Raw genomic sequence first — 72,089 nt, 5'->3', positions numbered from 1 at the left:
GAGAGAAGAACAAGAACATTTTGCATTATTCAAAGTGTAGATCTCAAGTTGGTAAGAACCATGACATGATATTTGAACAATATAAACAACTAGCAAGAAATTTCTCCAAGCATCAGACAAGCTTGCACACTTGATTCTCAGTAGTAAAGCGAAACACGGCGTGTCCCACTCACTGTTCTTTCAACAGCTTGGACAAAGCAAGGGTGATAAAAGAGGTCTGTTGTTTCACCCCCCTCTACAAAAGCCTGCTTGTCTCTGCACACTTAACCGCCATTAAAATCACATTGACCCCTGTGTGTGGACGGAGGCACGCGTGCAGCATCAATGGCTGCCCAAGCAGGCGTGGGCCAGGGCTGAAGCCAGAAAGGGTGTTTACCCACACCACCACTGCCCCTCTCTCACACACACTCAATGAAAAGGCCTCAACATTCCTCCACACACTGTCAAACAGACCTTGAAGTATGTTGTAAATCAAGCTCTCTTGATGTCTTCTGATTGATTCATAAAAACTTCAAAGGATTTTTTTTTACAATTTCGGGTTTATCTACAGAAAAGTCACAATTCTAAGGTGTTCTGGGTGGTCGACAATACATTGCTGGGTTACTAAGGTGTTCTAAATATTTTTTTACTGTGTTGCTAGGTGTTTGCAAACTGGCCCAAGTCAACTAAAGGTCAACAAACAAGTCAATGGTCTCTAGGTGTAGCTCAAGTACCCCCTTCAATTTATATTTATGTCATTTTGTTTTAAGTCATCAAGTCATTCCAAATCTGCATGATTTTCATTGTTCTCCGGAACAAAAAAAGAAGATAATTTAATGAACATCCAGTTCAATTCAATACAATACAATAAAAAGCATCCAAAAGTGTCAGCAAAAATAGTCCAAGTGATTCAGTTGGTTATGGTGAAAAGTCAAAGGAAATTAGTAGTAAAAATGTCACAGCCACCACTGCTCTCATGTATGAGTACTGAACTCAATGGAACCGAATGTTTGTTTTCCATTTAGTCCTACAGTTTTGGAATGGCATGATGGTGAGTAAAAGATGGCAGAGAGTGAACTAATCCTTCAATTGAAAAAGTCGCAAATCCAATCAATTTGAGCAAACATTTGTCTCTTGGGGCAAAAACGTGTGGGACAAATTACACATATTTGATGTGAACTCTGACAAAAGGTATTGTACATTTGACGTGAATTTTATTTATATTGAAATTAAATGAGCAATGATAGTGATGTTTGCCTTATTAAAGATCACTTATTGCTGGAGTTATTCTTGCACACTCAAAGTGGGCATCTGTTTCCCTTCCTGGACTGATGGTGGCGCCGTACATTACTCTTACTGTGTTGTTTGCTATCACGATGACTCAAACTCTTTTTACTTGTGGATGTGAGGTCACGCAGAGGTCATCCTCTTTTTATGGATTTTACATACAGGACTGTTATGCCAGCAAACAACTGAATAATAAAGGGTTACTTTCACTTATGATAGAGTATTGTGTCATAAAAATTTCATCTATGTTAAATGATTTGGACTAGATCTTGTACATGCTAGTATGTATTCATATGATACTGAATGTTAAGAACGTTAAGGGATAATTCACGTAATGAAAAATCAATCATCATTTACTCACCCTCATGACGTTTCAAACTTGTATGACTTTCTTCTGTGGAACATAAAAGATGTTTTGAAAAAAAAAAAAAAAAAATGGAAGAAAATGTAGAAGAATTTTGAAAGGTGTGTGTGTCTGTGTCTGTGTGTGTGTCATTATGTGTACAGTAAATACATATATTTTTTTTTCTTTGACGCTCAATGGGGGCTGATTTAATAACTGTCCATTGAAGCAAATTGCAGTGTCCTCCTCGACTTTGAGTTTGAGACTGAGGTTTGAAGTTGGTGCTCACTCAAGGTCACAAGCAAACAAGAACCTTCTGTTTGAGCAACTTACACACGTCAATCCTCACTCTTGTAACACGAGATGCAGATAAGAAGGATTTCTTCATAGCCAAGGAGCCTGTTCAGCCTGCTTTTGGGGGCCATACTGAACTGAGACATAAAAAGTGTGGAGTACCCAGTGACCGCAACAATGAAACACTGGTTTATTGTTCTTGATGTTTCTCTGTTGTCCCCTTCATTATAGTAAGTCGTCTAATAGTGGAATCCCATTGAAAAAGGAAATTGTGATAGAGGTGTATAAAAGAAATGTTTGTTTAGACTGGCACCATAGACTTCCTCATTTGCATCACAATAAAAAAAACCTTGTGAACACAAAGACAGTTGTATTTTTTTATGGGGGTGGGGTTTAATGGTATATTGGAAATGAGAGGAAGTGGGGGGCTTCATGGAAGAAACACTGCTGCTTTTGAACTAACAAACTAACTCTTTGTCTACTCTGCCTCATCCTTATCGATCGCTCCAATGTATCAGGGAACAACTTAGTCGAGCCCAAACATGGTTTGAAATGACCAATACACCCATTTTTCAAACTGAAACTTTCAACTGAGCAAAGTCCAAAATAACCACTTCTCATTCAGATGCATCAGCAGTGAAATGCCTGTTTCCTCTTTGGTGCTCGCTGCATGTCATTCAGAATAATCAGCATAACCACAAAGTTTTACTCAGCTTTACACAAGAATCATAAAACTGGTCCTACCTATAGAAATCATCAAAATATATAGTAAGGTTACTGAGTCTGAGTCTGTTTTGTTGCTATATTACATGTTATGTTAGATAATGGATTGTTGTTATATGGCATTACACTCCCTGGCGTAGCTTATGCAACTCTCCATATAGGACAGTTTAGTATAGGCAGAGTCTTTGGAGAATCTTGTCAGCGCAGGTGCAATCTATATTTAGATGGCATTATCATATTTCTGAAAACAGGTTTCTTCACCTGAGATAAACTTCACAAAAAACAAATTGTATGGTGTAGAGTTTTCAAAACCGCTATATCTGAATGCATTGAGCTGAACATAGGCATAATATTTATATTAGGGGTGTCACGATTCGATACATATCACAATACTGAACTCACGATACAATATTATTGTGATACTCTAAGACATATGGTAAAAGGTTAACAATGTACTGTTGATTAAAATGCTAAATTTGGTATTACTTTGTGGGTGTAAATGAATAGGCTTGGACTTGGTAACCCAATGCACAGAACAATAGTGACACCAGAATAAAAATATTCATAATTCTGAAGCTGAAAATACAGAATTATTTTAGACAAATATGCTTGCACTCTGTCACTAGATATATTAAAAATAATACTTTTTACTGGTAGCATAAGACATTTGGCATTATCAGGACCCATAAATATTCCCCCATTGCATTACATTCTATCCAACATATACATAGTGGTTTAATGTAGTACTAACTGACACTAAAATTCTGTAATAATGATGCTTAAAATGTATGCTATCACAGGAACAAATTACATTTTAAAATATTTAAATATACACCTATTTGAAGTCGATAGAGTCAGCAAAGTCAATTTTGAGAAAAATCGGGTTAAAGTTTTCTGAAGGTTAATGTTACACATCATATGTTTTACACATCACCAAGAGTTAACCAAATGTTAATTTAAGACATTACAGATAATGTTTGCGTGAATACTCACCAAGACAGATATTTTAAAAATACTGTAATTCTGTGTATGTGCATACAACATTTTTTTTTTTTTTTACAATTTTTTGATTAAATAAATTCAGCCTTGGTGAGCATAACTTCTAAAGAAAAAAAAAAAAATTTAAAAGTCTTATCAACCCCAAACCTTTGAATGATATTGTAGTTAATAAAACTAGTATCAAGTGGCAAGTCAGTTTCCCAGGTAGGCTACTTAAAACAGCTTAAAAGCTGAAGTTTACAATTTCTGAGGCACTTTAACAAAATAAGCAAAAATATATATTTTTTTTACATATTTCAAGAACACACCTCTTGTCTGCCATTGGCCAGCCAAACCGATAGACCCACCCCAAACTCATGGCTTTGGTTGAGCCAATGATACAATGATACAGAACAATAGACCATTGTTTTGATAGCACCTTTAGACTAAATTAACCAGCAAATTGCAATTATTTTTATTTTTAAGCTAAGATCAAGTATTTTAGTAAACTTTTTTTGTAAAAATATGTTTATGGCATTAGGCACATCATGCTGAGGAGAGACGATTGGTGGATTTATTGTTGTTACTTGGGGCAGACTTCTTTCATTGAAATCCTGAAAGCTGTCTAATGTCAGTTACACTTCCTGACATCGAGACAGTGAGTTCTTGTGGTTTCTGAGAGTAGGACAACGGCTAGTCCAAAACAGAGCAGCCCAACTAACAGGAAGTGAGAAACAAAGAGGTGAAGAGACTGTTTATGAAGCAACACTGATACAATGGATTTAAACATGCTAGTTTGTTGAACAGGTTTTCAGGAACCTAATTGACAACCTGGAAGACACTCCAAACATCATTGTATTCAAGCAAGTCTTGTGACAGTAGGACACTTGTGAGATACAGGTTAATCAGTGGAAGTCAGTGAACCTCAAACACATTACGTTTCCTTGGTGCTGCATGGAAACAATAGGTGAGGATGTGCATTGCATGTGCCTTGTAGGTGATAACCTTCTAGCACCTGGATTGAAGTGGGAATTGTGACTTCCAGGAAACATACTATTCTAAGGGTTATTAGCAGTTGTAAAAACAAACAATACCGTAAACATGCTCACTCTTTGCGTTATAAACCATGACACCTTTAATGACCACAGTTAAAAACAAGTTAAAAAAAATAAAGTCAACCACAAACTACTACAGATCACTACACCAACTTTATTTCTCCAGAGATCCCCAGCTGCCACCTGGCCAGCATTCCTCCCTCAAAACTGCTTTTGTGCTTTCCTCTGTAGTGAGCTGGCGAAAGAGGCGTCTGGCACCCCTACAAGGGACACTAGGAAACAACAAAGACTGCTCATTTCAATGCATCTGTTTTTTCAGCGGCAACACTCACTTTAGCTAATAGCTCCGATGATTTAAAGCCCACAGGACCTTTAGAGGACTTGATCAAGTCTACAACAACAAAAGTTCATAAAAGTGAGCTCGAAGAATTTGTATTTACAAAAATGAAGGAATATTTAGACATCAATGTCAAACCTTCTCGGGATCTTGAGAGAAACGTGGTACGTCAAGCAACACCAAACAATGCACAAGTGAAACTGTTTGTGTTGTGAATTCAGACACTTGAAGGGAACAATAGAGTTGAACTCTGGAAGACTAAGCATCTCCTTGGCAACGTCATGTGGCGCATAATGCAGCAGAATTCCGGGCACTTAACGCACACTTTTGGCACATGAGTTGGCTGAGAGCAGATGCGTCGCAGCGCCCTTGGAAAGGGGTTAACCCCATCCCAGACACACTGTACAGGAGTGAAGGAGGCCCAAGTGGGCTTAATCCTTACAGAGGCCCAGGTTTTTGTCTGCTGTCCATTATTATTGATATGGCCCCTTCGCTTAGTGCCATCTGTGGGCTTTATACATCCGGCTGCCCGCTTTGTTCCTGGAGGAGCTGTTATTCAAAAGGGGTCCGTGTGCAAGAAACAGGTCGGCCCCTTCGGCGCTAAGGGGAGCTGTCCCATCTCGTCTCTCTGGGGGCCTACCCACCCTCTTCTAGACCTCGTCGCGAGGCCACAACAGCCCGGCAGCTGCCACGCTGCTCCAAAGCCAGGCCCAGGACAAGGTGATGTGACAGGGGGGCCCAACCTGCCTAAATGATGCAGCTGGGTCAGCCATTAGAGGCAGGGTGCTCCTCATGGGGTAGTGGATGTTAGAGCCTGTGCCTGTTTATCCACGCAATAGGATTTGCGATGGAGCAGTTGAATAAACAACTGTGTAAATGAAGTCGCGCTACTGAATAGAACAGCAGGGTTAAACTGAACATCCTGTGCAGTTAATGCTGATTCCTTATCCCCAGGGAACAGCCCAAGTCTGATTTGCATTGCAAAAAAATTAATATGGTATTGTATGAGAGCGACCAAGGAAGTATTTAAAAAGGAACAAAACGACTCAAAAGTCGTCAGTTGAAGTTCAGCATATTCCTGTCACACTTTCCTGATTCAGGACACCAGACTTTTGGAGCGAACCGTATGTGAAGACTTCAATCTTCCAGTGCGAAGTGAGCACTGCAGAAGTGTATACAGCAATAATAATCCGGGCTAAAAATAGCTCCCCACAGACAGAGGCTCATATCAAAAGAGCTAGCTTAGTGCGCTTGATGAACACATCATGTTAAAATCCTTTGCTACTCTATAATGTTCTATTCACTATAGTGCTCTGTAGTTTAATTCTGTCAGTTCAGGCTGCAAGGGTCAAAACATTTTAAAAAAGAGAGTGAGTCCTTCTCTATAACTACAGACTGATATCACACTGTGTGTAATCTGGTTTCTTCGAAAGCATCACCTAGTGCAAACTGAACACTGGTGTACAATGTGGGAAAGCCCCACACATACATGCTAACTTCAGTTTTTCCTCCACTCTTAAGGTGAGTTCCTGTTTCCCAACTAGTACAACAAATGTCACAGCTGATAACCAATAAATAGCCTGTATTCTATATTATTTTGTCTAAATAAAACACAAAAAATTAAAATCAATAGTTTACAAGTAAATTTTGGCATCTCAATATTAAACTCATTTATTATATATAAACAATATTATATTAACTGATAGTGTTTTTGAAGATTAACTTTAAGAGTTTAATAACAGCAACGGTAATTTTAATCTAAAAATAGAGGGAGTGAGAATGGAAAATATAAATTCTAGAATATATTATAGAATTAAAAAAATACTCCACCTTATATTGTTCATACAAATATTTACTTGTGCCAGTATTCTTTTAATGACATTTTTATGCAATTCTCACACTTTATTACAGTATGTCCCAAAATTGAATCAAGACGAAACTTAATAAGAATATGATTAAATATACAAACTGGATTTGGTAACATTGTACAACTGGGTATGTTTTATTGTTCTTAATTTAAATGAGTCAATATCAAACAAAAATTCACCCCATGTTCTAAAGTGTTCCATGTTCACGCTATAGATCTTATTGTGAACGATAAATCCATGTAAGTGTAACTTATTTTTTTTTTACCTTGTAATGTTTAATCAAAATGTCATAATTCTGTCTTCTCTGATGACGTATACAGGATTTCTCCAATTATTTAGTCCGCTTAAACCACACCCCTTTTACAATCAACTGCCAAGCTCGTGTTTAGATCAGCCCCCATCCAATCATTAACTGATAGAGAGATCCCACCCAACTTTTCTTCCTTTTTCAATAACCCTTTTCACACGGATGTACGTCACAATACAGGAGAACAGATCTGTCGCTACTTAAATTTCATCACGACTTCATCATCACCTTAATGCGTGATTGTAAGTGTGCCTCATCTTAAAGTGGAATTCTGAAAAAACAATGAAAAAAAAAGCACTTTTTCTGAAGAGACAGGCTGTAACTTTATTTTGCCATTCAAGCCCTTCTAGGAGAACAACAATGGCCTATATTGGTTAATATTTCATGAGCGCTCCTCAAAATACTACCTGATGTCTAAGAACGCTGAGCTCGATGTTCCGATGTACTGTGATGCGTCTCAAATATACACAAACCCTTAAGGGACCCTGCGGGCCTCTCTCGGAGCACTCTAGACTTTTAAGTCTACAGCAGAGCCTTAAGTATTCAGAAAGCCTCCCAGCCAATAGAAACGACAGGAATAAGTCTGAAAATGCTGGGACAAAAAAAAAAAAAAGAGTCTGCTTGTGAAAAGAAAAGCAGTCAAAGAACATGACAATTAATGTGTGGCATGACCTATTTACTAGAACCATATAGGCTACGTTCACACTGTCAGTTTTTGGGACTGACAACCGAATTTACTTACAGGTTTGAGTCTCAAAATGTCCCATTCAAACAGCAATTTACAGTTGCATCTAAACCTGTCTGCATGAAAGTGCAACAGGAGTCAGCCCGTATTCTTTTACCAGTAACCATAGCGACAGTGACCAAAGTAATATCAAAGATGGCGACGTCCATAAAACGGAAAAGTCTTAAGCTCACCCAAAAATAAAATAATTACTCGCCCTCATGTCATTCCAAACTCATCTTCGGAACACAAATGAAGATATTTTGGATGAAATCAAAGAGCTTCGCCCCAGTGCAGCACTTCCAGGTTCTATGTCAGAACGCCGGCTCGGCTCAGTATTGGCCGGCTCCTGCGTCAGCATCACACGCATGGGTCACGGTACTCACATGAACAGCATCAGAGACTGACACAGAAGAAAGCCGTTATTTTTGTTCTTATTGCACACAAAAAGGATTCTCGTCGCTTGCACATTAAGGTTGATTCACTGTAGTCACATGGACTATTTTAACAATGTCTTTACTGCCTTTCTGGGCCTTGAAAGTGGTAATAATGAAGTCTATGGGGGGTCAGAAAGCTCTCAGATTTCATCAAAAATATCTTCATTTGTGTTCCGAAGATGAACAAAGGTCTTATGGGTTTGGAACGACATAAGGGTGAGTGATTAATGACAGAAATTTCATTTTTGGGTGAACTAACCCTTTAACACTTTTGATGCGACAAGAGTCCAATCGAGTCACGAGTTCATTAAAGGGATAGTTCACCCAAAAATTTGTATTTGCTGTTAATTTACTTACTCTCAGGCCATCCACGATGTAGGTGTCTTTTTTTCTTCACTTGTACAGTAAAGAAGATTTTTAGCTTCTAAAGGACCGAGGTCCAGACTCTCTGTGGTCATTAAAAATCCCTACAGTCCTTCGAAAGAGTAGGGGTGTAACCCCGGCATCCTGGCCAAATTTGCCCAGTGGCATCTGTCCATCATGGCCTCCTAATCATCCCTCATTGGCTTCATCACTCTGTCTCCTTTCCACCAATAAGCTGGTGTGTGGTGGGCGCAATATGGCTGCCGTCACATCATCCAGGTGGATGCTGCACATTGGTGGTGATTAAGGAGATTCCCCCCTTCTATGTAAAGCGCTTTGAGTGCCAAGAAAAAGCGCTATATAAATGTAATGAATTATTATTATAATTATTATTATTATTATTAGCTGAAACCGTGGTCCTTGTTGATTCATTTATAGCTAACGTCACTTTGAGAGTCTGGAGCACGAGCTTCCAGTCGCATAATGACGTATGCATCTACATGGCATATGGATCTAAAAACCTCAGATAAAACCACACACGAAAACCAGCAACACATAGTGATACGCATCTGTGCACCACAGAGCGGCTCTCTCACACTGTATGATGACAAAAAACTAGTTGTCCAGTCAAGTTCCGTTCACACAGCGCAGGTGAGTTTGCGATGAGTCTTGAAAATGTACGGGTGTGGATTCGGTTATAGAATCTGGTTGTCACTCCCCTAAATAACTGAACTGTGTGTGAATGTAAGGACTCAAATACAGGACTGACAACTGTATGCTGTTGCTGTGTGAACGTGGCCTTAGTTTTTGGTTTAAATACCGGTAATAATAACCTTGATGACAGTGTGATGCTAGCAGGGAAGTAATGAACATGGCTGAAACAAAGTCAGAATTAAAGGCACATCTGGTGAATAACCTTCAGCGGCACAAGACACGTGATAGAAAGTGACAGTGGATCGTACCACGCTGTGACTGTGAGAGGAGTGACACATCACCGAGCACGGCCCCTGCAGCCCGCTGGGATGGACACATGTTGTAGGGTCAAGTGACCTGAAAGCCCCAGTAGCTAATACTTCAAACATTAGCAGAAAATTCTATGGGAAAATACTGAGATACACAGTTTTTTAATCAGCAAATCATGGAAGTATAGTTTTACTGTTACAATCTGCCCATAAATCAAAATGGCATCTTAATTATTATGAAATAAATGTGTTTATTTTGAGTTCATAAACTCATTCAGCAGTACTATAAAGCAACACATACATACACATTATTTATCACATACCATTAAAACTGCCATGAGAAATAAGTAAAAGTATCAAATACTTTAAAAAGGCTTACATAGAAAATATCAAGGGCTTTCAGAGGATCAATGCATTAAAAACATCAATCATAAATGTTTTAATACAAATTATTGTATTATTTAATTTACTGTGTTACTCTGTCTGCACTAAAGTAAGAGTGTATGAAGCATGTGTTCTGAGCATCCTGTTGAATGGCGCTGAATGCTACCTACAGGCATCAAGAGAGTCGGCTAAGTGCCTTTCATAGATGCCACACAGGTTTACAAACGTTAAAACCTGGAGGGATAAAACGTCGAATGAAGATCTGTTTAAAGTCACCAAAAGTGAACCACTTTTCTCCCACCTAAAATTCATTCACCACAGATAGGCTGGACGTGACACCTGAATGACCCCCTCCAGCAGCATTTTCTTGTTCCATTTCCAGGAATTCATTTTCGAATTCCACGCAATTCTGCACAGTGTGCTCAATGAGGGTGCACACACTGCTGGTAGACCCAAACTGAGGTATAAAGATGTCCTGAAAAGAGATCTGATAGATTTTTTAGCATACCAAGTAACTCCTGGACCCAGGCAGCGCAAAACCAAGCTAAATGGAGGGCTGATCTATACACAGGAAAGGCTCAAGACCATGCCAACAACCTCCAGCGGCTAAACATAAACTATGCTAGTCACTTTATCTCTATATCCTATTGTCACCAGCGTCGTCGCTCGCAACAGAAGCATGCCAAACAAGGATAACCCTAGTGGAGTACACAGTAAAAAAAAAACGTTGCTGCCTTAAATTTTTAAGTACAATCAACTTGGAATATTTATGTCATTTCAACTTAAATTACATTAAACTGACTTAAAACAAAAAACAAAAAAAGAGTTGAATCTAGTATGACTTATAAAAAAGTTAAAAAATTATGTTGATGAGCAATGTAAAAACATAAGTTAACATATTGATCATACTCTAGGCACTCTAGTTAGGGTTAGTACTCTGTATTAAAGGGGTCATATAATGCCATTTTTGTAGAAGCTAGTATAATTCTTTAGGGTCAAAATTAAAAGTTTGTAATATACTTTAATTAAAAATTATCATTAGTATGGTAAGAAAACACTTATTTTACTTGGTCAAAAACAGCTCTGTTTTCAGCACGCCGTTTCAGTGCATATGACTTTAAATGATCATGAGCTTTGCTGACTCCGCCCCTCTGTTCTGTGCGTACACCGTTTGTAACACAATAACACAATAACCATAACGCGTTGTTCAGTATAACCGTGGGATTATGAATTATATTGAGAACATCATACATAGAAACCAATGCCGTAATGTAGGCTACCCTAAGTGTAAATCTTAGACGCATTCATTGTGAAGCGTGCAGCTAGCGATTTGCAAAGATTAATATAAATATTAATATAAAGTTTAATAAAACGTTACACTCACTTCAGTTGTTCTAGAGGTTCAGCAGGAACACGAATAGCTGGTACCGATCCTTTTTTCATGAGCAGCTTCTTAGCAAAACCAGCTCATACTGACCCTCGTTTATAAAGCAGTCTGGTGAGAAATTATTTGCGCAAACATGAAAGCATTGACGTTGCTCGTGGGGAATATTCCCTTCGAAAACAAACTCAGCCACTGCGTCTTCAGCGGTTCGGATTTAGGAACATTAAAATGACTGCTGTGTTCGTTATTACACCCAAGAACAGAACACCACAATCGCTTAGACGCCATTCTGCTCATAGACAGTGCTCCAGCATATCAACAATGACCGCGCCGGTCCGCGCGGACTATGATTGACAGCTGGCTCACGAGCGAGGGCGGGTCTGTGTTGAAACGATGCTGTCAATCAACACTCGTGGGAGGGGCTTCCGAGGTTGTGACGTCACAAAATCGAACGCCTCAATTTGAGGCAGGGGAAAACATATAAGTAAGATTAAAACAAAAACACTGGATGGATTTTTATAATTTTATGATGGTTGTGTACAGGCACTGCCAACACACATTTCAGTACAATCAACTTGTAAAAGTGCATGTACCATTATATGACCCCTTTAAGGGTTAGTAGTACTCAGAAGAATATAATTGGTAGGGGTGTGCAAAAAAATCGATTCACATTTGAATCGCGATTCAATCTTTACCGATTCAGAATCGATTCATAGAATTCCAAAAATCGATTCATATATTTTTTTTAATGGCGTGCACGGGCCGAGTGGCAATCGGGTGAGTCAGGACTTTTACCGGTGGTTCGGTAGTGTTTCGAGGCTGCGAGGGCCGGTCTGATAAATAGTTACATTGCAAGTTCTTGCCGTCCGCTGGTCAAACTGCAGCCTCTCTGCTCAACCCGTAAATAAATGCATCGATCCGCAGATCTTATGTTTGAGTTCTGTAGATCTTTTGCCAAGCGTGTCAGAGGTTACGGGTTCTAAACCGCACTCGTTTAGTTTTTTCTCTCTCTCATCAAAACCCATCATGTTCATCAAGTCTCCACAACGGCGATATGAAGCGCGTGTCTGAGTGAAGACTGCGCGAGCCACAGAGAACACTGTATCCATGACACTGATAGCACCGGACGCGAGCGCGCAGCTTGATTTCAAAAACAACAGATCTGTTATTTAATAGCGAACTAAATAAATGCTCTGCTAGTTAACTGGAGATACCCGCAAATTACGCCTATGAACGACTTCACTGGATCTAAACAAATTAATCTAACCATAGATGTTACCAGTAGCGGTGGCTTTTTAAAATCTATTTAAAATAATTTCGCAAGGGTTCTATGACATTAGTATATATTTTTAGGAAGTTCAATGTGCCCAGTCGAGTTCACATTTCAACAGTCAGCCTGGTAGCTGAAGTAGTCCTTAAACCACATTTAGCATAATTGTTTGATCTGACTACAGCACTTTAAAGCTAAATGTAAAAGCTTTTTATTTAAGTTTTATTTTAAACTTGAATTAAATGTATTTGAAAGCTGGCCAAAGCTTGGCACTTTTTAGTTGCAAAAGTTTTTATTTTTGTATGAAAACATATAAAGTAATATCAAACTACATTTAATTTGTTGTGTTTTTTGTTCTTTTAAATTGTGTCTACTGCAATCAATCACATAGGAAAAAGTAAACTACATTTATATACTGCGAATCGTTTTTTGAATCGAGAATCGTTTTTGAATCGAAAATCGATTTTGAATCGAATCTTGAGACAAAAAATCGGTATCGAATCGAATCGTGACATTTTCTGAATCGTGCACCCCTAATAATTGGCGTGTTTTTAAACATTAACCAGCCATATTACTTACCATATTACAGGGGGAAAAAAGAGTTTAAAATAAAATAGTAACAAAATTCAGCTTGAAAGCATTTCTGTTTCATCTCCGGTACAGGAGGAAAACAGCTTCCTGATGGCTTTCACAATGAGTGCATTTCCTCTGCCCTCTCTCTTCATCATCTCACTCTCTCTTGCGCTTTTTCCTTCCTGCCAAGCAATTAGATCAGTGAAGGAGGCGTGGCTCCCTCAGGCATTGCCCCATGGGATTCTGAGGTTTCACAGCTTAATGGAGTCTCTTCCTTCAGCCTAACCTCAAATGACTACACATTTCTGGAAAGAGGGATTTCCCAGGAAAGCTTTCCAAGAGAGACTACGTCTGCTGGATCATTGAGAATGTGAAGACGGGACGAAAGGACATGAGATGTCTTGCAACCTGTCAGCAGTTTTAATCTTCCTAAATGCAAAAAACGGTGTGAAAAAGGTAGAGGGATGTTCAGACCTTCAAATCACAATGTGCCACAAAGTGTTTAAATCAACATTCAGGAACCTTGCTTAAGGATGAATGCAAATATGTGGTCCATTATTTCAGATGTTCAAAGCATGGTGAGGCTACGTTTCACACAGCAGTGGAATATGTTTGGTTATAAAATGACATTAATATGATCTTGTGCATGTGATGTTAACTCCTACAATGACCAAGCAGCAAGATTTATTCTTAGTGAGGCTGGAGACAAATTTCAAATTGCAATTAATTCCAAAAATGTTCATAAAAGGTATAATATAAATATAAGTTTTTTATTCTAATTAAATCTATATTTTTATTATAATGATTCATTATTTTTTTAAAGACAGAATAAAAAGTCTTGATATTCATTATTATCTGTCATCTATGGTGACAGGCATTCCTCACAGCTATTTTGAAAAAGGGATTGACTTCTGTTCCTGTTTTTACGGCAATTTGAACATCATAGGTCAGTAAGTACAGCTGTCACTTACTGTGGAACTGTAGCCAATGAGTAAATGAAGTGTATACTGTTTTGATAGACTATCGTGTTACTGAAGACTTAGAGCTGCACAAATGAAGCTGGCAGATGATAGCTGTGAGTTCAGGTTGGGAAACACTCAAGAGCTCAAGCAGGTAAGGTGAGCGGAGCAGGTAAGCAGATCCTATGGGCCGCAGGTTGCCCCGGGTCAACACTTCTCCTCCATCACATGCCTCACACTCACATGAGAGTTTGTCCAAGTAAAGGACTGCCTTCAACCACTCTCAAATACAACAACATGAGCTGTGCTAAGAGCTTCCCATCTGCCATTCAGTTTTGCCATCACTGTAATAAATTACATTCAAATAGAAAACAGTTATTTTAAAATATAATGATATTTCACAATACTAGGGAAACATAAGGGACTTCAGTCAGAAACATTTAAACCTTATAGACCCCAAACTTTTTAACGATAGTGTACAAACAATTGTACATTAAAGTCGGCCACTAATATTTATGCTGTTTAGCGGTAAAATATTAGTGACTACATGGGGAAAAAAAATCTGTGGAAGTGTTAGCTTAGTAAGAGTAGAGTCCCAATGCTCTATATTGAGCGTGTGGTGCCACAGTTGCCAGGGGTCAATAAGGAACAGGCTGAACATTCGCTGCCCTCTAAATCAGAGTAGGACAGCTACTGACGTAAATGGTTGGGCACAGGGAATTCAGCATTAGCCTGAGTCCATAGTACCTAAAGAAGGCCTTTCAGTGACTGCAGCATTAAGACAATAGCATGTAGTTGAGTGTTTGTGTAAGACCAGACACTACAGAACTCCACTGCTCATTAACCTGAGACAACACTGGAGCCCCCCGACTTAATACGAAGCTGAATAATATGGCACACTTTGGTTATTCAGAGACCTACAGGCTTATTTATGTTTGTATATTTGCGGTGGGAATGGGAGAGAAAGTATATATATATATATATATTAGGGCTGGGCGGTATGACGGTATATATCGTTACCGCGGTAAAATATGTCAACCGTAACAGATATTTTTTTTCTAATATATACACAGAAATGTGATAAACCCACAGACGGCATCCCCCATAAATAGGCCAAACAGCCTTTTAATTTCAATAAGTGGAGTATTCAAAACAACACTGAACCAACATTAAGCATCAGACTATATTTTTTAAGGAATAATCAGTCTCTCTTCCATGTTTTAATTTTAACAGTAAAGCGCTGTTGTGCAGCCGTTTGTTTGACAAAAAAAAGTTTAATTTCATATGATTAAAAGATAAATTAAATTCATGTTTCATGCTTTCATTTGATTGCCAGAAAAATTTAAATACACAACACAGAATTTCACAAAAAAAAAAAAAAAACATTTCATAAAAATATATTAATAAATGTTGTTGTTTTTATGAATTCGGTTAATTAGACATTTCTTTGATTATTAAAATATAATTAAACCATTAGAATGGAATCCAGAAAACTTAAAACACAGTATTTGGTAAAAAAAAAAAAAAACGAAATATGAGGAAAAAAGTCAAACGGATTTCATAGGGCCCTAAAAAATTAAATTTTTTGTCAAACTTTTAATAAATTGTTGTTAAAATTGTATAATTTTCAAGATTTAAATTAATTAGACATGCTTTTTGATTACTAAAATTTAATTTAACCTTTAAAATGGAGTCCAAAAGAAATTTAAAACTGAAAAAAATATTCCATAAAAATTTAAACGGAAAGAACGGAATTTGGAAAAAAATTAAACGGAATTTGGGAGAAAATAAAACGGATTTCATAGGGCCTATAGATAAATAATCTATAAACGTCACTTTGACAGACTGACTTGTAAAGTTCCCCATTTTAATCCGCGAAATCGCAAACCGCGATTTACTAAAATTCACTGAAATTCTGCAAATAAATAAATAATTAGTAAAATACTACTACTACTACTAATAATAATAATAATAACAACAACAAAAATAATAAAATGTATTCAAACAAAATAGGTTTAAATTTGAATATAAAATGTATTTAACAACCAAAATGTTGTCAGAGATGTCTGGCTCTCTGACTAGCCAGACGAGTAGTGTGCGTGCTGCCACAATTCACACTCATTTCAAGATCCCACTTCCTCCTCTTTCCCCTATTTCTGTCAAAAAAATGCCAGAAATACATGCGTAAAATGACTCAGATGTTTTCTTCTTCCTGCATCTTAACGAAGACCAATCAAGCCAATTGCAACGTGCAACAGCCTCCAAGAGACAGAGAGAAACCTGGCCACCTGGCCAAACATGTCCCTCTAGATCAGTGCTAAGGTTATCAACTTGTAACATGTATCTGCAGACCAGCAAGTGTCGTAAATTTGACAGGTCCCTCAATCTCTAATGACCCTGTATGAGTGCTCCCGAACAGCAGCCACCAGGCCAACGCCGTGATGGATGTGTGTGCGGCCTGAGCTCTTGTTTTCAGTCGGGCTGCCTGCAGTGGCTAAAGCCTGCTAGCAGGGCCTGTCCTTGTACCTCTAGTCATCACTTTAGCTGGTGCGTAAACAAGTTGACAGGCATGGCCAGTGGGCCGTGCTGGACACCCATGGCCTGCTGAAACACACAAACACACACACACATCAACAGCAGCTGATTCCGTCCTTCCGGATGGCAGCAGCAACCCTATCGATAGATGAGCTCCATGTTGTCTGCATGCTGATGTGAGGACCGGCCTGTCCCAGCGTCGCTCTTTACAGAGGAAATCTTCCCGCCACAGATATTGGCCAGTAAACTTTTAGTGCTCTGGCGATTTAAATTTAAAGCGTATTCTTTCATAAGGGCGAGAGCCGGCAAAGTAAGGAGGGATGGTGAGCAGATCCTCCTCCCCTGCAAATTTTATACCAGATGCTTCCAGCTCTTCTTGTGCTATCTAAATTCTATTTGCTGGCCAGGACTGGAATAGAAATTGCACTGTGGGTGAGAGGAGATGAAGGTAATTTAATGTGAAGGTAATGTAATGTGAGGGTAAATGGTGATGGTCACAGCAGCCACCCAGGCAACTGAAGGCTGCGGCTGAGATGATGTGTATTTTTTGGGGGGGGGGGGCAAAGAAGTGAGCTAAAGGACAAGCAGAAAAAACAAACTCACACACACTATGGCTGAACGATCTGATATTGCGATTTATTTTTTCCAGATATTTCGTCAAACTTTTTTTTCGTAAAAACTCTAGTTTAAATTTAAGTTGCAGTTCAGCTCAACATGAAAATTATTTACTCACCCTCATTTCATTACGAAAGTTGTTTCTCATGCATAATTTCCCCTCTGCCAAAGATTAAAGAGATTGTTCATCCAAAAAAAAAAGATGTTTTGAGGAATGTCTCGTACGTCAAAGGGTAGGTTTACACAATGATGTACAAAAAATAATAATAATAATACTAAGGTTAACACAAACCATGAGTTTGCAGATATTGTCCACGACCCTTACCAGACAGGACAAAAAAAATTCAGATTTATCAACAATGCTTCAGTCCAGATTAAAGCTAGACTTTCCCATTACGGGCCAGATAATACCACTGGAAATTCAACACTGCATCTAGTCTTTACATGTGACAGCTACTCTGATCATCTATTAGAAGAGCACAGTAAAAAATTCAAACTCAATCATATGTGTGCTGGATGACTAATAATAAAAACGTGTGAAGAATTGTTACGTGGAGAAAAGAGTCAGCAGCCATCTTGGCACACCTGAACCGTCATGAGCATATGAAGACGGAAGTATTCAGTAAGACAAACAGTGGTCAAGAGCTCTGAGAATCTGTCATCTGCTTACTAGTCGTGAGCTCCTAACACCATTAGCCTTTTGCTCTCTGAGACCTCTGCGGTTCTTACAAGGTAATGAGGGATTCCTCCTCTTTCAGGACACAGACATTACCACAAGCGGAGCACGAACCCTTGGCAGACGGCTGACCCTGAGAGGTGTGTAAAAAAACAAAGGGATCAGGCTAAGAGGCTTGCCTGCTGCTTCTGAAGGGCCAGTGCAGCCAGTGAATGCTTCACAATGGAAAGGATATGTGTTTTCACTATATCTAACTGCAATTTTTTTTATCTTATCCTTAAAACTGACAGTCCACACTGTCCTTGTGCAAGAAATTGGATCTGTTCAGAGAGTGGGGTCAATGTCTGGTATATCTGCATCAAAGCAACACCAAGGAACTTTTCCTCTGCGGTCGCCCTACAGGTTGGAAGCGGAATTGTCCATTACCGCTGTTGTAAATAATTTAGCCTACCGCAGCCTACTGTCGCACGCGCACGGTCGCTGTTTATCCAGCACCGGCTTTGGAATCAACAATGGCCACAGACAATTTGAGGAAGTGGTGGGGGAAGTGACGTATGCCGTAAAGCAGCCGAATTTTGTAGTTCTTTTTGTGCTCCGGTTACTACCCGAAGTTACATAGTGCAAGTAAAAGCGATGCAGACGTGTCATTTAACCTATTGTAAGTCGATGTACCATCACAAGGGTCTTGGAAATATATTATGAAGGTTGAAAAACTACATAGTGTTACTTTAATGCAAACACACAAGTGTCAGATGCATTACTCTACTACTATTTACACATTTATGCATATACTATGTCCAAAACCATTTGCTCGCCCACACGTAAGAAAAAAAACTGCATTTTCAAAAATACAATTTTAAGCCACAATTGGATTTACGGGTTTGTAAAAAGACTAGGGATGCACCGATATGAAAATTTTGTCAACCAATAATTATTTATTTCTGTCAGGACCACATCGTCAAATAAGATTGGCAATTGCGTACAGTTAGGATTGGCGGTATGGTTCTGTTCTGGGCAAGAACTCCCTGCACATCCATGCAGCCTAGCATGGATAAGAGCAGAGCAGCGATAACCCCCTTTAGGGTTAACAGAACAGAACCAACATGAATGTGTTGCAGATATCATTAATTCAAGATTTTAAACTACAACATAATTCGAGAATTTATTCTGATTCAAGGGGAATCAGAATGCCACGAGAGGAGGAGCTGGGGATGGAGGAGGGTAATAGCTCCTGAGAAACACGATAGCTGCTGATAATACTGAAGGAGCATGTGTATACAGTGATAGGCATCGTATTCCGATATAGATAGACGTGGATCAGCTGAGAGTCAGCTGATGCAAGCTTGACTAATGTGACCTGCCAGAACTGACGCTACACGTAATTTTTGAAAGCCGATAATAACCGATATATTGGCCTATGAATCATTTTTGAGAGCCTGATTACAAAAACAGAAGTCTCACCATTAAAATCCACTTCCCAAGCACACAATTATAATGTTCTCTGTTATAATTTTATATAGCCTATATGACAGACTTGTCATGTTGCACAGTTTTTTTCTTTTTTGGAAGTGATTCCAATCCTATTTCAAGCAGTTCAAAACCATCACCAGTCTGAAGTGTCTCAGCTGAAGGAAATAATCCATTATTTATCGGCTTTAATATATCGGCCAAAGTTTCTTATCGGGCCGATAACAATAACTTTAAAAATGATCATATATTGGCCGATACCAATATAGTGGCCGATATATCGTGCATCCCACGGCCAGCAGCCATATCACCCTGTAGCCCAAGACTAGTTGCCCATTGAAGCTAAGCAGGGTTGAGCCTAGTTAGTACCTGGATGGGAGAATCCTGAGAAAACTAGGTTGCTGCAGGAAGTGGTGTTAGTGAGGCCAGCAGGGGGCGCTCACCCTGTGGTCTGTGTGGGTCCTAACGCCCCCAGTGTAGTGATCGGGACACTATACTGTCAAAGAGCACCGTCCTTCGGATGAGACGTTAAACCGAGGTCCTGACTCTCTGTGGTCACAAAAAAATCCTGCACAGTGCCCAAATTTGCCCAGTGCCCTCTGTCCCTCATGGCCTCCTAATCATCCCCATAATATATATACACTAATTGGCTTCATCACTCTCCATTCCTCCATTCCTCTCCACCAATAAGCTGGTGTGTGGTAAAACACATTTTACAGCCAGCCAGACTTTTACACTGCAAAGGCGGCACAGAAAATCTGCATCAGAAGTAGCACATACACTAGCATTCAAAAGTTTAGTTTTTTTAAGCAAGTATGCATTATTATTAATCAAAAGTGACAGTTATAATGTAAAAAATATATATATATTTCAAATAAATCCTGTGCTTATCAAATAATCACGGTTTCTACAAAAATATTAAGCAGCACAAATATTGATAATAAGAAGAAATGTTTCTTGAGCAGCAAATCAGAATATAAGAATGCTTTAACTTAACTTAGCTATGTAAAAACGTCTTATTGACATAACTGCTTTTTTTCCACAACACACTGGATCTGCAAGGCACACCCAATTCCTGTTAACATGTGACGACTGAGCACAGATCAGCATCCAAACAGTTAAATCAAGGTCTTTTAAATGCAAAGGTAACCAGCTGTAATCTTTAGGCCATGCTTTTCACTGGATCATTCACAAAAGAAAGAAAAGAAAAGTATTGAAGAAGTGGTGACTGTCTCCACAGTTGAAAATGAGTCACCCTTTCAACAATGGCTGTAGTTAGTAAAACACTGCACTGAATCCTTTCCTCCGGATGTGAGTGTGTATAGCTATACTATGTGTGTGTGCTATTGACTACAAAACCCCCAGTGTCTGCAGCCTTGGCACAAGCTGTGTGTGTGCGGTGGCCGGTGGGCTCACATGTCTCAGCGTATGTACAAGCAAGACTTCATGTATCAATGTGATTGCAAGCTAGCAGCCACACATGAGGAAGAGTAGCAATGATAATGCGGGGGAAAAGGAAATGCAAAGAGGGAAGAAGAAAGAAGATGTGCTTTGACAGGTGATGCTGCTGAGAGGAGAGGGTGACACGGAGACAGTGGAGGGGTGATTGATATCGCAGTGTTCGGCGCCGGCTCCGGCAGCAGAACTGAACCCACTGAACTCTCTGCGGCCCAGACTGGAGTCAGTGGCTGCCTGCACTCACTCACTCCCCTTCACTCTGAAACACACACACACACACACACACACACACACAGAGCACCATTCACAAGCAACCACTGACACGTGTAATTATGCGCAATAAAGTCCCAACCTCCAGTTTTAGGGGTTTGTCTGTTTATACTGAGGCAATGTAAGAAACGCTTGCCAAATATCTTTTGCATGTTTTTATTAATCATGTGGAGACATGACGGTTGACAGCTGTCAAATACACTCTTGATGATAACAGGAATGCTTCATGTCATCATACCTGTCGAGAACCTGTCCAGATCGCATTTTAACCCAAAAATAAGAAATTATAGTTAGCATAAAGAAAATTAAGTAATTATGAATGTAAATGAAGAATTTTTGTGACCCCTAAGGGTAACACTTTACTTGAAGGGGTGTACATAAGACTGACATGACACCTTCATAACCATGACATATGTCATGAATATGAAGTAGGGTTTATGCATGTTTATGACAACTGTCATTAAGTGTCTTTCGCTTAATAATGACATTTTGAATGCAAATATGACATTGTTCAAGATGTCTTTGTTATGACACCTTGACATAAACCATAACATCATAACCTGTCAGTGTCTTTGTCATGACAACTTGACATTAAATTAAGTTGAACTGTCATGTGGTTGGTTTTGACATTGGCTGTCATAAGGCCATTATAACTCTGTCATGAATATTTTTCGTGACCTCAACTACAGTGGTACAAATTGAATTTGTCATTAAACAGTTATAATGGCTTCATGACAGCCAATGTCAAAACCAACCACCTGACAGTTTAATGTAATGTTAACCAATAAAGCTAAGTGGTTTCTTAAGTTTGATAATTAATCTGCTATGTCATGTTTATGACAGGTTGTGTTGTTTTAGTAATGTCAAGTTGTCATGACAAAGACACTGACAGGTTATGATGTATTGGTTTATGTCAAGGTGTCATAACAAAGACATCTAAAACAATGTCATATTTGCATTAAAAATGTCATAATTGAGCGAATGACACTTAATGACAGTTGTCACAAACATGTAGGGCTGGGGCGGTATGGATTTTTTCTAACCGCGGTTGAAAAGCAAGATATTCCCGCGGTATAGCGGTAAACCGCTTTAAACACCCGGTGCGATCTCTTGCGCGTGAACTGGAGCTCGTCTCATAAATGAACCGAAACTTGTGCGCCCATCGGAGACGGAGTTCACTGCTGATATTCTGAGGATACAACATAGCCAATAGGCTATACTAGGGACTTTAGCCTTTAGATATCTTTGCTGCATGCGCAGTCTCCTTTCTAGAACAGCCAAGAGCTTTCTAGCCTCGCGGCAGCAGCGCCTTGCATCGGTCATAGACCTTAAAACTGATCAAAAAATTTAAAAAACGAAAATTGATCAAAAAACGTTGGTGCGGATGGATGGCGGACAGATGATGCGTTTTGTGCTGCGGTTCCGTTGCGGATGAAATAATAATAGCCCATCCGCGCATCTCTAATACGAATGTAATGCTATGTGTCATGGAACATTGCGCTCCCCAACTCGCGAAAGGGATTTGCTCTATCTTTTGATAAGTTTTGTTTAGAAAACCTTGAATCCATGTAAGACACACTATCATTAGAAATAATCCATGTCATTAGAATCAATGAATCAATATCATTAGACACAACGTGCACACATGTGCTGCGCAGGCCAATGTTTTTTTTTGTTTTTTTTGCGGTGATGACGGTGACGAGCTCAGACCCGCGGTTGGAGTCACGTGACCGCGGTATTGCGGTAATGCAGTAACCGTCCCAGCCCTACAAACATGCATAAAACTTCCTTCATATTCATAACATGTGTCATGTCATGATTATGAAGGTGTCATGTTAGTCTTATGCACACCCCTTCAAGTAAAGTGTTACCCTGTAATACAATTATTTATTCATTTAAATCAGAATAATTTTTACAATACGGTAATACGAATTTTGTGAGGAAATGTGCTCAATTATAATGAAAATAACATCACAATGGAAAAACTCTTAATTCATTTTTTATATTAATATCTTTTTTTTTATTATGTTGAGGTAAAATCTGACATGCATGTTCTTTAAAGCATTTGTGAAATAAATTCTCTTTCATTACAATGTTATTTAAACATTGATCAACACACATCAAATATAGTAAACACGAAGCTTATTTGCACTTGCTTGATGCGCGAGAACAAACCTTATTAGTTCATTCAGAGGCTCAAACTTCCTCTTGGTGCCTGAGAACTCACTGGTTCTCGTCAAGCAACCACATTTGATATTCCATTTACCCTATTCGATGAGCTCTAGGTTATCAATATTTATATGTGAATAAAAGCCTAAATTAAATCTGTTTATCATATAAAGTGATCAAGTCTCTTGAAGACTTAGATTAAACCGCTCGATTCATATGGATCAATGTGTTCTTTTGAAGATGAACAAAAGTCTTATGGTTTCAGAACGACATGAGGGTGAGTAAATGATAACAGAATTTCCATTTTTGGGTGACCTTTAAAACGAGTTATATGTATATTAAAAAACTACAGGTGTCACCTACTTCTCCAAATGATACATGTGTTGTTATGTCTAACAGCATCCATATCAGCAAGGCAATTATGGGGTAAATTTTAAAATACAAACTAGACGCAATGTGAATATAGCCTGATCCTACCAGACTCTCATACACATTTCATTTGTACAGAGAGTCTTGGCCCCGCTCCATTGACAAGCGTTAACTTCCTTGAACTCTGTTGAAGTTTAAAACTATTGGATCTGCCCAGAGTCACTCTGGATCTGCCATAACCAATCGCTAATGTTTGGTCGTGACGTATGTCTACAACTCAAACTAGCATACCTTAACGTCATCGTGCTCAGCCACTCCCTCTGTTCGCTGATTGGACCGGTAAAAAATTGATCGGAGAAAACCCAAGAATATACAGCAAACCCAGACGTAGTACTGAAGGAAAATGAAAATGAAAGCGGAAGTACGTAGGTAGGGAGCCAGGCTAATGTGAATGGCCACAAGACTTTACATTTTACTGCTCAAATGACATACATTTTGCTATGAAAGATTTACTATAAATCAATTTAATACAAAGCAGAACCAGACAGATTTCTTGCCACACAGACCTCCACTATAAATGCATTATTTTCAACACGATTTTTACATATAAGTCCAGATTATTGCCTGTCGTAACAGAACAATTTTTTTTTATGAATGCAGAACAGGTTTAAGGACCTTAATAGTTAAATTCACAATTCATATTGCGCTTGAGGAAACCTTGAGTCAAATCTGAATCCCAAATATGATCTGGTCAACCCTCAAAAGCCTCCTCAGTCTGACTCGTGGTGCAATTTCACATAAAAGATTGATCCAACTCTAAATAAAGAAAAGGGAAGCTAGGAAGATGCTCCAGAGCGTCAACACTGAGGTGACTGGCCGTCTGGCTGGGGATCCGTTGCAGGGGGTAAGATGATCACTAGCAGTCAGAGGGATGTGTGTGAGTGTATGCTACTGGCATCACCAATGAGCAGCTCTGTCATGCTTTCCCAATTTTCCTAATGGGCTTGGGCTCATTACAGAGTTATGAGAAACACAACCCTCCGATTAACAGCACAGGAGAAAGCCCCACACAAGTGGACAGAGGAAATTTAAGACAAACACCCACTTACGTGAGCACACAAATACACATTTACTGATCCCTACAAACATTCATTGCATCAAACTTGAGATGGATGCCAATGCATCCAACAATCAATGTTTGTTGCATTGATGCCAATGCATCCAACAATCAAATGTACAGATGTTTATTTGACAGTCATGCATCTGCTCGTCTTACTTCAAAGATCCTTCGCCTTGTTATTTTCAGCTTCTTCTGTCACTTTTGAGAACAGAGTACAGAGATGACAGGAAATGATGCTCTGCAAAAGATTTTTTTTTTTAATCTGAATTTGTCTCGTTTTCCATTAAAAATATCTAAACATCCTTAAAACTGGATATAGACGGTTTTAACTTGTTTTAACCCTCAACTTGCTTTTTTGTATTTATGCTTAGTTACAACAGGAAAAAAAAGTCGGCAATTGGGTAAAATTACTGTATAATAAACTTCATTCAAGATATTTCCAAGACTTTTTTTAATACCTTTAGCAGTTGTGCATCTCATGTAAATCAGTCTGGCCAAGGCAAGTCTGGCGCCGCTCATGATGATTTACGTGCTGTCTGCCTATCAAGTCGGCACTGCCGATTGAGTTCGTTGGAGATCGCTTGGCGCCCAATGTGCCAGCCAGCAAGGGAGGAACTAAGTGCTAAGTAAGGTATCTGAAATCAACCCAAACAAACACACCCCTTACTTCATTGCTTTGCCCCCAAAATGCATGAACATGCTATGCAAGATTCTCTTTATCATTGCTGAAGCAAAGTAAAATAATGCTTCGCCAAAATTCAGGCCCTGAGATTAGCCTAGAGCTAACTGGTTATTTTGATTGGTTAGAGACTTTCAGGCCATGATTCGATATCAAACCGCCTGCTGCTGCATGGCTCACCCTGACAGAAATGTCCTGCCCCTGTGGAGGAGCTGTCGCTCCACATGTTTTCTGGGAGAAGTCACAGGCTAATTGAGCCCACCTTGGACATGGGCATTAGCATCAGTACTTAATCCAAAGCGTAGACATAAATGTACAGGTTTGATCTTGATGAAAACTTGCAATAAATAAGTGGGATTAACTGAAAATCTAAATAGTGTTTATAGTCATCGAATGAACTGTGCACTGCATTATGAACAAAACCAATAAACATCCCTTTCATATCTGGCGCATAATGGAGACAGACAAGGGGCCAGATTTACTAAACGGCAAATTAGTGGGAGAGCTTTAAGCGCCAATGGGAGTGGAAAGTTCTGCGCGTGATCTACTGACGACACGCAAATTAAAGAACACAGGCGCATCCGGATAATTTCCATAATGACCAACATTTACATTACATTTATTCATTGAGCAGATGCTTTTATCCAAAGCGACTTACAAATGAGAACAATAGAAGCAGTTAAACTAACAATAGGACACCAATATGCAAGTGCTATGACCCTTCCCAGTTTAATCTAACGAATGTACTTTGTTTTCTTTTTTTTAGATAATAGATATATAATAGAAGATAAAGTGTTAGTATTAATGGATAAGGTGTTGCCGCAACGCAATCTACCAGGTAGCGTCTGGTTTAAGACTTTTTTTGGGTGGTAAATAATGGCGCAAACACCGGTAAATTGATGAGCGCAAACCTTAGTAAATCACCTTGCATGAGATTCATTTAAAAACTGAAAGGGAAACTCCTACAAATGCATATGCAATATGGTCAGCTGTGAAAATAACTGTGCCTTTTCAGTGCAAATTTTTCACTGCGTGTCTTTAGTAAATCCTGACAGTAGTTTTTTACGCCAAAAGGTTTGCGCTGGTGCAAGCTGTTAGTAAATCTGGCCCCAGGTCTAAATCTCAATCCAGCTAATTTCCATTATGACACAACAACACTTGGATCCAAGGTTTGTTAGAGACAGTCAAGTAATAACTCCATCCATCACACATTCTTGGAATGCAGATGTGCCCCTGGAATTCTGAAAGGCTGATCTGTGATTGGTCCGGATTGCTCCTGCCTAAACATACGCATACACCACAGGCACTCCTAAATTCTCGGAGGCATGCACACGTTCACACGCCCCGTGCATCGCTGCCTCATCACTAAAACATGCGAGATGTGATACAGTCAGATAGATCACCGCGGGGCTTGGAAAAACGTTACCAAACACAGTTCGCAATTTTATCTCCCCTCTCCTTCTCTCTTTGCTTTAGAACAACCATATCAGGACCAGAAATAGAGTCCTCTAGTACCCTCAGTTCGTGCTTTAAAGCCACGGTTTACCTAAAAAATAAAAATTCTGCCTTCATGTTGTTCCAAACCTGACTTTTGTTCCTTCGTGGAGCACAAAGTGTGATGTGGAAAACTGAAGGCAGGATCTTTATGCATGCTCTTCTCTATAGAATGAAAGTGAATGACTACAAGGGGCTGTCAAGCTCCAGAAATGACAAAAACACCATAAAAGTAGTTCATACGGTTTAATATACATTCTATGTCTCCTGAAGACTGACAATACCATCAGAAAACAAAAATAAATTTTAAAGGACGAGTTTGGTATTTTACACTTAAAGCCCTGTTATGCTCACACAAAAATCTGATATGCTCAAACAAAAATCGCTGCAAAAGATGCTTTCCAACAGGTTTAATCGTCGTTTTTGTTCAACTCCATTTGATAAAACCTGTTGGAAAGCATCTTTTGCAGCGATTTTTGTGTGAGCATATCAGTGAACACCCCAGACCACTCGGTGAGTTTCACGTCTTTGTAAACTAAAGTTTAATGCGTTTTAGGAAAGATTGTTCCAGTGCACCTATGCAACCATTGTGGAGGTGGGGGGGGTGCTACTACAGAAACCGAAAATTCTCGGGCCAGCACGTGTCCAAATTTCAATCTTAACCGTTCTATTTCATCAGAAACGATCTTAAAACAGGGCTTTAAGTGTAAAATACCGAACTTGTCCTTTAAGTCATTACTCACTGAAAATCTTCCCCTCTGCTGAAGCTCTTAAATCTCATTAAATCTCTATTTCAATTTGCAAATTTTGACAATTGCAATTTGTTACAATTTAAGAAGAATCAGTGATGTTCAACATTACTGATGGGATATCTCTAATATTTTATTTGAAAGTGAATGAGATTTAGGATCTTTGTTATACATCGTTTTTACAGAAAACCAGAGTTTCCAGAGTTTTTACATAACTGGGGAAAACTGAATTTTCCTATCCTGGGCATGGAATAATTTGCAAAAAGATCTAAAACAAATTGGTTTCTATTGGTGAATTTAAAGGCATCATAAAGACAGCAGTAATGAAGGCTTGTGATTGTTTTTGTTGAGAGGATACTATGTTCTAATATATATATGATTATTTTTTGTATTTGTTGTATTTTAAAATGTTGTCTTACTGTATGGCTGATACTTTGAGCAGGTCTCTCTTGTAAAAGAGATTTTAAAGGACAAGTTCGGTAAGTTCACTGATATGCTCACACAAAAATCGCTGCAAAAGATGCTTTCCAACAGATTTTATCATCGTTTTTGTTCAACTCCATTTGACTTGACTTGGACAAAAACTACGATAAAACCTGTTGGAAAGCATCTTTTGCAGTGATTTTTGTGTGAGCATATCAGTGAACACCCCAGACCACTCGGTGAGTTTCACGTCTTTGTAAACTAAAGTTTAATGCATTTTAGGAAGGATTGTTCCAGTGCACCTATGCAACCATTGTGGAGGTGGGGGGGTGCAACCACAGAAACCGAAAATTCTCGGGCCAGCAGCATGTGTCCAAATTTTAATCTTAACCGTTCTATTTCATCAGAAACGATCTTAAAATAGGGCTTTAAGTGTAAAATACCGAACTTGTCCTTTAATCTCAATGAGACTTCCTGGGAAAATAAAGGTAAATAAAATAAAAAAAATAATAATAATAATAAAAGATTTTAAGAGTGCCAAAAAAGTGAAAAGTAAAAAAAAGTATCAAAAAAAGTGCAATCTTGGTGAGAAGACGACTTAGTAATCCATATGAATAAAATTTTTAAAAAATCTGTTTTTCCTCATAAAAAGTTATAAACTTCAGAAGACTTGGAAAATGTAGCCCTGAAGACTACTTTTATTGTGTTTTTTGTCATTTTCTGAGTGTGACGGCCCTTGATCATCATTCACTTTCATTGTATGGAAGGAACAGAGTGAAAACTTTTGGGTGAATCATCTCTTTAAACCTCTAACTTTCTTTAAAGAAAACCAAGCACTGACAGCCTAGACCACTTCATCCTTTTCTCTGTTTTTTCTCTATCTGCCTTTCCTTACCTCAAGGTCTCATTCTCTCTCTCTCTGGGCTGGGTCTCTGCACGATTCAGAAAGATGACTAACTCTGCAGTCAGACAGTCAGTTGAAGGCAAGCAGTGAGTCAGCCTGTGACCCCCAGCCTGCTGCTACAACACCGCCTGACCCCCAGAGTCATCATCCCCTCTCTGAGCACGTCACCCTGTCCTTGTTCTCAAACACACACACAATTATACAATAACCAGAAAAACAACCACACACAAAAGCCACTGAGTCGTGACTGAGGGGGCCGCAGTATTTTCTTCATGCGTGCTGACTCTAGTCTGAAAGGCACACTGGCAGGAGAGTGGAAAAGGCAGATGTGAGTGTATGTTGGAGACTGTGCAGGTGCGATTCCTTTAAAGGAGAAGGAAGATCTGCTTGGGTATGAAGAGGCTTTTCCCCTCACCGCTAAGAGGGAAGTGGGAGGACTTAAGACGGATGACTGTGAAAAGCTAATGTGAAATTAAAAAGCATCAAGATGATACAGGAGCTGCTCATGATAATATTTAGTTCTCAGACTCCATTTGGCACTTGTTAGAAAACAAAGCTTGAAGGGAGGCACATTTCATCAAAATTACCCTCAACTGTACAACACAAGTAAATAACCATTTTAAAGCTGAATAATTTACAGAGTAAACTCATCCAACCACCAACTTTTTATTGTTAAGGTTTATCTCCTAATTTTTGGATTGTTTGGAATTGAATTTAAAGGGTCACTTCACCCATTTCAACATTAATCTTTATTGAAAGTGGGTCATTTATGTAGTCGAAATGTAAAAGAAATTTTGAATTTGATGCCCTCTTGACCGAGAAAAGACAGAAAATAACTTTAGTGCGCATTTGTATGCAAGACAACAACTCCCACAATGCACCACATTGCACAGCTCCGCAAGCCACTCCCACTAATCCAGAACAGCGCAAACATAAGAGAAATCACTTTTCCGTCTACAAGGTTAGCTGCCACCAGAGTTAGAAATTCATTTCACACAAAATTTCTAGTTAGTTGGCTGTGGCGAGCAGGACGAGGGCGAGGGATGTGATAGGACAGCGCGAGGCCGGTGGCGCGAGTGATAATGAACGACACCTGTGAGACGCACCGGACCGGTGTCTCTCGCGTCTCTCACCGAGGAGCGGACGCATAAAACGAGGAGCGACGACAGGGCAGATCGAGAGAGGAACAGGCCTGATTTTATGTTGTGTTTTGTTTCTGTTGTGTGTGGCCAGCAGTGAGGGGCTGCTCGCTTATATTTTTGTTTCGTATTTGTTTATTTTACTATTAAAATGTTTAAATGTTTGCCGGTTCCCGCCTCATTCTTCCCACAACAACGAACCCCGTTACATTGGCAAACTCATTAGTGAATTACTCCTCGTTTGTATTTCTTTCTATATGGTGAATTATTGCATGATGATGATAAAGTTACCTGGATGTTCAGTCAGAACATATGCGGTGCGAAACTTGGATGGATCACAACACAAACGTCCGTGTGCTCGTCTGATTCAGAGATTTCGTCCAGGAGATATTGCGATCGTTGAAATTCTCTGCAGCAGACGGACTCTATCTGTGTCCGTAGCGCACAGCGAGAGCACGACATGTAGGCACCAGCAGTCCGCCCAGCTCGAGCCAGTCCGGGCTTCTCGTCTGCGCCGGGCTGGTCTCCTGCGGCGGCCGCTGCCGCAGCCGACGCCGCCGCCTCTTGTTCCTCCATCAGCCTCAGCTGCTCTTCGCTATATTGTGGCTCGTATAAATAGCCACGAACATCGGTTTCGAGCAAAAGATTTTCAAAATCCTCGTCTTCCATATCGTGTGTCGTAAATTCAGGCATTATGGTAAATCTAACTCCTTGAGCGCTTGTTAGCTTAGCTTGCTGTCTTCCAAGCAAGATGGCGGATTAATAGTTTAGTTTCTTCAGGTTTAGTCCCACCCACTGATCTGTAATAGGCCGGTGGGGTGAGTGGGTCCCACGCCCTTGAATAATAATGAGCTAAAGGCTGTAGTTTTCTTAATATGCAATGAAATTTATCTTCCGTCCTATCGTGACGCAAAATGACGATATTTACGTCACGATAGGACGGAAGTAAAACACTTAAATCCTTTTTTCTCCCATCTCAGAAAAAAAACAAGCAAAATTCCACCATCATTATAATATATGACTGGGTTTCTAACAATACAAACCTTAATGCAAATGGGTGAAGTGACCCTTTAAATATTTTCTGTTCTCTTTTTGGGTCCAGCAAGACTAATTCATTCACTAACACTGATTGACCTGTTCTCTATAGTGCTGTGTAATTGGTTGGATCCTAATTGGTGGGTGATATATTATCTTATCTACTTTATTGGCTGAATCTTATGATTGTATTTTTTTTTTAAATAGTTGCTCTTCAACTTGCTCTCAAACTTTCTTAAAGAGGTCATGAAATGAAAATTGCGACTTCTCTTCCCTATTGTAACATACTGTATATTCAAGTGAAATGACTTCTAGAATGAGAAAAAAAAATGTAAGCAGAGACTTGATTTTGTCTACCAGGAATTCATTGATTGGTTGGAACTCGTCTAGACATTGGACAACCATATTGTCCAGACCTTGAACCGGTCTACACATCAGAATCGTCTTAGCCAGGGGGAGGGTTAATGCTTATTATTAACAATTTCGAGAGCACACATTTAAAAAAATAAATAATAATAATGACATTATATGACAAATCCCATATTATTTCCATATATTGCAATAAGAGTTTTTGATTTCATAGAGACTTTATCCCTGATGAAAAGCCTGAGTGCCGAAACAGTTTTGACTTAAATTAATACTCCCTTCAACAAGTGTTGCTGAATTTACCTGTTCGTTGATGCATCTTTCTTACTGAAGTAGCAACAAACTCACTATCTAAAACATTTATTTTCCCTGAAATCCAACGGCAACATTTGTCATCTCATAAGTGGTGATTTAGTTTTACATGGCCATTTTCCAAACTACTTACAAATTACTGACCCTGTGAATGAAACAGGACATGTTTTCTACTGTACTATACTATACATACTCTAGTAAGTCTACAATATATAAAATTATCTTTATTATGATTGGCTAATCTAATCACACAAAAGCGCTGATTACACCGCCATTCAAAAGGGAGGGTCGAGTTGCACAATTACTTTTAAAATTGGGTGATCATGTTTTAATATACACATAGTTGTGTCCTCAACACCACGACTGCAGCTTACATCATGTCCTAACCAGCTGAACAACCAGCAGAAACAATGTTCTGTACATGCTAAAATGTTTATATGGAATGTTTAATATGGAATATTATACCATATGTAATGGTTATCTGTTTGTTCATGTTGACCTGAATGAGGATGCTCCTGTACCAGCTGATATGTACTTCCACTGCAGTCTGAGATGATCTGGGGTGCACTGAGATGCACTTTACATACTGAGAGAGAGAGATGGGACAGGAAGGAGATAATGAGGAATGGCCGCAGTGGTCATATGAGAGCAGGAGATTGCTGGGTATGAGAAAAGGAGCAGGAAGTGAAGGATATAGCAGTCAGCAAGGTCAGAGTTTCGTGTGTGTAAGTAATGCATATGCTTGTATGAGAGAGTGAATGAACGAGTGCAACGCTGGTCATGTGAGCATGCCGGAGAGAGCGAACGAGTTTCATTCATGTGCCTGTATCCTTTCCTCAGAACAGAGTGTTCCAGCGGTCCTGCGGGACAGAGCAGCGCACCATGTGACTCCTCTGCGCTGCTCTTCGGCTATGGAGCCTGACAGCTAACCTCCACCACAAACACACACACTGCGCAGACATCCAAAGCATTTTTATCAACAGGTCTGCTTGCAATCAGTGCTAATTTACCGCAGACCAGCGATCTGGAAAACAAAACTGCATCAAATTAAATACACGGAAATAAAACTTCATGCTATTTAGTTCCATGACATTCCAGCATGTTGCGTTTTGCTTGATTTTGCTGAAGTAACCCCAGAACAATCAAACTTTGGCAGGCGCATTAAACAGGCTGTGGTCAGTGATGAGGGGAATGTTTAGACAATGTGCTTCGAGAGGGGGGCGATGTCAGAAGCTGGCCCTTTTCTTTGTGATCCATTCATTAGTGGAGTAAACAGGATATGATGTCACCCTTTTAGTTACCCTCGCCTCACACACAGCCCTTTTTTATTTTTAAGAAGTCACAGCTCGGAAGACTGGTGGGGGGGGCAAAACTTTTACTGCGACACGGGTGCTCTAGAGGGGGAGAGAGAGAGAGAGAGATGATGAGACTGAGAGAGACAGCAGCAAAATGGAAAAGAAAAAGTACAACAGGACACAGACAGAGGGGGGAAAGACAGTAAAAGCTATTATGGAAACAGAAAGTGGCAGAGACAAAGTGGGAAAAGGAGAGGAAAAGAGGAGGGTGATTGGGGTCATCCTGGTCGCCAGCCAAGACAAACAGAATGAAGCCAGTTTCCCAGCCCAGGGCTACACCGAACTCTCCCATGCACTTCACACACACAATTGCTAATAAACACTAACCTCTCCATCCTCAAGCCCAGCCCAGGCTGCACACACTGGAGGGAATTTCAAATCTGACTCAACGTGGCTACAGCACATGACTACACAAACAATTAAAAGGGTTCCCACAGTTTTTGACTAGTTAATTTTTGACCACTGACCTTTAAAGTGAAAAAAAAAAAAAAAAAACTGTTGTGATGAATTTCCAAATAAATGTTAGATAATGGCCTTTTGAATTCAGTGTTTTTAAATTTACCTAAAACAAAAAACTATTAAAAACCCTTACATTAATTATAACAAAGATAAAATATTAAATGAAAATGTAAGCTTAAAAATCTTAAAGGGGCCATGACATGATTTTTTTTTATTATTTTACTTTATTGCTTGAGGTTCACTTCTAATGTTAATAAAGTTTTTTGTACACAAAAAACAAATAAACATATATAAATATATGTGTGTGTGTGTGTGTGTGTGTGTGTGTGTGTGTGTGTGTGTGTGTGTGTGTGTGTGTGTGTGTGTGTGTGTGTGTGTACTTGTATTTCTTACTTTATGGGGCCCAGTGACCAGGAGCACACCAACGGTATGGGGTCCAACAACCTTGTGGGGCCCGAAATGGTGGGCCCCACACCGATTTCAATGTAAACTGCCTCAGAAGCCTCTGCTGATATGCCTCATGCTTTTTTTTCACTTTCCCCACAAGGTGATAAAAACTGGTTATGAGTGTGTATGTGTGTATGCTCTCTATCGCCCCTGTAGCTGGGAACGTGGTATTGCAGCAGATACACACTACCGGAAGTGTGTGTGGCTTTAGCCAATGAGAAAGGCCCACGGAGAGGGAGGGAGGAGCCGTGTAGTTTTATTGGATGCGCCCACGCTACACGCACATTGTTACTGGGTTTTAATCTTCAATTCCTCGTGTTTTGACTCTGTTTCAACTGAAGAAACACTTCATGTAGGCTAAGCAACAGGATTCTGTAATCCTATAGTATTTAACTATACATCTGATATAGTTTAATGTGTATTTCTAGTCGTGTGAACAGAATGATGCTTAATGAAGTAAGGTTTTAAACAGATGGCTAACATTAGCTGCTAAAAGTTCACGGAGACGGCATTTTAAACCGGAAGTTCCACGCGCTTCGACTCTGAACACACGGAAAACACTCTTCATGTGAGAAACCGGTAGGTGAATTTATTTGACTTTTTACATGATATTCGTTTCAATTCTTACTCAATTTCATAGCGCACCTAAATGATAGTTAATGATGTAGGATTTTATTCAGATAGATAGCTGATAATGTTATGAGCTGGTGATGCTATTTATAGATCGATAGCTGATCATGGCGGCTGCGTAAGAAGCATTTTATTGCATTAACGTTACATGATAATTTGACTCCGTTGTCTTTATAGTTTTGCAAAAATCCATTAATGTATTGGTTTGCCAACTATTTCACAGACTTTTTTTAGCTCATGTTTTAATTTATCAGACATGATTGCAGATCACGTGCAGCTGACAGACTATCTGTTTATTGATCTATTTTACAGTATTTACAAAATGGCGGAATAGATCTAACTATCATTTCTGTGTTGTTGTCTGACCTGTGCAAGGTAGGCCTACATTTAGATCTTAAACCACTGAATATTAACGTTACATTACTTGAAATTGTTAGATTTTTTTTTTAAAGCTAATTTCCCCATGCTAATTTTATTTATTTTTATTGTGTATGTGTAACTATTTTCAGAGCCATAATGTTGAAAAGAAAGACAAGGATACGGCCTGTTGATGATGCCAGGACACACATTCTGTCATTGAGGGACAAGCCTGGGTTTATGGAACGATTTATCGATAGTAACAAAGGTATGGGACAGCATATTACACATTCATTTCTTAGTACTGATCGTTTGCATACGCTTACATGATAATCCATGTCTTTGTAGTTGGAAAATTATAAATTAGCATTGGTTTTGTAAAAGTGTCCACATTGTGTGTTAATAATAGAGCCAGGCCGATATTAGGCATTTTCCTAACTATTGGTATCGGTATTTATAATGGCCGATAAATTAATATTTTAAATGCGGGATGCGGTTATTCATGTCAGGGTGGCGCTGCCAATAAAACCTAAAAGCTGTCACAAAGAACTGGCAAAAGTAATGATTATGAATACATCAAATATAGCAAGGAGACATTTTAATTGTTTATTAATAAACAAGTGTTTTCAGTCAGTGTCGCTGCAAAGATGAACTTACGACGCTGACTCGCGATCTTCAGTGAACACGCCAGAGAGAAATGCACATTTCATACGGATTACATTTAGCAGAGATCAGTCTGTCTTTCTTTTTGAATTTTTCTGTTTAAAAGTAGACATTTCAATATAGATATATTTCTCAGGGGCCGTATTCACAAAGAATTTTAAGGCTAAAAGTAGCTCCTAACTGGCGAATTTAGGAGCAACTCTTAAAAATAATGTCACTCCTAACTTAAGGACTCCTAATTTTTTTCACTAAGAGTAATTCACGAAGCATTTTAGCCCTATAAGTAGCACCTAAGTCTGGGACAGCTTAAAAGAAGTCGAGAGGACTCCTAACTCACTAAGACCTATTCACAAAGGATTGTAGCGCATACCACCGCCTCTCGCAGTCGTCCGGGCTCCGCGACACAAGCGGGAATGCTGCATTGATCTGCAAACAAATCCTCTCCCATTCTCACGCTTAGTTTTGCTTGATATCCCAGTGCCGAATTTCACTTTGATTATGTTTTTTTTTTTTTTTTTTTTTAAGCACCAACTCGGCCAGCAGCAGTAACTGATCCTGCGTCCAGTTGGGCTTTCTTTTTTACGTTTTGGCGACTTCATAATCCACTGTCATTCAACTATTACATTACTTCAATAAGAGCAACATTTCCTTGCTTTAAGTAGTCTATTTAGGCTAATAGGATGTCAATTAACCAAGCAAGTGTTAATGCAAGTGTTGTTTTTCATTATTAGGCAAGTGGCGGTTTTCATTGGGGTATTAGACTACCTTAATTTAATTTAATTCACGACTTTTCTCTCTCTCTCTGCCTTTTTAGAATCACACTTAACTGGAGCCTGCACAAACATGTCATTATATATGCATTTCGATGACATTACTATTATTAATTTGGTGTAGGACACAGACATATTTAGATGTCGTAATTCCATGATTTGTTGCGTCTGTGTTATGCTCCGCATGATGGCCCTGTCATCTAACAACCAATCACCGTGATCACTGCGAGGAAGCTTGTGCATGAGAACTGACGTCATCCATAGCAACGAAGACTCACTCTTAGTTTAGGAGTTGTCATTTTCCTTACTAAGAGTAGGTCTGAAAGGTGCTGTGATTCTGTGATTGTTTTTTCCTTTAAGAGAAAACTCCTAGCTTAAATATTTTAGTGCGATTTAGGAGTACTCCTAGTGGTAAGATAAAATTCTTTGTGAATACGGCCCCTGGTCTATATGCTGAGTTTCTGTTCATTTATGAGACGAGCTCCAGTTCACCCGCCGGCGCCTCCATGTTGATTATCTATTGTTCGCTATATTTACTTCTTATTTATTAAAGGAGAACTCCGGTGCAAAATGAACCTTTGGTCTAATAAAACATTGGTACCTAGTCAACCGTTCTCTGAGATTTGTCTTCATGATAATCGGATGTAAAGAGTTTTATCTCTAAAAACTGTTTAGCGTATAACGCTTGTAATGGGGGCATATAATACACTTCGTGTATACAGACCATACAGACAGGAGCCATCTTTGGAAAACAGTCTCGACTAATCAAACCACGAACGACGTGCTAAGTGAGCTGAACTGTATGAAGTTCAGTGAACTTCTGAACTGTATGAATGGCGTTCGTGGTTTGATTAGTCGAGACTGTTTTCCAAAGATGGCTCCTGTCTGTATACACGAAGTGGACTGTCTTTATCTTTATCTTTATCGGTCTGTACACTTACACAGTTCTCAATGCTTCGTTTTGCATGTAGGGACCCTCATTATGTTCCTGTGTTCGTGTGGGGCTATTTTGAGCCTTGTTAGTGGTATAAACTAGCGATTTCTTTTTACTTATTATATGCCCCCATTACTAGCGTTATACGCTAAACAGTTTTTAGAGATTACTAGCGTTATAAGCTAAACAGTTTTTAGAGATAAAACTCTTTACATTCGATTATCATGAAAACAAATCTCAGATAACGGTTGACTAGGTACCAATGTTTTATTAGACCACTGTACTGTACATATGAAATTAAAAACGTTTTCATTATGATATTATTAATTTTACTTTAGTAAAAAGATCTGAGTTATTCCTCCACTGGTAGAGATTAGAGGAATTAAGACTAAAAATAGAAGATAATAAGGTTTTGTCAGTGACACTTTTGATATTTATTGGTACAAGTTATGTTTTATATAATGTGACTAAATTAAAATACAAAGTCGTTAGTGAAGATTATGCAACAGTATTTAGAATAATATAACATGCAATGCAAACTAGTTTGGTTACAGCTCAAATGTATCATTCTCATTCTATCATTCACCCTGCCTCCATTACATATCTTTGTCACACAAGTGTTTGATCACCTCATTTGAGTAGGGTTGGGTACCGAAACTCGGTGCCAATAGGGAACCGGTTCCGACGTAAACGGTAGTAACCGGACCGAATAAGAACGACAATTTCGGTGCCTGACTTAATTAGGCACATGCGCGCGTGCGCACACACACACACGCACAGTCTCTTCTGTCTCGCATGCGCGCTGCCGCGCTCTTGCTCGCAAGGTTTGTTTGGCTGCATTTCACGTGTAAAGTTACGCGTCAGAACGCCCTCTGGGTGTGCCGATAGTCTGAATCCCATATAGAATCAAGCCAATACATTGGCTAATGGCGCGGGCGCCGCCTCGACGCACTTACGTCTTCATATTATGTTGGCGCGCGCGCCATCTGCTCCTCAGATTTCTCTGCCGAAAAAGGAAGCTGGTCGGCAGCGCGAGGAGCTTGGCAGCGTCTCGTTCCCTATTGAGAGAACATAGGTTACACCAGTAACCAGAGATGTTCTCTTTCATAGGTTCACTTAACGCTGCGTAGCTAAGAAGCAGTGGATTTGTAGGCTGCTGTATCACGTGCCGTTTGAACTGACGCGCTACAGCGATCTGTCACATTTCTAAGAGCCAAAACGTTATTTATTGTGTGAATCTCGTAAAAATATTGACAGAATCTGACAGTTGTGGATTTGTTCCATATCAAAAGTAACCTTCTCTGTCTTGTCTGTCGGTGTCCTCTTTGTCCGCGATTTTTCTCTGCGTGAGAAAATGGATGTGTGGCGTGAGATCGTGAGTCTCACGGTCAATGCGTGAGAGTTGGCAGCTCTGCCTGCAAGTAATCTCTATTAATCTCCAGTATTATTACATTGTTTGATACAATATTGTTTTATTTGATATTATGTAAATGTGTAAAATGTAGCCTAATGTAAAAAAAAATATTTTATATTGGTTTTATTATTACCGTATGTTACTTGTATTTATATTGTTTAAAGATTTAAGTTAATATTGTGTCCAGTTTGGCCCTGTAAATAAAAGGGTATTATTTTTTGATAAAGTGTGTGCGGTTTCGTTTTCTTAAGTACCGTTTCAAGAACCGTTTAAGCACTGGAACCGTTTAAAAAATACCGAGTAGGTACTGGTATCGGATAAAACCCAACCGATACCCAACCCTACATTTGAGTGGTCATTGCAAAAAAAAATTTTTTATACTGTGTATTCTATATACAGTACCCATCAAAAGTTTGTACACACCAATAGGAAAGTGTCCAAACTTTTGACTGGTACTGTACTATAATACACATATACATAATATTGCTACTGTATTGTAATATACACATAAATAATATCGGCCGATATCGGTATCTGTCTTTTTTTATCGGTATCGGCCCCTAAAAATCCATATCGGTCGGTCTCTAGTTAATAACCTGAATCACAGACCCCATCCACACTACTGCGTTTTAGTTTAGAAAGGGAGAATTAAAACGAATACGATCTCAGTCCAAACCAGCGTTTTAGCTGCATATTAGAATTGATCTCGGGCCACATTAAAACGACTGAAAACGTGGATCACGTGACCATTCACCAACACTGGGCATGCGCGTGGCGGTGTAAACCTAGAGACTTTCAAACATAGACTGTAAAAAAAATGCTTTCAAACATCAAAATGTAATTTATTATGTATTTGTGTAAATAAATGCTATGCTATTTAAAAAGCTAAATTGCAATGAACCATGACGGGTAGCCCTCTGTGCGCACACACTCGAAATTAGTATTGGTACCGTTCAGATATTTCAGTATCGATATTTTTGACAACACTAGTTATACCACATCTGTATGTGAAGGGTTAAGACAACACATTTTTCTTCCAGTTAAATGTATTTTTAATTGTTTGTCCTCATAGGAAGAGGAGTGTTTACTACCCAGCCTGTGGAAGCCGGAGCTTTTGTTTTGGAGTACAGGGGTGAACTCATTTCAGCAGAAGAATGCCGGGCAAGAGACTACACTGAGTTACAGAGCACATTTCTGTTTGAATTTGAGTGGCAGAAGCGTCACTGGTGGTGAGCATGGAAACACGCATGTTTTGTAGAGATGTTGAAAATTCTAATGAAGACATGTAACACACATTATTGAGTAGCTGATGAATGAACAACAGCAGGACCAATCTTTTAATCGCACATGGCTGGTGAACCGCAGCAGTTAATTCCAATGATAAGTCTTGAAGTCCCCCTGCTGTCAATCATTTTATGGGTGGTGAAATTTGGTATTGTAGTTCAACAACTAAAGGGTGGGTTTCTTATTTATTTTAGTATTGATGCATCCAAAGAAGACCGCTCCCTTGGAAGATTGATTAATGACAATCACAAATCTCCAAACTGCACCATGAAAAAAATCGTAGTAAACGACAGGCCACATTTGTGTCTATTTGCTGTGAAGAAAATTGAAATAGGAAGTGAAATCGAATACAACTATGGTGATTCACAATGGCCATGGCGTAAAAAGGTGAGTTGGTTATATTAGCTATACTGATTTTAATTATTTTTTTTTAAGTGCTGAATAGCACAGCTACATCTGTTTTCTACAATATGTATTTCATTATAAATCGTATATTAACCTGATTATCTATGCATAGCTATGTGATCTCATATGCATGATCTGTTTCTTAGAACTTTTTGTATGATTTCCAGGGGCCAAAGCAGCAGACTTCTGTTCTAGAGACCAAAACATCCCTAACAGATCACTCTTCCCATGATGACTCCAACAAAGATGCTGTCGTCACACAGGTAAAGGAGTAACGTCGACTCTGTCATCACAATCTATTCTAGACTTGCCCTCATGCTGCATGTCAAGCGCTCACACACACACATTTCTAGTCTAGGCCTTATGGGGCCCACACACACATTTCTAGTCTAGGCTTTATGGGGCCCTCCCCTCAAACGAATGAATTCACAGTTAAGCTCAAACACACACACATTTCTAGCCTAGGCCTTATGGGGCCCACACACACACACACATTTCTAGTCTAGGCTTTATGGGGCCCTCACGTATGGATCTCACTCTTAGGGATTTTACATCATTGGTACAACACCTGTCAATATTTAAAGTAGTGTAATTGCAGGTGTAATTCAACACTTCTCAAGCTGCTGCATGTTCAGAATGAGTATTTTGGATGTAATGCATTGCAACATCTTATTTGTTGCTGTTACCTCTAGAAAAGATGAGTGTATGCTCTTATATTTCAGCTGTGCTAGATGAGAAACTGTTTTCACATGAGCTAACTTTTGTTAACTTTGGTTTCTGTTGTTTTTTGTCTGATTTCCAGGAGCCAAAGCAGCAGACTTCTGTTCTAGAGACCAAAACATCCCTAACAGATCACTCTTCCCATGATGACTCCAACAAAGATGCTGTCGTCACACAGGTAAAGGAGTAACGTCGACTCTGTCATCACAATCTATTCTAGACTTGCCCTCATGCTGCATGTCAAGCGCTCACACACACACATTTCTACTCTAGGCCTTATGGGGCCCACACACACATTTCTAGTCTAGGCTTTATGGGGCCCTCCCCTCAAACGAATGAATTCACAGTTAAGCTCAAACACACACACATTTCTAGCCTAGGCCTTATGGGGCCCACACACACACACATTTCTAGTCTAGGCTTTATGGGGCCCTCACGTATGGATCTCACTCTTAGGGATTTTACATCATTGGTACAACACCTGTCAATATTTAAAGTAGTGTAATTGCAGGTGTAATTCAACACTTCTCAAGCTGCTGCATATTCAGAATGAGTATTTTGGATGTAATGCATTGCAACATCTTATTTGTTGCTGTGACACTTGCTGTTACCTCTAGAAAAGATGAGTGTATGCTCTTATATTTCAGCTGTGCTAGATGAGAAACTGTTTTCACATGAGCTAACTTTTGTTAACTTTGGTTTCTGTTGTTTTTTGTCTGATTTCCAGGAGCCAAAGCAGCAGACTTCTGTTCTAGAGACCAAAACATCCCTAACAGATCACTCTTCCCATGATGACTCCAACAAAGATGCTGTCGTCACACAGGTAAAGGGAGTAACGTCGACTCTGTCATCACAATCTATTCTAGTCTCGCCCTCGTTGCGCATGTCAAGCGCTCACACACACACATTTCTAGTCTAGGCCTTATGGGGCCCACACACACATTTCTAGTCTTGGCTTTATGGGGCCCTCCCCTCAAACGAATGAATTCACAGTTAAGCTCAAACACACACACATTTCTAGCCTAGGCCTTATGGGGCCCACACACACACACATTTCTAGTCTAGGCTTTATGGGGCCCTCACGTATGGATCTCACTCTTAGGGATTTTACATCATTGGTACAACACCTGTCAATATTTAAAGTAGTGTAATTGCAGGTGTAATTCAACACTTCTCAAGCTGCTGCATGTTCAGAATGAGTATTTTGGATGTAATGCATTGCAACATCTTATTTGTTGCTGTTACCTCTAGAAAAGATGAGTGTATGCTCTTATATTTCAGCTGTGCTAGATGAGAAACTGTTTTCACATGAGCTAACTTTTGTTAACTTTGGTTTCTGTTGTTTTTTTGTCTGATTTCCAGGAGCCAAAGCAGCAGACTTCTGTTCTAGAGACCAAAACATCCCTAACAGATCACTCTTCCCATGATGACTCCAACAAAGATGCTGTCGTCACACAGGTAAAGGAGTAACGTCGACTCTGTCATCACAATCTATTCTAGACTTGCCCTCATGCTGCATGTCAAGCGCTCACACACACACATTTCTAGTCTAGGCCTTATGGGGCCCACACACACATTTCTAGTCTTGGCTTTATGGGGCCCTCCCCTCAAACGAATGAATTCACAGTTAAGCTCAAACACACACACATTTCTAGCCTAGGCCTTATGGGGCCCACACACACACACATTTCTAGTCTAGGCTTTATGGGGCCCTCACGTATGGATCTCACTCTTAGGGATTTTACATCATTGGTACAACACCTGTCAATATTTAAAGTAGTGTAATTGCAGGTGTAATTCAACACTTCTCAAGCTGCTGCATGTTCAGAATGAGTATTTTGGATGTAATGCATTGCAACATCTTATTTGTTGCTGTTACCTCTAGAAAAGATGAGTGTATGCTCTTATATTTCAGCTGTGCTAGATGAGAAACTGTTTTCACATGAGCTAACTTTTGTTAACTTTGGTTTCTGTTGTTTTTTTGTCTGATTTCCAGGAGCCAAAGCAGCAGACTTCTGTTCTAGAGACCAAAACATCCCTAACAGATCACTCTTCCCATGATGACTCCAACAAAGATGCTGTCGTCACACAGGTAAAGGAGTAACGTCGACTCTGTCATCACAATCTATTCTAGACTTGCCCTCATGCTGCATGTCAAGCGCTCACACACACACATTTCTAGTCTAGGCCTTATGGGGCCCACACACACATTTCTAGTCTAGGCTTTATGGGGCCCTCCCCTCAAACGAATGAATTCACAGTTAAGCTCAAACACACACACATTTCTAGCCTAGGCCTTATGGGGCCCACACACACACACACATTTCTAGTCTAGGCTTTATGGGGCCCTCACGTATGGATCTCACTCTTAGGGATTTTACATCATTGGTACAACACCTGTCAATATTTAAAGTAGTGTAATTGCAGGTGTAATTCAACACTTCTCAAGCTGCTGCATGTTCAGAATGAGTATTTTGGATGTAATGCATTGCAACATCTTATTTGTTGCTGTTACCTCTAGAAAAGATGAGTGTATGCTCTTATATTTCAGCTGTGCTAGATGAGAAACTGTTTTCACATGAGCTAACTTTTGTTAACTTTGGTTTCTGTTGTTTTTTGTCTGATTTCCAGGAGCCAAAGCAGCAGACTTCTGTTCTAGAGACCAAAACATCCCTAACAGATCACTCTTCCCATGATGACTCCAACAAAGATGCTGTCGTCACACAGGTAAAGGAGTAACGTCGACTCTGTCATCACAATCTATTCTAGTCTCGCCCTCGTTGCGCATGTCAAGCGCTCACACACACACATTTCTAGTCTAGGCCTTATGGGGCCCACACACACATTTCTAGTCTTGGCTTTATGGGGCCCTCCCCTCAAACGAATGAATTCACAGTTAAGCTCAAACACACACACATTTCTAGCCTAGGCCTTATGGGGCCCACACACACACACATTTCTAGTCTAGGCTTTATGGGGCCCTCACGTATGGATCTCACTCTTAGGGATTTTACATCATTGGTACAACACCTGTCAATATTTAAAGTAGTGTAATTGCAGGTGTAATTCAACACTTCTCAAGCTGCTGCATGTTCAGAATGAGTATTTTGGATGTAATGCATTGCAACATCTTATTTGTTGCTGTTACCTCTAGAAAAGATGAGTGTATGTTTTTTTGTCTGATTTCCAGGAGCCAAAGCAGCAGACTTCTGTTCTAGAGACCAAAACATCCCTAACAGATCACTCTTCCCATGATGACTCCAACAAAGATGCTGTCGTCACACAGGTAAAGGAGTAACGTCGACTCTGTCATCACAATCTATTCTAGTCTCGCCCTCGTTGCGCATGTCAAGTGCTCACACACACACATTTCTAGTCTAGGCTTTATGGGGCCCACACACACATTTCTAGCCTAGGCTTTATGGGGCCCACACACACATTTCTAGTCTAGGCTTTATGGGGCCCTCCCCTCAAACGAATGAATTCAGTTAAGCTCAAACACACACATTTCTAGTCTAGGCCTTATGGGGCCCACACACACACACATTTCTAGTCTTGGCTTTATGGGGCCCTCACACACACACATTTCTAGTCTTGGCTTTATGGGGGGCTCCCCTCAAATGCTCGCTCCAATGTCAACCTAGATACACCTAGATGTACCATACCTAGATATTAGGGGTGGAACGGTTCATGTATTCGTATCGAACCGAAACGGTACGGGCGTCACGGTTCGGTGCACGAATTTACACGGAGAATACACGGTATAAAAATAAATAAAACTCGCGTGCAAATTAATTAATGTAATGTGGAACTACTGTTAGATACGCGGGTTCTTTAGGGACATATAATCTGTACCATCGGCTTAGCTCTGAATGCGCGTTCACTTCAAACGTTGGCTACGCGCGTCCTATTCGCTTTGGACTAGCGTCGAACTAGACGCGAATTTGAAGCTCTATTCGCGTTTGGTGTGACCGTGACCGCATAATGAACAGGCTGCGATGTCAAGATTGCAATGCTGGAGTGTGTGTGTGTGCGAGAGAGAGAGAGGCCTACAACCTAACTATAACCTACAACTGTCACCCAACCAAAATCACATACACACTGTTTTAAAAGCAAAACATATTTATCCAACTCCATTTCAAAACAGTCTGTCTTTTGGACATTCATCATATTGCATTGGTTTCCATTTCTTCTCCTCGGAGCACTAATCTTACACATTCTACATTGATTAAAAAAGAAAATCGAATGTGTTTTTAATGGTAGTATTATTTTATACAGAAATCAATTATTTATAATTCAGATGAGAATAATGTTACATTGCCAATTAATAATGTTAATTAAAATTAAGGAAAACAAATATATTGATCTGAAATATAGCAAAATAATTTTAAATGAATAGTACAATTACCAAACATATCGCAAGGTCTTTTTGTCTTTTTATTAATTTAATTAATAAACTAATTATATAAAACTATTGTCAGTGCACTACAAATAAACTGGTTCTATGCCTTTATTAATAAAACTTATTTAAAAAATACAATGCCTTCTGCATTTTTGTTTTGCTTTTTCCCTCCATTGTACCGAAATCGTACCGAACCGTGATGTCTGAACCGAGGTATGAACCGAACCGTGACTTCTGTGTACCGTTCCACCCCTACTAGATATGTTTTCTATTATTAGTAGCGTGTCCACATGTTTGTGCTAATATTAACTCTTAATGTGTATTTATTTTGTTTAATTATATTTAGGTATTTACCATCAAAGGGTTTTCCCTAGTGAACTATCCCGAAAGTGATGAGACGGATGAGTATATTAAAGACAACCCTCCAACTCCACACTGTGATGTTGTTCGAAAGAAGACGAGGAATGGAAACATTCAGGTATGCTTCAGATACTGTACTTTAAAATGCTGCTGTTTCTATAAATGGTTCAAACGTACTTCCCCGTGACTAATTTTAATAGAATGTAAGCCAAAATGTATTACATCTTGAAATTGAAACTCCTTTTTTGCAGGTGGTTGGAGTAGCTGATTTTTCTGATCCTCTGATTGACTCAAATGAGAGTATAATAGATGAAACTGATGAGGATTCTAGTCTGCAGTCAGACAATGAAGTTGTTCCAAAAAATATTTTGGAATGTCTCTGACACTCTGGGCACATTTCTACCAAAATATTTCCCCTGTATTAGATTTCCATAGAATGTGAACAAAAATGCATAATCATACATGACATAATTCCCTTTTTGCAGATGGATAGAGTACCAGATTTTTCTGTTCCTCTTAATGAGTCAAGTGATGACAGCATGGATGAGCCTTCCACTTCTATGTCTGAAATGGCTTCACAAAGGCCGAGGAGAAACTGTCACCGCCCTGTAAGCCTAATTTTTTCATACATTATATCACTTAATGGTTAGTGCTAACTAACGCAGTGTGGGCGGCGTCAGATGTTTAACGACATACCGCTGATCATGTACTTCAAAACAATTTTACCCCCAAGCGAAATACAAGAACTTCGCCGTGAGTATATCGGGGCCTTTACTCTCCTCACGTAATAAGGGAAAACTTTGTTCATATTGGAACTCGATCTAACAGCTTTGTGTAACGATAAAGGTAAACATTAATAAAATACATTTTTTAAAAATATTTTTATAGCCTGTGATGCGACTAGAGAGGAGTCAAATGCACATCTCCAGAAACTTGAGCCTTAAATAGTTTATAGTCAAACTATAGTACTAGTAACTTTAGTTATTTCACTCATTTACCTGATGCTAGGGATGCTCCGATCCGATATTCGTATCGGGTATCGGGTCCGATACTGCCATTTTTGCCGGATGGGGTATCGGTCAGACGAGGCCGATCCAAATCCGATATTGTGCGTATAGCCTACTATTCTGTGTTATTGTTAAGCCCCACAAAAGGCACAAAAACATTATAAAGCACCATAAAGTTTTCGTGTACTATATTACAAGTGTTCTTAAGCCATTATAGTATAATGTGAGATAGAAATGAACATTTAAGTCATTAAATTCAAAATCACGTAAACTTTTCCCTCCGCTGCGGCTGTCATTCATTCTCCATTCAGCATTCAAACAGCGCGTCGCCTTCGGTTACGAGTCAGTCAACATGATGAAACCCTCTCCAAGATGATTCAATGTTACTCTTATTATACTTGATCTGTAGATAAAGCTCTATGGTTTCGCATAAAACAACTTTATCTTGCTAGACTTTATTGCTGTAACTTAATCCTGTTACTTTCTACCGGCCGGGTGTCTGTTAGATCACAACACTGGAGTCAGCTGCACTATAATTGTTCTTCACACGCACAGTAACTAAAATTTAAAACTGTTAAAAGAAAAAGTTTAATAAACTATTGCATAGATAGATACTGTATAATACACTATGCGATATGTCTTTCGTTTGTGCTTTGAACTTTTCAATGCGGACTCGACGCGCGATTCCGTGTTGCTTCAAGCGCATCATTCTGCGCTCGGGATGCGCATAAGCGCTTTGTGCCGCACTGTATTGCAGCCTTTCATAATCATAATACAGTGACGCAATGAAAGATTATTAATAGCCTTTCTTGTTCTATCTATCATATGTTGCTGCCTCATTAAACAGCAGTGCTATACATTTAAAACATGTCTCAATTTTATAGTAGCCTATAGCTATAAAATAATTTATCTTTTTGATTTTTATCTTGTTTTTCATGAATGTATTTTACAACAATACAAAGAGCAATGTGTAACGTTTTACCAGATTTAGTGTTACATTTATTGTCTCTTATTTGTTTTTTTCACTAAATGTTCAGATTTTATACAATTATTGTCGACTCGTGATTTTTCTAGACTAAATTTTATTGCTGAATTATCCACTAATCTAGTTTATAATAGCATTTTTGTCATAGATTATGATCATATATTTTTTGAATTAGTTTTTCTTTATAATGAAGTTGTCTGTATTAAGTAGATTGTGTTTAACACACAAAAGAGTGCTTATCAGAGTTCAACACACAAAGAGTTACATAAATTCTACTTGATTTAAAAAAAACTGTGTTGGTATCGGATCGGCATCAGTATCGATCGATACTTTGAATTTTTGGTATCGGATCGGTTCTGAAAAAAGTGGTATCGGAGCATCCCTACCTGATGCCAGTCAATTGTTTCTCCAAATAATATTGATAGGGGTGTGCCCTTTTATGCTTTTCTCTATATTCTCTTGTTTTTAGGCTCTTGGTCTAATCGTTATCAACAGTACGTTTCTAATTTCATTTACTTGGATTAAACTTAATCTACATTTTACTTAACGCCCCTATAGAATGTATGTCATCCCAATATGCAATGGTCAGTTTATCATACTAAAGGATTAAAATGTAAGAATTCTCAAATTACTCTATCCCATTCCAGATGTGCATGACCTTTATTGCTCACATGAGTAGTTTAAGAAAATAAACTTTTAGATATTGAGACATGGAATGGAAGCCGATGGTAACCAACATTTTCAAGACTTGATTAATGATAATCCATGTCGATACAATTGAAAGAAAGCGCTCTGTTTTATAAATCCATGTTAAAGACGTTTCTTACAGTAGTCCATAACTGCTGATCAAAACGAGTTGTGTATTTATTTCAGTCATGTTATGAAAGGTCACTGAACAATAGTCATGCATATCTGGGATGAAGGTGAGCTAATTTTTTTTTTGTCTTTTTTGGGGGGACTAATCCTTTTTAACTTTTTTTTTTTTGAAAGATTCAAAGGAGTCTTGTAGAATCCGATGACTCATGTTGCGATAGTGAAGATGAGTATATTCCAAATCCCAGGGAGGAAAGCAATGACAGTGACTGCAGCTTGGAGTTATCCCTGGAAAATAAAAGGAAGAATGTCAAAATGTCATCCATTAGTCAGTGCAGAAACAAGTCTTCAAGTCAGAGCCGATTTAAGTCCAGTCAGAACAAAAGTGAGTCTTCAAGTCAGAGTCGATTTAAGTCCAGTCAGAGCAGAAGATTTGAAACAAGTCATGACTCGGTACAAAGATTTCCTGATAGCCTAGAAGGAAAACACAAGGAGACGAGTGTTTCAATGACACCTGAAGAAGAGCCATCGATCTTTGTTAATCCAGTTTTAAAGAAGGAGGATGGTTCCAGAAGATATAATAAAAAACATCACTGCTTGTATTGTGGACAGGTAGTTCAGAAAATGTCAAGACACTTGTCGCGTAGACACAGCGATGTGGTTGAGGTCGCAAAGGCATTAAGCTTGCCAAAGAATTCAAAAGAAAGGCGACGACAGTTGGATTTTATCCGAAACAAGGGTAACTTTGAACACAACACTCAAGTTTTGGAGAGTCGCAAAGGCAAACTCATCCCATGGAAGCAGCCAAAGAAAATGACAGATGGACAAGAATTCATGCACTGTGTTTATTGCTATGGAATGTTCCGAAAAAGAGTGATGTGGCGTCATTTTCAGGTCTGTAATTTCAAGCCTCAGGGTAAGACATCTAAACGAGGTAAAACAAGAGTTCAAGCTTTGTGTGCATTTGCTGAACCTGCTCCAATTGGATTTAGCGACGCGTACTGGAAGTTCTTAAGTGGTATGAATCAGGATGAGGTTGCAGTTGCTATTAAGGAAGACCGCTGCATTCTTGAGTATGGTTACAGACAGTTCAGAAAGAATGAGTATGTAATAAGCCAGCACCAATATATTCGACAAAAACTGAGAGAGCTTGGCAGACTGTTACTGGAAGCAAAAAAGTTGACACATGTGAAGACAATCAAAGAACTCATAAAGCCTGAAAAGTACACCCATGTTGTCTCGGCTGCAAGATGCCTTGCTGGATTCAATGGTGAAACTGGCAAATATAAACGTCCGTCTCTTGCTCGCAAAGTTGGACATGGCTTGCATGCTTTAGCCATGTTTATCAAATCTGAAGGATTGAAGATGAAAGATACACAGACTACCAAAGATGCTGAGGAATTTGCACTGCTATACCAAGAAAGTTGGAAATTTGACATTGCAAGCCAAGCGCTAACTCAGCTTAACCAGACAAAGTGGAATTCTCCTCAGATTCTACCATTCACACAAGATGTCCACAGACTTCATTTCTATTTGTCTGAGAAACAGCAGAAGCAATTGAATGCCCTGCAAGAAGAGCCTTCTCCCTTGAACTGGAAGGACCTTGCTAAAGTGACCCTGGCGCAAGTTATCCTCTTCAACCGACGAAGAGCAGGAGAAGTATCCCGAATGTCCTTGTCGGCGTTCCTGTCAAAGGATACATCAGAGACACACGAAGATGTTAACCTAGCCCTTACAGCACTTGAGCAGAAGCTTTGCAAACATTTTGTTCGGATTGCCATAGTAGGAAAGAGAGGAAGGAAAGTCCCTGTTCTCCTGACCCCGGTCATGAGAGAATCGCTCGATACTCTGACTGAAAAGCGAGAAGAATGTGGAGTACTGAGTGAAAACGGATACTTGTTTGCATTGCCTCTCTCTGTCCATTATTTGAGGGGTTCCGATTGCATTAGGCAGTTTGTGAACGAATGTGATGACATCAAACACCCCAAAGCACTAACCTCAACAAAACTTAGGAAACACATTGCTACTCTGTCGACTGTTCTGAATCTCAAGACTACAGAACTTGACCAATTGGCAGATTTCCTTGGGCATAACATTGAGGTCCACAGAAAGCACTACCGCCTTCCAGAGGGCACCCTCCAGCTTGCTAAAATAAGCAAAGTTCTTCTAGCGCTGGAACAGGGACGGCTAGGAGAATACAAGGGGAAGAATCTGGATGAAATTCAGCTTGATGTGACTGGTATTAAGTCTTTTTTTATTATTAAAGGGATACTCCACCGTTTTTTCATATTAAACTGTTATTCCCTTAACTAAGACGAGTTGATACATACCTCTTTCATCTCAGTGCGTGCACTTAATCGCTCTGGCGCGCCATGACACTTTGATAGCACTTAGCTTAGCCCAGTATATTCAATGGTATCTAACAGCAATGAATTTAGAAGTGACCAAACACATCAATGTTTTCCCTATTTAAAAAGTTACACGAGTAGTTATACTACTTGTGTAACTGTCACTAGCACTTATCACTAGCACACCTACGTCGCGTCTGAACGTGACAAGTTTAATTCGTTTGAAGTACTTGTATTAAATGTTACGCTCTCAGATATAAGAAAAAAATCCCTATTATCTCTAGCCAGGGCCTTGCGCTGATTTCCTAAAAGAGTTTGCAGATTTTCTCTCAGATCTATTGGTCAACGTCGATAAAGCATTAATTGTTGGAGATTTTAACATACACGTAGATAATTCAAATGATGTGTTAGGGGCTGCGTTTACAGATTTATTAAACTCCTTTGGGGTCAAGCAAGTGTCTTGGTTAAGGGAATAACATAGTTTAATATGAAAAAACGGTGAAGTATCCCTTTAAGGAAAGTTAAAAAGCACAGCATTGTCCATCTATAAATCGTTCTCTTTTAGAATAGCAGATAGTATTTGATAAGTAAAAGAATAGAATTGATTATAACAGAGTTGAAGTATTTGACCTCAACATACTGAAGAAGAGGGCAGGTTTTATTGTTATAATGTGACTAACTTGATAATTTTTGTCTATTCAGCTATTTATGTAGCCATTTTGTATACTCTTGACAGATTGATTGCAGTTTCAGGTTTACAGCTCATTCATATTGTATTACTTGCTGTTTTAGAGACTGTTGACATGGATGGGTGTTCACAAGAGGAAGGTATGTTTGTATGATTTAAAAAAAATTGGTTATGAAAGATCTCTCATTTAAATTAGACAATTAAATGTAGATGTTATTGCACAATCATTACAGGATTGCACATATTTGGATGTTGCATTAATATAACCTTTCAGTTTAAATTAATAGTTGACATGTTTTTGACATGCTGCCTGTTGCATGTGGGTAATGTTTGACATTGTTTCCAGTTGATTGTGTGGCACAGTAAGCTACACCACAGGTATAGTTATCCAAAGGTAGTTGATCTCCACAAGAATTGTGTCCTTTAGCAAGATGATTCATCCCATTGCTCCAGGGCTATTGCCACTGTAATGTGTTCTGTAAGTTGCTTTGGGGAGAAAGTATCTGCCAAGGGCATACATTTAAATTGTGCTCCCAGTGTGAATGCAAGTCTAATTTAAACCGGCTCTCTCTACCACTGTATTGTAGAATTATGGAAACCATGTGTAATTTGTTGTTCAACTCGATTTGTTTATGTATAGCGCTTTTCACAATACATATCTGCAAGACTCGTGCCATATACTGAATATTTATAAACTTGTACTGTTGATCATTGCTTTTTATGTCACCATGACACAAATTTTATGCATAATTGATCCTTAGTTTATATTTTGATTTGTATTTTTCCTCAAACTTTTTTTTGCACTCAGATGACTTTATTCCAGACGTACAGGAGCCTGAAGTTGAGGACAGTGTGGCATCCACACAAGAACCTACATCCACACAAGAACCTACATCCACACAAGAACCTACATCCACACAAGAACCTACATCCACACAAGAACCTACATCCACACAAGAACCTACTTCCACGCTGCATTCCCAATACCAGAGAAAGTCGGCAAAAAAGAGAGGTGAGCTTAGAAATGTTAAGTGGATTGATTTGTCCCGTTCGTCTTGAAGACAGAAAGCTTTATTCTGAATTATATTATTTTATCAAATCTTTACTTTTGATCACTGCACATTGATAGCTGTCACAATAGGTTTTGTTTACACAGTCTAATATTCTGATTATAGTTGATTTACAACCTCAAACCTGAATGAGTTTGTTTCTTCTGCTGAACACAGAAGACATTTTAAAGAATCTGGGTAACCAGACAGTTGATGTCACCAATGACTTCTATAGTATTTTTTTTCCTACTATGAACGTCATTGGTGCCGTCAACTCTCTGGTTACCCACATTCTTTAAAATGTTCAGCAGAAGAAAGAAACTCATACAGGGTTGGAACAACATTATGGTGAGTAAATGATGACAGAATTTTGGGGTTAAACATTTTCATTATATGATCAAAAGAAAAATTGAACTCTATAACGATTTGCTTGGATTTAATCAAAAGTGTGGGATGCACAAAGGGAAGATTTTGCGTTTACACAAGTTTTAATATATTCATCTGCATATCATTTCCATATGCATATTCCCATTGATGTGAGACTGCTGTGTTTAACAGGACAATACATAAAATATGAGATAGAGACTGTAAAAATCGAGTATCTTTGCCTTGTTTTTAAAATAAAAATGTCCGTACAACAAAGTATATTTGCCAAAATTGTATAAAATACTTTTAAGTAGACGGTCTACTAATGCTGTAATGAGAGTTAGTTGACATGTAGGTGCAATGTTACTCCGTTAACAGAATGTCTAAAGGGGACCATCAAAATAAAGTGCTACCACACCTTTTACTGGATTGCACTGATTTATTATTATTAGTCAAATGTTTTATTCAGAAACAAACTAAGAGTACTTTTAGCCTCTGAACCAAGTCAATATGGCAATGAATGACCTGTGTGATCAATACAATAGTCTTTCAGTTCAGATTAAGGTTTAAAAATCCTGAACTTAAGACATTAACCTAAACTTAATAACATGTTCTTTTTATGTTTACTTAGGTAAAGAAACTGCTGTCAAAAGAAGCTGGACAACAGATGAATGTGCGGCAGTAGAAAGACACCTAAGGAAATTCATTGTGAGGAGCCAAGTTCCAGGGAAAAAGGACTGTCAGCGCTGCGTTGATGCAGAAGCTCAAGCGTTAGGAAATCGAGACTGGAAGGCGGTCAAATACTTCATCAAAAATCGTATTTCTGCCATAAGAAGGAAAGTACAGTGAAATACAGGTAGCTCAACGTATTGGATGCCTTCCCACTAGCATTTATATCGGGATATACATTTTAAGTGTTTTCAACAGTTTACATTTAGTTGTTTTCATTGTATTATCCTCTTAAAGGGTTAGTTGTCATTTACTCTTTTTTTGTCATTTCAAACACATAAGAAATTAGTTCATCTTTGGAACATAAAATATGTTTTGAATGAAACCTGAGAGATTTCTGTTCCCTCCATTGTTTGCATTGCCTCTCTCTGTCCATTATTTGAGGGGTTCCGATTGCATTAGGCAGTTTGTGAATGAATGTGATGACATCAAACACCCCAAAGCACTAACCTCAACAAAACTTAGGAAACACATTGCTACTCTGTTCATCCTAAACTTTCAAGCTTCAGAGCATTTATAACGTAGAAGTAATCCATGTGGTTTAATCCCTGTTTTATAATGTGAATGCGCTCTCACTTAATCCACCCACTTAACATTATCCAACAATTGCAATAACTGTGAACTGGACTTTGCATTGATGCAGCACACACAATTATACACATTTTCTGGTTAATAGTGATTCTTTGCCTCGTATGCCCTTTTCCTTGTTTGTTATATATTGCTCTGCCCTGTTTTTGTGCTATTGTTGATCTCACTTAATCAATCTATTATTCATATTCTCCACCAATGCAATAACTGTGAACTGGACTTTGCATCGCTGCAGCGCACACAATTATTCTCATTTTTCCTGGTTACTAATAATTCTTCGCCTCGTATGCGATTTTCTTGTTTGTTATTTGTCACATTGATAACTTTTTCTTTATGAATGTTTTGAAGTTTGAAAGTTTAGGGTGAACGGTTTTTAAATGGAAAGATGGAAATCTCTCAGGTTTCATTCAAATATCTTCAGTTGTGTTCTGAAGATGAACAAGTTTCTTATGGGTTTAGAATGCCTTGATGGTGGGTGAATGAAGGCAGAATGCTCATTTTTGGGGGAACTAACCCTTTAAAGTTCTTTGTTGTCTTATACTATAACATATAAAAGGGTTAGATCCAGTCAATTGTCTTAAGTGTTTTATAGCAACAACAAAAAAAGACTGTTGGATTGTGTTTCCTTGAGTTGCTTATAGCATGTTTATTGCTGTAACATTTATTTTGGTCAATGTTATTAAAATGTTGTATAACCTCTTTTTGAAAAAAAATAAACATTGTGTAATACCAAATATATGTTCATTGAGGACGAATCATGTTTTAAAGTTGTTGTTTTTTAATCCAGTGTTTTGTGTAAAATATTACTCACTGTATTAGTGCTATAATTCCACTGGGTCTTAATCTTTATTCATCAGATGAATAGGGAGTTTTCATGTGAAGTCCTCAATTTAAATGAGTATATTATCTTTAAGCTGCAGTGAACATGACTGGCTAGGAACACAACTTCATTAGAAATAGTGGACAAGTAACCATGGGACAAACAAGATCCCCTTCAGCAAAACCGCACAGTTCATTCAATAACCAATACAATGCAGAGAAAGTACAGTTGGTGTCCTGCAGACTGAAGAAGTTCAGGCTGTGACCAAAATTTGAGGGCTCATTGATTTAGAAAAGTCTCTGGATTGGCTTTTGGCTTATGCCATGTTAATGGCTAAGCTAATATAGACGTGTGCAGATTAATTTAGAGGATATACATTATAATCTATAAAGGTTTATATGGTAATCAAGGGCAAATAATGGAAGTAGTTGATGTTTTACAGATAGTGACTTTGGTCCTTGCTAAGATATAAAGATGAGAAATGTGTGTGTATCTATGAAAGCGGACCCCACAACTCCTAAATGTTTAATCCAGGCCCCACAAGTGACACAAAAACGCATGTGCAAACAATTTTGTTTGAATTTTGTTATATTGAAGTGATATTTCTTATTAGGAAATTTTTGTTATCTTGCTTGATTTTTTATAAGTCTGTAGAACCACTGGAAATGGTGGACCCCACAATTAGGCAAAAAACGGTGGACCCCCTTATGGTAGGAAAACAAGTATGTGTGTGTGTGTGTGTGTGTGTGTGTGTTTGTGTGTGTGTTTGTGTGTGTGTGTGTGTGTGTGTGTGTGTGTGTGTGTGTGTGTGTGTGTGTGTGTGTGTGTGTGTGTGTGTGTGTGTGTGTGTGTGTGTGTGTGTGTGCAAATGGTAACATATTAAAATGCAGCTATAGGCTTGTAAGGTCAGCATGAGGTCAAAGGTTCAGTATGCTGCTAGTAGTAACCTCTGCTTTCTCATCCCACGTCCTGAAGCAAGATATAACTAGATTAAAGCACATCTCTGAAAGATCAATCTGGATAACAACATCTGTCAAAGTTGTGTTCTTCTGTAGATTAGGAGGTGTTCCCTATCTCAAAGACCATCACAAATCCCCCCTCCAGTCATAGAATGCACCCCCGTTCCCTACAGGTTGCTCTCGGCCAGATTCCCCTCTTCCTTAGATTCGGTGAATTATTTATTTTTGGGAAAGAAGACGTTGCGCTCCACGTGATGTTGAGCCTCCTGAGTCTATTTCATGCTTTGCAGGAAGCAAGGAGCCAACTGGACATTTAACCACTCAGTCGCTTATTAAAAAGAGGACAGCGTAAGAGCTTTGCATAAATTATAGAGAGAAGTAAATGCACAAATGGGGTTGATTTTTTTCCCACAGATTGGCTAATTATACCCTTTAAGAAAATGGGTAATCCTGGTCCGATCCAGTCTGACTGTCTCTGGCTAGATTGCGAAGGATATCTTCATCCTTCCTTTCCTGCATCCATTGGTCTCTTTTTTTATCCTTCCTTCATTTTACCCCTCAGCAAACCCCGTTTTTTTCTCTCCTCCTAAGTAACTTTAATTGTCCTGGGAAAGTCATGGTTGGCCCCAGGGCACAAAGCTCTGCATGCTTTCTAATGAATGTTTCAGCGGGGGGATTATGAGCAGCCATTGGCAGCCATGAGGTAAGAAGTTGTGACAGAAAGGGCATGATTCTTCTTTCTGATTTGAGTGAAATGGTAGAGCGCAATATGAAACCATCAAGATCAATGGTTCTAACTTTTATGTTTGGTCAATACTTTCATTCAGATTTATAGATTATCTCCCTTAAAGTAGGATTTTTTACCTTCAAATAATGTTTCCAAAATCGTTTCAGTGGTTCATCAAGTCGTGACATGGTGAAATGCAATTATGCAACATGTGACGCTTTGTACATTTCGTCGAAATCTTACGCACATGGCATCCTTTAGCATCAATATGAGACGCAGAACCCAATGCGTCATACAGGTGACGCTCGTCTAAATCCGACGCACATGGCATCGTTTAGCGTGAATATGAGACGCAGAACCCAAGGCGTCATAACCGTACCCTACCCCAGACCAAAACCTACCCATAACAGTGCGTGTTATATTGACGCTAAAGGATGCCATGTGCGTAAGATTTCGACGAAATGTCATACGGCGTCACCTATATGACGCCAAAGGATGAGAATGCGTTGGGTATATCCACGCTATGTAAGATTGCCGAGCCCGTTCTCATCCTTTGGCGTCATATAGGTGACGCCATATGACATTTCGTTGAAATACTACGCACATGGCACCCTTTAGCGTGAATATAACACGCAGAACCCAAGGCGTCATACACATTACTGGCATCCTTTAGCGTCAATATGAGACGCAGACCCTACCCCAGACCTAAACCTACCCATAACAGTGCGTGTTATATTCACGCTAAAGGGTGCCATGTGCGTAGTATTTCAACGAAATGTCATATGGCGTCACCTATATGACGCCAAAGGATGAGAATGTGTTGGAGCGCCAGATCGGGTCGCGTTCTGTAGTTGTAATGAGGACAATTCGGCTTCAAACCTGTAGGGCGACCGCAGAGGAAAAGTTCCTTGGTGTTGCTTTAAGGTTTTTTTTTTTTTTTTTTTTTTTTTGGAAATCAAATCTATAACCTTTGCATTGCTAGCACTTGATAGCAATATCTTATTTATTATATATGCAGCAAGGACAAATAAAATTGATCAAAAGCGATGATTTCTTTTTCAAATAAATTTTAAATAAACTTTCTATTCATCAAACCACCCTAAAAATAAGTATAACGGTTTCCAAAAAAAAAAAAAAAAAAACCATTAGTTTTCAACATTGATAATAATAAGAAAAGTTTCTTCGACATTAAATCAGCATATTAGAATGATTTCATGTGACACTGAATCATGTGACACTAAAGACTGAAGTAATGCTGCTAAAATTTCATCTTTGCCATCACAAGAATAAATGATTCATTTAAATATTTTCTTTAGAGAACTGTTCTTTTAAATTGTAATATTTCACAATATTACTGTTTTTATTTTTTATCTGCATTGATAAAAAAAATAAAACCAGTAATATTGTGAAATATTGGTGATCATAAGAGACTTATTTTACAAATGTTCACGTCTTTTATAAACTCTTTAAACTCTTTCACACTGTACCTTTCGCTTTTAGATAATTGAGGAGGCATGTCTGGCAACTGATCCCGATCAGATGTGATTTGCATAAAAAACTTTTACAGTGTTTCTCAACACAATCACATGTCAGCTAAACACAACATTTACAGTATGTGTGTTCTCTGTCTATGTATTTGCAATGTGTGTGTGCATGTGTGTGAGTGTTCAGTGCCTTCGAGGGATACTGGAGGGATCAGATGAGGCTTGAGTTCAGGTTGGCTCATGTCTGGAAGAAAGTGGAGACTGGAAAGAAAGTAAGACAGTGAGAGAGCAGAAGGAATGGTGAGCACAAGGAGAAGTGTTCTTCAGCAGCGAGTCGGATCAGAGCAGAGATCAGCCATGAGCAAAAGCTCCATTGCTCTCTGAATCCTGTTCTGTGCTGGGGTCCAGACAGCCTGCAGGGCCCCCCACGCAGACAAGCAGGAGTGTGTGTGTGTGTGTGTGTGTGTGTGTGTGTGTGTGTGTGTGTGTGTGTGTGTGTGTGTGTGTGTGTGTGTGTGTGTGTGTGTGTGTGTGTGTGTGTGTGTGTGTGTGTGTGTGTGTGTGTGTGTGTGTGTGTGTGTGTGTAAGAGAAGGATGGAAAGGGAAAGGAAGAAATTAGGTGCACAGCCAAGCAGCATGCAACAATGTGTGTGGGTAGTACTTTAAGCGTGCGTGTGTGTGTGTGTGTGCGTGCGTGCGTGCGTGTGTGTGTGTGTGTGTGTGTGTGATGTGGTTAAATTGTCTTCAAGTTGCCAATGTAAGTGACTAACATCTGTGATGTGCATACAGGAATCTTTTTTTTTCTTTGCTTGTAGTTCGTTCATTCGTTCCTTTAATTACTTCTGTTTATTTTTTCTTTCTTTCTTTCCTTCCTTATTTCCTTCTTTGTTCATATGTTCTTTTGTTTGTTCATTCATTCGGTCACTTTGTCAATTGGTTTCCTTTATGTGTTAGCTTGTTCAGTCCATCCTTCTTTTCTGTATTTCTTCTTTCTGTGTTTCTTTCATTCTGTCTTTCTAGCATTCATTCATTCGATCATGTGTTCATTCTTTGATTCCCTTTCTTTTGTTCCATTTTTCATACCTACCTTCTGTCTGTTTCCCTTTTTCATTCATTCCATTCTTTTTCTTTCTTTACATCTGTTTCTTTGTTTGTTTATTATTTTTCATTAATTTGTTTGTTTGTTTCTTTGTTTGTTTGTTTGTTTCTTTCTTTCTTTCTTTCTTTCTTTCTTTCTTTCTTTCTTTCTTTCTTTCTTTCTTTCTTTCTTTCTTTCTTTCTTTCTTTCTTTCTTTCTTTCTTTCTTTCTTTCTTCCTTCATCTTCTGTCCGCCTGTCCAATGCTTGCTTCTTTACTTTTCCTTCCTTCCTTCCTTCCTTCCTTCCTTCCTTCCTTCCTTCCTTCCTTCCTTCCTTCCTTCCTTCCTTCCTTCCTTCCTTCCTTCCTTCCTTCCTTCCTTTATGACATTCATCCATCCATCATCCATCCATCCATCCATCCATTCATTCATTCATTCATTCATTCGTTCATCCATCCATCCATCCATCCATCCATTCATTCATCCATTCATTCATCCATTCATTCATTCAGTGTTCAGTAGTTTATTGCACTTTTTCTTTGATTCCTTTAATTGTTCATTTGTTCTTTCCTTCTGTCTGTATTCTTCATTCCTTCTCTTTTTTTCTTTCTTTACATGTTTCTTTGTTTGTTAGTTAATTTCTTCGTCAATTCGTTCCTGCCTTCTTTCTAAATTTCTTTCTTTCTTCTTTCTTTCCTTCTTTCTTCCTTCTTCTGTCTGCTTGTCCAATGCTTTTACCTCCTTCCGTCATTCTTTCCTTCCTTCCTTCTTTTCTATATGACATTCATTCTTTTATTCGGTCATGTTCATTTACTTTTTCCTTGATCCCTTTAATTGTTTATTTGTTCCACTTTTCACACCTTCTATTTGTTTTTCTTTTTTCATTCCTTAATTTTTTTTCTTTCTTTGCGACTGTTTATTATTTGTCCATTCATTCGTTCCTTGCCTTCCTCCTGTTCTTTCTTTTTTTCTCTTTCTTTCATCTTCTGTCAGCCTCTCCATAGCTTCATTTCTTTCTGTCTGATTGTCCTTCCTTCCTTGCTTACTTCATTCTTTCTTTCTCATCGTTTTTTCTATCCCTCATTTCTTTCACATTTTGTTAGTGGGTTTGACAGTGAAAAGAGAACGAGGAGAGTATCGATCCTCCCTAGCAGCGGAGGCAACCGTATAGCCCCTGGAGGAGACTGAAGGGCAGAGAGAGCTTGACCCAGAGTCTCCTCAGCTCTCCAAGTATTCACCTGCACTCAGATGCAGCCCTCGGCACTATCAAGACAACCTCACTTCCCCACACTCATCTTCCTCCAGACTCATTAGTGTAGTTTAATAGAGAGCACAATTACTCAATTCTTAATTCTACAATTTAAGGCTATAGGGACAGTGTGAACCAATTAAATATTTATACTGTAAAATTAAATTACAGTAAATGATCATTTTGGAGAATATAGAGGTCTCTGGGATCTCTGTTCTATTCAATATAGCACAGATATATAGTCCCCCCACTTAGAACGTTTGATCTCTCAAATATGTCAGAAATGTTTCCATACTCCCCTATGATGGCAGCAGCATCAGGGTGAACCTAATCCTATAAGATATGGAATTGAATTGAAAAGCCCAAGGAGGTGAAAAGCTGCTTTCTGTAAAGAGGGAAAGGACACACTGATTGGAGGGGAGCTTGTCCTGTGGAGAGCAGGGGATGCCAGATTGTGGAGAAGAGCCTCGCAACAGAGATTCTGTTATATAAAGTGTACTGATGATTGAAAAGGTTTGGGTGTGGGGCTTATGTCACGGCTGTCAAGTCCATGTAATGTTGACAGGCCGGGGCCTTTTTACCTCTTTCCCCCCTCCTCCTCCCCCCACCCCATGCTTGACAGCGCAGCGTGCAGAGTGTGGGAAAGGGCGGCCCAGGCACGCGCCAGATAAGATCACACAACAAACTGCCGGGGCCTCTCCAGGGAGTGCCGCGCATGCTTTCAGAGGCAAACAGGCTCCCGCTGGCACGTAGAGAGCCCCACCCCCCCCCCCCCCCCCCCCCAGGGCCTGGACATACACACGCACATACACTGGCTCGCTGTTGTAGGGGCCCTTGAGAAGAGGGCCGAGTATGTCATCTCTCATTTCCCGTCCACTAACCCTCCATTTCCCCCCTTCTCAGTGTGAGTCATTTTGGTTAGCAAGTCCAAGCATTTTTCATTCACTGTTTATCTTTGAATGGTTCTTTTGACTGTTACTGTGTTGTTTTGTTTGTTGCCATCCGTGGACCTCTCATTCGACTTCCTGTCCTGATCTATTCAAATTGGTTTCCTTTTCTTCTTGTGCTCTTCTTCTGTTTTTTCCCCCAAGACTTCAGGAATCGTTTCACTGAAGAAGAAAAAAAAACGAGAGAAAAAAACTCATGCCTGTGGTAAGTAAAGACATTTTTATTGCTTACCTGCTACATACTTGGCATCTGTATACTCTTCACAGAGATTGTTAATTTTTCCATATAGGCGTAGTGATTTTTAACAATAACTTGACCTTTAAAAACCATCTGGAGCTCCAGTTTGTTAATATGCTTATGTTGAATATACGTATCAATATATTATTTCCTGTCAATTTTATGAAAACCATTTTTAACCCACAATTCGTTGTGAAAAACTACAATACCCATGATCCTGCAGAGAAATATCCATCCAATCAGAGAAATGCGGCAGACACATTTCCCATGAAACACTGTGATTGCCATTTTCAAGTATTTGTACATTTGTAAAAATTATATGATCAATAAGTTCTGGGAACATATATTTTTACATTGCTTTAACTCTTAAAAATAGATTGAGCAATTAAATAGTTATACAAAATTCAACTCATTTTTTAAGTCGGTTTAATGTAATTTAAGTTGAAATGACTTAAACTTAAAAATTTAAGGCAGCAACTGTTTTTTTTACAGTGCTGATTATTTTGCAATAAACTATTGTTTCTATATTTATAACAAGCAACTTTCAATAAATAGTTTTATATTTTCCATTGTTTTCAATTAAATTACGCAGTTTACAATGCTTATGACTGTGGTACTTTCACTCATTAAAGATGCCAAGTTCATTTGTTTTGTTTTGTCTAATTTAAAAATACTTTTTACTTCAAAATAAAGATTGTAATGTTGTTATTCACCTCAAGGATGGTTGGTTTGGTTCTTGTCTTAGATCACTCTATAAAAAATACATTGGGTGTAAAAGGTGAGGATATATAAATAAACATGTATTCCATTCAATACTGAAAAGTATTGCAATTGAAACAAACATTTATGTGTGCTATGTACAGTATTTTATCTGTTAGCTTAGCAACATGCTAATGTCCAACTGTATTGAAATGTGGAGTGGAGTCTTCTGTGCAAAATGTGAAGTTGCTGCCAATGTAGAGTGTTTTTAATTTGGACAGTTATGAGGTTCTATGATGGTTGAGATGCCTTTGTATAAAATCAGCAGTGAAGCAGCTCACTAGGTTTTGGAAGATTCAAGGATTCACTGTTATAGTATGATGTGTAAACTTGACGGGGGAAGAAATCAATCCATCTGCCCGTCGTATTCTTCCATCTCTTCTCATCCACAGTCTCACAACTCATATATTTTCACCCTTTCTATCAAGCTATGTGTTGTGTTACGCTGCCTCACCATCCTCCTCAACACACGAGCAACACAGTTACTATTACATTTTACTAAGCCATTTTGTCTTATTTATGTAATTCATATTTATGCAGATTGTAAATGCTATGTTTTTAGGCATCCGTTTGAGAAGCAGCCATAAAATGTGCGTGTTGGTGAACGTTTCCCTGGTGTCTCTTTGTGAATGTCTAAATACTCCTCCAAAACAGAATTAGGAGGCAGAGGTCAAGAGAGATACTCTTATCCCAGAGCTACACACTATCTTTCTCCCTCTCTTTTTCACACAGACAAGGAGCTCACTCATACAAAGGGAGTTTGAGAAGCTATTCTCCCAGGTACTTTCTCCTTATGGCAAACACTGCACACCCACACACACGCCTACTTGCGAAGAGACACACAGGCCAAAATAAAGATCAACACACAGACTGACAGGCACATACAAGGAGTTACGTATTATCGAATGTGAAAGCTTATTCAGGGCACACACAATTTGAGCATTCACACGCTTGATTCTTGCCGGCATGTCAGAATAGATTTCCTTCCCTTTAACTAAATATTTACATAGGTTTGGACAGGGGTCAGATTGGTGAAAACAAAATAGACAGTTTTTTCCCTTGGAAGACAGCTGCCCACATAGTAGGATCTTTAAGGCATTTGTATGCTTGTATAGATATTAAAGGTATCACTCAAAAAGGACAATTCTGACATTATTTACGCACCCTCATGACCTACACTGAATGGACAAACATATCTTCTTCTGTGTTCCATAGAAGAAAGAAATTCATAAAAATTTGGAATGGCATGGGGTTGAGTACATGATAACAGAATTTACATTTTTTTTGGGTGTCCCTTTAAATATTGATTTGTGGGATTTTGAGCTTGAATTTTAGGTAACAAAGACTTCCATAGTATGGACAAGAACAGTTGAAACATTCATTAAAAATATCTTCTTTTGTGTTTCACAGAAGCAAAAAACGGCATATGAGTTTGCAACAACATGAGGGTAAATAATGAAAGATTTTTCATTTTTTGGTGAACTACCCTTTAAGACAAAAACAACATGTTAGGTACAAATAGTAAAATAATTTAATTAACTAACAAAAAAAATACAATAACTTAGACCAAAAACTGCGGACTCCTCACCAACTGTCACAGTGAGGCTTGGTTTGAGAAACGTGGGGTCAGTGGAAGGTCTGCTCTAATGGGTGATCCTGTGCAGGGTAATTGGGGCCCTGCAGATCAAACGGGAACCTTCATTAGCAGAACTCAAGGGGCCACTAATCCAACATGTTCACACACACCGGGAGAACAGAACGGATGGGGTTGATGAGGGTGTAAGTGTGCAAAGGGGGTGCACTGCCTGGCGCCCGCCTCGGCGAGCAAAACATCTCACCCATAGATCAAAGACCCTCAACATCTCTGAGCCGTCCCGGGAGGAGGAAAAAAAAGGAGAAGAAAAGCAGAGAGAACTAGTACTTCTTGTGACTGGCACAAGGTAATCCACCTCGTGCTTATAGATGAGCCGGGGACTTATGGCTAGTAAATTCATACTCATTTTACTGTAATAGTACTGTAATGCTGAAGGTTTGTTTCCTTACTCATGCTCTTTGATCCTAAAGGAAGCAGAAACCAAAGTCGCAATGAAGAGGACTGGAGTGATGACAGGAGGTCTGACTCCAAAAGCGGCTCCTAATTATCCCAGAAGTTACTGTGTCAGAGGTAAGAGAGGGCTACAGCCCCTTCCTCCGTTTCCTGCCTTTGTTGCTGTTTTGGGGCACACGGAATTAGCACCAAGCTGATTTCCAGCCCTCTTTTACGTTTTTCTCCAAGGGCCGGGCTTGCCCGGTCATCTGGAGATGTTTTCAGCTTGACCCTGACCAAGGGGGGTTCAGGAGCCTCGCTTAATTGCCAATTTGTGATTCAGTTGAGTCCCATTGCAGATGGGCACTCAAGTAAGAAATGATTTGGCCTCCTTTCATCAGCTGCCCCACCCTGCCACCCGCCCCATTTTTTTTACTCCCTTCCTGCTCGGGTGTCTCTTTCCAGTTTCTCTTTTTCCTTCTCTTGTCGTCTCCTAACCCGTGTTTTAAATCAAAGCTAATGGGTGGTCTGTCGTCTGCGAAGGCAGTTTTTGGTTTCCCAAGCCCTGTGCCTTTCCGTGCTGAGATTCTAATTGCCAAGAGGGTGACCTCCTCGTTCCTTTAAAATCACACCATGCAGAACGTTTATTTAGGAGGCACAGGGGAGAGGAAGAGGCAGGGCCACGTGGCCTTGGCCGCCACTTCAAAGCCTGGTCGCAGAGAGGAGGAGGGAAGAGGCGATGTTCAATGATTGCTTGGGAGAAACCAAAAAAGCACAACAGTTGCATGACAAGATCAGCAATCCCGCTCCACCGCACACAAACGCCAAAAGCACATCATTTGTTTAGATTTATTGAAAATTCTGTCAGAAATGAGCAAGTGTTCTTAATGATAGTGCCAGACAGCCACCTGTTTCATGGACTTTCACAGTCACAGTGGAGTGAAGACCTTCTTGATGTTTATCCCAGATGAGTCTTACAGATGGAGAGGGGGAAACAGTACAGGATGTTGTACTCACTGGTCAATTGTCAAAAGTGGGCGTTGCGTGACTCATTTTTGTCTGGATATGAATATTTTTGTCTGGATATAAATTAAATGGTAAAATCTCAATATCTTAAAGCCAGGTCATGTTAAAAGTCCACTACCGTTTAAAAGTTTGGGGACTGGTTACTCCAGTCACATCATCCTTCAGAAATCATTCTAATATGATGATGTGTTGCTCAAAAATATTTCTTATTATTATCAATGTTGAAAACAGTTGTGCTGTTTAAATATTTTTTCTGGAAACCGATACATTATATACTGTTTTGAGGATCCTTTGATCAACAGAAAGTTCAAAAGGACAGCATTTATTTCAAATATAAATGTTTTGTAACATTATAACTGCGCCCTTTTGATTAGTTTATTGCAATTCTGCTGAATAAAAGTTTTAGGCCCTGTTTACACGAGAACGCTCGCGGGTGAAAACGTATAAATTAAATATTTTATTAGATGTGCCTTTCGTTTACACGGCGACGACGTTTTTGGGGCTTAAAAACGCAAAAAAGTGAAACCACCCTCCAGAGTGGAAATCTTAAAAACGCTCCACCGGCGCGTTCCGGTCTAAAGGGTAAAAACGCAAAAGTCTGCTAGACAGGGAAGGCACAGATCTGCTTCACAATGCCACTTAGCCGTCTGGAGTGCATACTACATCGAATTTCACACACTTTTGCGTCACCATATGCACGCAGATTTCCCACCCATAACGCTCGTCTAAACGCAGAATAAAAAGTGATAGCACATCGCCACTTTTGCGTTTTCTCTTCAGATCGTTTCCATGTAAACATAGCCTTAATTAAAATAGATTTTACTGACCCCAAACAGTTTTTTATTTATTTTTTACATATAGATAGGATTAGTCCTTTACAAAAAACAGTCATCTTAACTATGGTAACACTTTATTTTCTATAGTGTATTTGTTACACATGTTATATGTAGTTACTGTAGTAATAACCATACATTATGCATAATTACATGCAACTTACCCTAAACCCTAACCCTATAGTAAGTGTAACGTTCTGGTAGTAGTTGAAAGCACAAGACGGAGATGAGGGTTAAACACAGTCTTTACTGATCAAACTGAGGCAGGACAGACACAACCACGTTCAACATCAATGAGAACTGGCAAGGGACTGAACATAGCAGGGAGTATAAATACACACCATGAAATGAAGAAACTAACTATGGTGGAGGAAGATTAACTAATCAGGGACTAACAAGAACAGGTGCAGACAGAACATAATTGTGACAAGTAAGTACATGTTAATTATTATTACTCAGTACTTAAATGTGTCATTACACTGTAACACAGACACCTTCAAATAAAAATCTAGATAATGTCATTGTATATCTCATCTTCTTTCAGCCTATATACACGTTAATAGCATTACAATTGGCCTTGTCATTGTGCCATTGCTCCGAAAGTCAGAGGCATCATGTGACATGTATTGAATAATATCAATTCGTTTTCTGTTATGAACTATGAACAGACAGATAAAGATTGGTCGAAACATCATCCTGTTTGATTATAACTCCGTAAATAAACTTACTAACTTTTATCCACTTAGAGTGTTCATTTTTGGGCCATCACATGTTCATTTACTCAGTACAAAGGTTGAATACATGCCATTTTGTTGAGTGTCATTAGAAAGACATTTACTACATTTAAACACACTTCCTCTCAGTACAAATAAACAAGACAGCTATAGTTTCCCTCCTACACACCAGACAGACTCAATCCACTTCAGCAGGTCTAAAAATACGCACAGACACGCCTGCACACACTCGTACACTCACCCTGGACGAGAGAGTGTTAAGAGCACAACGTGGGTTACACACACACCCCTCCCTCTATATCTCCACACCGGTGCTAATGCCAAGGGCGGAACACCACCCCTTCAAACACACACACATAAATACACACACATACACACATGTACCCTTGCCACCCCCCTTCCCTCTCTCTTCTCCTCTCCTCCGCCAGGCTGTGCTTCTGACGCTCAGTACTGGCTCAGGCCCCACCGGCCACAGGCTGTGGAATGTGTGAGAGCCATGTGTCAAATCCCCAGACTGTGGGAAAGTGCTGCTCTCTGCTGAACTCTCCCCCTCTCCTCCCTCCCTCGCTCTCTCTCTCCACCGTTTTCTCCTCTGGCACTCTCCCGGCGACCGCCCTGCCCCACGTCGGCCGCACACAGGAAATGGAGGGGGCTGCCAAAAGCGCGTCGCCTGGAACTATGACTTCCGAAGAACGTTTTCACGCCAATAACCCCCCCACCCCTCCCCTTCCCTTCTTCTCTCTTCTCTCCCCTCTCCCACCCTCCTTCTCAGTCTTCTTGGTGGGGACATGAACTGGGCTTAAGGAGTAGAGCTGTGTTTCTTTATCGTTTTCTGTTGCAAGTGCATTCATGTATTGTACGCTTTTAAAAAAAAGGAACATCTTTTTAGCACCAGTATTTAAGTATTTATTTATTTATTTATTTATTTAATCACTTTAAAAAAAGTATTCTTCTTTTAACAACAGGTTTGTAGTTTGATTGATTGATTGATTGATTGATTGATTGATTGATTGATTGATTGATTGATTGATTGATTCATTCATTCATTCATTGATTCATTCATTCATTCATTCATTCATTCATTCATTCATTCATTCATTCATAGATAAAACTTTTTTATCAAGAGTATCTTGATCTTTCAGATTTGTTTATGTATTTGTTTGTTCATTCTTTCGTTCATAGTATGCTCACTTTTTAAAAAAGTAATCTTCTTCGAGCAACAAGGATCTTGGTTTATTATTTATTTGTTTATTTGTTTGTTTGTTTATTTGTTTATATACTTATTTATGTCCTGCAAGAGTATATTTTATATAAAAAAACTTTTGTAGTCTTTGAAGGGTGCTACATGTCATGAGATTGTGAATTCCTGTCACCTAAACAGACTGATTGACAGATTGATCTACATTGACAAGAGTGACAAGGCAGGCAGTAAAACACAAACAGAGTTGTTCAACAATTTGTTGACAGTAATTGAAAAAAAAATGACAATAACTTAAAACAATTAATAAAATTAGAATAAAATAATAATAATAAAAATGATCTTCTATAGCCACACATGGGCAGGATAGTGTCCGAGAACCGAGACTGTATATAAAATATAAATACTCTTTATAGATAGAAAGGATGATGAAATATGAAAGGTCTCGTTGTAGAAAGCTGGACAACATGTCACACATGTGAGTGCAGGTTATTGTTTTCCAGGTCACTTGTTCACAGAATCGCTGACAAACGCAGCAAATGAATGAGAAGAGTGTTTGCCTTTCCCTTATCTAGAAATCTTTCTAAAAATACCACTGTACACCTGCCACAGACCAGCCATACACTATGCCTTATGAACACACACACACACACACAGATTTAAAGCTAATGACATCAACAGCCGCTGTTCATGTGTAGGATGTTCTAATGATCCTCCCAGTAAGTGTGTGGGAGGGCAGAGGTCAAAAGGCGCCAACTGATCCTGCTGACTCGGTGACAAACAATAACAAGTGCAAGTGGCAGCACTCACTCAAAAATGCTGTTAACTACTATCTTGGACAGCTCACTCATGGCATTTCAATGTGCTTATGGTTTTCAAAGCCTATAGGCTCAGTTCTGAATGAACAGAGGTGCATGAGTCTTGTCAATTTTGGGGGGCAGCCATGACAGTGAAGTGTTCTGGAAAGCATCCACCTTCCTGTTTGGCAGTGTGGCATTTCAAAGGCTGCTGAATTGGCACAATAAGAATCAGTTCTCTGTGTAATGTTTGAACACAGTCACAGCAGTCCAACGTCAGTCACTGGACCTAGAGTTCTCACTGGTAACTCCAACACCACTCCCAACTGTGGGAAAAACTCGAAGACTATATCTACCTCTGTTTATTTTATGGGCCAGTGCCACCTGCCAGGTTTTTTCACAGGATTTTCAAAAGTTAGACATTCAATCTGTGCACTTTGTTTATTTGATCCGATTCCGGTAGATTTAAACAGGCAAGCTGAAATATAATGGATGGACTCAAACTTAAATGAGTAGGCACAGTTCATAAGCCACTGAATCGAAACTTACGGTCACACTTTAGTATAGGGTCCAATTCTCACTATTAACTTACTATTAACTACGACTTTTGCCTCAATACATTCCTAATAACTGCTTATTAATAGTTAGTAAGTTGTTGAATTTAGGTATTGGGTATGATTATGGATGTAGAATAAGGTAATTAAAAATGGGATTTATAAGTACTAATAAACAGCCAATATCCTAGTAATATGCATGTTAATAAGCAACTAGCTAATAGTGAGAATTGGACCCTAAACTAAAGTGTGAACCAAACTTACAATATGAAAAGTGATATTCATAATAAATGTCTGATAAAGTTATAGGGAAAAAAAGGCTTCCTGGAAGGTGTTAAACACAAAACAGTTGTTTAAATAAACAAGGGATTAAATAGGTTGTTAGTTTACTAAAAACATGCAATCAAATTAATTATGCAATATGCTAATTAATCAATCAATCGAATGAATCACTTTGCACATTTTTAACATGTTTCATTTGTCATTTTTAGCAGTTGTACATTAAACAGATTATTGGAGTACGTTTTACAAGAAATTGTTTTTTCACTGTTGTTTTTCATATAATGATAAATAATATGATTAGTTATAATATAACTAAATTAACATTTTAAATTGACATTCCCTTTGTTTTTCTAAACAACGAATACCAAACCAGCTTACATACATACAGCTCATCCACCATCAACTCCACTCGGAACTTCACACTAAGCCTCATATATTATGCTTATGAAAATCGTGTTAAAGATTAGTTGACCACACTTGGTTGGGCACAGAGTCCAACTGAAGATCAGGAGGTCTGGGTGGTATTTAGAGGGGAATTTGTGATCCAACTGGGAACAGCTGTCCTGACCTCAAGAACATGCAATACAAATGTCTCTAATAGTTTATGCCTTATTGCAGCAATGTGGCTAAATGCAGACCTGGTGTGCCATGTGGAAACTGAGTATCCTACAAACAAACAACAGTCCTTGTGTGATGGCACACAATGTTTTGAATATGCTGTAAAGATGCCTTTTTGAATCGTTTTGTTTGTTGTTGTTTTTTTGTTTTTTTTTCAATTAAGTTATGGTCACGAGAAATAGCTGTGAGTTGTTATGCCACTCTCCCACCAAGTCACTTGCAAGTTCTCAAAAATGTCTGGGGGACATATGGTTACACGTGGTTTAGCACTGCAAGGATTATCAGCTGTTTTTCCTGTCCCTCTGTAGCACTGTCTTAGGCATCTTACATTACGGATATTGCAGTTTATTGGTCACATCTGCAGTCATCATGTAGCAGGTCTATGACATGTTCACACAGGTGATCAGAGACCCTGCATCTTTCTCCTGGTGATTTTCAGAGTCAGTAGAAAGGTCTCTTTATTGTCCTAAGTTATTGTAACTGTGCCTTTAATTGTCTATCGCCTGTTAGGGCCCTATTTTAACGATCTAAGCACATGGTTCTAAAGCGCACGGCGCAAGTGCACTTAGGGTGTGTCCAAATCCACTTTTGTAGTTTAACGACGGGAAAAATGGTCGGCGCGCCTAGCGCATGGTCTAAAAGGGTTGTCCCTATTCTCTTAATGAGTAATGGGTGTATTTTGGGCATGGAGGATTTTCGCACCATGGCGGATTCGCTATTTACATGGCGGAATTTGCAAGCGGAAAGACTGAACTCTTCTCCAGAGAGGAAAAGTATCTGCTCGTGCGCGAGGTTAAAGCGTGCAAGCAGACCATCTATGGGACAAGCTGGATTTCACCATATCTTTATCTACACAATATTAATATTTTACATTGTAATCCTTTTGTTTTAATATTTGGCTAGTTTGTGTGCTGCTGCGCGTCCCTGTGTGTGTAATAAGCAGATAGGCTATAGGCTCATATTACTAACGCGCCCTTTAA

The 72,089-nt window shown here is 39.1% G+C and overlaps 3 protein-coding genes and 2 long non-coding RNA genes across 5 annotated transcripts; all 5 read left to right on the top strand.

Moving 5' to 3' along the window:
• Nucleotides 1-34,166: 34,166 nt before the first annotated feature.
• LOC130087620 (uncharacterized) lies at nucleotides 34,167-44,184 on the top strand. The gene is made up of 10 exons (XM_056254028.1): nucleotides 34,167-34,847; nucleotides 35,408-35,523; nucleotides 40,109-40,265; nucleotides 40,515-40,707; nucleotides 40,893-40,988; nucleotides 41,528-41,623; nucleotides 42,173-42,268; nucleotides 42,808-42,903; nucleotides 43,442-43,537; nucleotides 44,077-44,184. The coding sequence occupies exons 2-10, from the start codon at nucleotides 35,415-35,417 to the stop codon at nucleotides 44,182-44,184; spliced, it is 1,047 nt and encodes a 348-aa protein (XP_056110003.1). The 5' UTR covers nucleotides 34,167-34,847; nucleotides 35,408-35,414.
• Nucleotides 44,185-44,638: 454 nt separating this feature from the next.
• Nucleotides 44,639-46,572, top strand: LOC130087416 (uncharacterized). Its single transcript, XR_008807368.1, has 3 exons — nucleotides 44,639-44,731; nucleotides 46,194-46,325; nucleotides 46,459-46,572. It is a non-coding gene; the product is annotated as an uncharacterized LOC130087416 (long non-coding RNA).
• A 123-nt stretch (nucleotides 46,573-46,695) lies between these two features.
• Nucleotides 46,696-50,348, top strand: LOC130087619 (uncharacterized). The gene is made up of 3 exons (XM_056254027.1): nucleotides 46,696-46,815; nucleotides 49,190-50,200; nucleotides 50,325-50,348. The coding sequence occupies exons 1-3, from the start codon at nucleotides 46,747-46,749 to the stop codon at nucleotides 50,346-50,348; spliced, it is 1,104 nt and encodes a 367-aa protein (XP_056110002.1). The 5' UTR covers nucleotides 46,696-46,746.
• LOC130087605 (uncharacterized) lies at nucleotides 50,289-54,351 on the top strand. The gene is made up of 4 exons (XM_056254013.1): nucleotides 50,289-51,251; nucleotides 52,153-52,188; nucleotides 52,857-53,060; nucleotides 54,095-54,351. Exons 1-4 carry the CDS (start codon nucleotides 50,351-50,353, stop codon nucleotides 54,310-54,312), a joined length of 1,359 nt encoding a protein of 452 aa, XP_056109988.1. The 5' UTR covers nucleotides 50,289-50,350; the 3' UTR covers nucleotides 54,313-54,351.
• A 9,386-nt stretch (nucleotides 54,352-63,737) lies between these two features.
• LOC130087415 (uncharacterized) lies at nucleotides 63,738-65,240 on the top strand. Its single transcript, XR_008807367.1, has 4 exons — nucleotides 63,738-63,821; nucleotides 64,452-64,489; nucleotides 64,706-64,981; nucleotides 65,106-65,240. It is a non-coding gene; the product is annotated as an uncharacterized LOC130087415 (long non-coding RNA).
• Nucleotides 65,241-72,089: the final 6,849 nt, after the last annotated feature.

This window comes from Rhinichthys klamathensis, unplaced genomic scaffold (assembly GCF_029890125.1).
Source record: "Rhinichthys klamathensis goyatoka isolate OS25496 unplaced genomic scaffold, OSU_Roscu_1.1 h1tg000109l_1, whole genome shotgun sequence".
Taxonomy (NCBI): Eukaryota; Metazoa; Chordata; class Actinopteri; order Cypriniformes; family Leuciscidae; genus Rhinichthys; species Rhinichthys klamathensis.
The sequence above is the reverse complement of the archived record's forward strand: the minus strand, read 5'-3'. Positions and strand labels throughout refer to the sequence as shown.

Bases quoted from the DNA above. Each gene is read 5' to 3' on its own strand.
- LOC130087605 (XM_056254013.1), top strand. From the start codon at position 50,351: ATGTTTATCAAATCTGAAGGATTGAAGATGAAAGATACACAGACTACC. The intron at 51,252-52,152 runs GTATTAAGTCTT...TTGCTGTTTTAG, and splicing joins AATTCAGCTTGATGTGACTG to AGACTGTTGACATGGATGGG. The intron at 52,189-52,856 runs GTATGTTTGTAT...TTTTGCACTCAG, and splicing joins TGGGTGTTCACAAGAGGAAG to ATGACTTTATTCCAGACGTA.
- LOC130087620 (XM_056254028.1), top strand. From the start codon at position 35,415: ATGTTGAAAAGAAAGACAAGGATACGGCCTGTTGATGATGCCAGGACA. The intron at 40,266-40,514 runs GTGAGCATGGAA...TATTTATTTTAG, and splicing joins TGGCAGAAGCGTCACTGGTG to TATTGATGCATCCAAAGAAG. The intron at 43,538-44,076 runs GTAAAGGAGTAA...TCTGATTTCCAG, and splicing joins AAGATGCTGTCGTCACACAG to GAGCCAAAGCAGCAGACTTC.
- LOC130087619 (XM_056254027.1), top strand. From the start codon at position 46,747: ATGGATGAGCCTTCCACTTCTATGTCTGAAATGGCTTCACAAAGGCCG. The intron at 46,816-49,189 runs GTAAGCCTAATT...TTTTTTTGAAAG, and splicing joins GGAGAAACTGTCACCGCCCT to ATTCAAAGGAGTCTTGTAGA. The intron at 50,201-50,324 runs GTGAAGACAATC...TTGCTCGCAAAG, and splicing joins AAGCAAAAAAGTTGACACAT to TTGGACATGGCTTGCATGCT.